A 58586-nucleotide genomic window follows, 5' to 3' on the forward strand; every position below is an offset into this window, starting at 1 on the left:
CCATACCACTTAGCATGTAAAAGAAATGCAATTATTATAAGAAAGTTAAAAAAAATGATTAAATTTTCGAAATGTTTTGATATGCTTAAGGGGACTAAAAAGCCATCTTCTGAGCCATAGGGCGTGTCGGTGCAAAACCAGGTTTAAAAGATATGAAATTTCTATCCATATTCAAATAAGGCAAAGGGAGCAAAGTGTTTTTTTGTGATTTTCAAAGCCCTTCCTATATCATCGTTGATCGGAAGGCACGGCGTCGGGTGGATTGTGTTAAAATTTTTCGAATAAGGTTTTATTTTTTGCGGTGAAAAAGCCATTTCTATATAATGATTGGAAGACGCACTGACAATTTGGATCGTTGAGTTAATAGTGGAGCAAAATAACTGTGTGTGAGTGATTTTGTGTGTTAACCAGAAAGACCTTCCCATAGCATCGTTTCTCGGAAGGCTCGCCGACGGGTCTGTAATGAAAGTCCTCCCCATAGCGTCGTAGCTCGGGAGGCATCGAAAAGCCAATTCCTTATCCTACTAACCAAAAAAAAATTAATCACGTGATGCTTGAAGGAGATGCTGTTGATTCAACGGTCTCAAGCGGTATCAACAAGTATATAGCGAAAAACTATGTGCTTGATGAGTCTGCAACTTCAACTATCGGACTAACATTCCTCCCTTTCGTTGAACTGCAGGCTTCTTGGGAGGGCGCCGGTATTGACTAATAAAGTCGGGGTCTTCAGGGGTTAAACAGTGGTTGGCTCCCACTGATCATTTTTGATTCATTGTTTAACTTCAGCTGATCTGTCAATAACGGAGTAGCAGCTCATTGGCAGTCAACCATGCTCATGCTCATGCTCATGAAATGTCTATCCATATTCAAATAATATTTTGTAAGTGCTCGAATCTTTAAACCTCGAATATCATCTACCAATACGCAACGAATCTATCGCTACCTATTTGTACTGAAATCTGAGTTAAATGTTCTACGCTACGCTGTTTCGATTACCAACCTGACGGTCGGTCCGTACATATATGAGTGAGTGTAGATATTTTTACAGTATGACAGCCACGAAATCTTCGACTCAGATTCCAGTGGACAATTTAGACGTTAAAATTTGTCTTAGACTATCAGTTTTGTGGTGTTCGGTTACAATAGCATCAACAGTGCGGGGTAGTGTTTCTAAAGTGCACAATTAAGCGTGACAAAGCTGCCAAATTTAAGTTCAAACCTGACCAAATCGTGAATCTAAACATCATTTTGTGCCAGAAAGGTCACACCAACACTACCACCAGAGCGAGCGAGGATTGTCTGGCCGTCTGTCTGGCTCCAATGTTTCGAGCAGCGGCAGGCAGCAGTTCGACGAACATTTCTTTCATGTCTGGCCGTAGCAGCACCAGTGCGTTCCAAGTATTGCTACAAAACAGGCCCTAAAACGGCGTTCGGAGTGGTGATTTACGGACCGGAAACGCGCCAACCCGGATGTTGAGGCGTATTGCGTACGCGGTTCAAGTCCAAGAAGTGGTGTCCAATTTCGATTGAAGAATCGTCAGTATGATGCGTTCATAAGGCTCGCCTGAAAAGGAATAGGAGTTGTGGCCGCAGCTGCGTTGAAAAGGGGCCTGGAAGCTACCACCGGAACCGGCTGGTATGACCTGCGGTGCAGAACGGGCCTCGGAGTGACGCGACAAACGGAAGTTTCGGGCCGATTTCCGAGTGGCGGAGCAAGTAATAGCAAGAATGCGTACCATTCTATTCATAGCAGCCAGTCTCGCGATATGTAAGTGTGTGGAGAGCAGTGCAGTATGTTGTATGTTTTATTTTGTTTCGATCTGCGGCGCCGTTTTGCTTTGGATGTGTTGTCGGAAGGAGGTCCATAGAGATACTCAAATTGTCAATTGTTTGTCCAGAGTTTTTTCTATTGATAATGCGAAAAAAGGTCCCAAATAGTCATATAATTGGTTCTTTTAATTTTCCAAATATTGCACACACAACCAGGACAGGCTCAAGTTCAAATCGATTTTTTGTATGGAAAGCTTATTACGAAAAGGAATATTATCCTTGAAAGATTTTACTTTAAAACCACAATATCTTTTTGCCAAAGCCACCAACACCCGTTCTCCTTTAGTTCAAAAGTTAGGGAATTTTGTCCATTACAAATTCGTGGAATCAGATGTTTGGATGTTTTTCTCATAATCAGGCTTTTTTCTGCAATACACTTTGCATGCTGTGCTCCCAAATAAAATAAGATTTCATCTAATTTTAAGAAAAATGTTGCAGATTTGAATGTGGTATTAGAATTTAAGAAAAACCGTAAACTGGGGTCAATCGGGACACTTGGGGCGAATTGGAACAGCAGTTTTAACCATGTTGGAGCACAACATTGATATTTTTCTGGTTGGTTTCGGTTAGAACATACTCAGACCAACAAAATGTGTTCATCCATTTCCAAATTTAAAAGCTTTAAGTGCTCTAAAAACTGCTGTCCCTATTCTGACTGTAGTCCCGATGCGCCCCAGATTACGGTAATTCAAATTTTTAAATTATCATGGACTAAAAAACTGGGGTGAGATGAGTCAGATGTTTAAAGTACACTGACCAACACAAATAGACAAAAAAGACTGCGCAGGTTCAACTCGAGGGGAAGCATGAAGTTTGGGATCCCCAGAAACATGTGAATTTTCCGAAAAAATATTTAGACAGCACCGAATGGGTTTTCTCCAAAGTTTGTATGGGGAATTAGTGCTGTTCGCTACTCCCACATATATGTGCAATTTTTGGATTGTTTGCAGCAATGACGAATCGCTCTATTTCTCCATACATAATTTGGAGAAAAACCCTTTGGCCCTGACTAAATATTTTTGAAAAATTCAAAGTGCACGTGTTTCTGGGGACCCCAAACTTCATGCTTTCTCTCGAGTTGAGCCTGCGCAGTCTTTTTTGTCTATTTTTGTTGGTCAGTGTAATTTAAACATCTGACTCATATTTTTTTTTTTGATTATTAGGCCAATGCAATAGACCCCGACTAGGTCTGCACAAAAAAATCTGACAAGCCACTTTTCTCAAAGTAATGAGCAAAATATTGTTTCAAAATTTCGTATTTTCTTCATTTATACATTATAGCTTTACAAAATAAACAATACAGTTTAATTTTACTTAGTCTGGAAGAAATGAAGATTTTTTTTCCAAATTGGCGCTCAAAAAATCTCGTATTGTCAGATGTAATTAACAACTTGGCAACCATGCCCGTGGCGCTGGGGTTAGCGGTTTCGGCTGCCAATCCCTCATGTGTGTTAAGGGCCTCGAGTTCGATTCCCGCCCATCTCCTCTGGGTGTTCTGTGTATATCCGGTTAATTTTATATTCAGTCTGAAAAGATGGTGAATATTTGAAGCTGCAGTCCAGACTCGATTATCCGAAGCCTCGATTATGCGAAGTTTCGATTATCCGAAGTTCGACTATTAGAAGGTTTGTAGGGAACTTCGGATAATCGAATCACGAATTTTTGTTATTTTTTTAGTTTAAACATTTTCAACATTTTTGCCAATTTGAAGGGTTGATTGCCTGTTAAATTAAAAAAAGCATTTTTTTTTTGAAAAATTCTTAATCACTTTAGAGTAGTTTAGGGGTCATACTTAGGCTCAACAATAAAGAAAAAGACAACGATTTTTTTTTCGTTTGGCCCTTTCAAATATTTTTAAAAGTTTATGTCGCCCCCCCCCCATCCCCCCTTCAAAATTGGTCCGAAAAATTAGGGGACAAAAATTTTTTTCAAAAATATAAAAATTTCAATGGAAATAGAAGTCCAATCAACTGAGAACAATCTTAAATGCCTTTTTCTGCATTGTTTATCATATTTGACATGTTTGGACTCGTTTAAAAATATTTTGAACTTTTATGAAATTACAATGTACAGCACTGCAAAAACTTTTTTTTCTCGCATAAATAAAATTTTTGTCAGCATTTAGAAATTTTGGAAATCAATGACTGGACATTTGATGATGCATTTTAAAACACTTTTTTCATTCAAATGTTGACACCGTGGCCTGTAATTTAAATTTTTAGCTTTTTTATGGTGAAAACTAAGGCTACCAACTCTTGCTGAGCAAAAATCCGTACACTTTGCCGATGGTGTAACAAAAACTGTCAATGAATTATTTAGATAAATTAAATTTAATAAATTTGAGAATTAAAAATATGAAACTGTGTCGTTTTTACAGCTAACAAATTTCACAAAATGCTATCAGAGTGCATATGACTTGCACGTTTAAAAGTATTCATAAAATAAACCGTGATTTGAATGAAATCATTGTGTTCTTCATTTTTTTTTGTTAAACGTTTAAATGTTTACGAAATGTCAAGTTGCTTTTACGAATAATATCGTTTTTTATTGAAAAGGTCCTATAACATGTCATGTTTGTTTTGAAAAGGTCCAATAAACCAAATGTCCAGTTTTTGCTTTTTGGGTGTTTTTGAAACCGCCTTGAGTCAGGGGTATTAAAAAACACCTAAAAAGCAAAAAAACTGAAAATTTGGTTGATTGGACCTTTAAAAAAAACTCCAGATGTGAAACACAACAGTTTATAGGACCTTTAAAAAACTCTATTCTATAATTCAAATGTTCAAATGTTTTCACAAGTTTTAGAATGCCTTTGGAAATGGATAAATATATTTAGTAAGGCGTCATCCTTAAAGTATGTCAAGCTAAAATCGACCAAAATTACCCCCCACCCCCCCCCTCCCCCCTATTTCACACTTTGTCACGCTGGCCCCAATCCCCTTCGAAAAGTACGTCACATTCTGTTGACTCCTCCCCCTCAATATTGGTTTTTGAATAATTATAACATGATTCATAAATAGGATTATTTATAAATTCGGGGTTCAATCGAGAAAGTTTTTAAATTTTTACAGGTACAGTCATCCCACATATTCGGAACACTTTTGTGATAATTTGTCAATAGCATGCCAAATGCATCTTTTCTGGTGACCCTTCTATTTTTAGGACCTTTATTTGGACATTCTCTTGCTATTTCACTAGTAAAAGTAGTTCTTTTTGAACAAAAAACTGCATTTCGAGACTATTTTATTCAGAGCAGCAAAACACTGCATCCAAATTGCCTGTTCCATGATTGTGGGATGTTATTATGCCTCCCACAATTGGGTACTAAAGCCCTATGCCAATTTTTATGTACAACGGTAAAAAACACGATTAAAAACAATTTCTGATCACTTTTTTTCATTTTAATGCAAAATTTATTTTGACAAGACAACATTTTTTCGATGGATCAACTATGGTCCCCTTGGAACGACCTGTCAAGTAGGAGCTTTTCTGTCAAGAAGGACCGCGAGGTTAATTTTTCAAAATTGATTTAAAAATCCATTTTAAGCTCTTTATGGTCGTACAAAGGGTCATTGTACTCAGAAAAATAAGCTTTATCGCTGTCAACAATAATATCAGCAATCTAAGCTTCATTTTAGGACCCAATTCTGGAACACCTGAATTTAACTGATATTTTCACAAAAAAAGTTTTCAAACTATGTATAAAACATCACTAAGCTTGAGTTTCATTGGTTTCAGTGTGCGAAGTCATTATTTTGTAGAAAAATGTTTACTCCTGGAGAAATCCAAAGTTTGTTTACACTCGTAAGAAAAAAGTGTTCCGAATTTGTGGATTTCAAGGGTCAAAGTAATTCTTCAAAAACTTCATATAAATGTTTAAATTTCCAGATGTTCGATACAGCATTCGAAAGATCGCAAGAAAAGCTTTCAAATGAAGGTAAAAGCAAATCATTAAGTTCAATTATCGGTTTGCTATGATTTTTTGAACATTGGCCGATCTGGAAACCGTTCCGAATATGTGGGATGACTGTAGTGTATACATATATATACATATATATATAGATTTTTATTTTTATTTTGTTGAATGTTGTAGTGATAGGAATCACCATCAACAGTTTTTTTGGAAATCTAATGATTTAAGCCTACTAAATCTATCATCGAAAACTCTGTTTCTTAAAGCCTTGTGTAGTGTTTGATTTATGAGTAAATTTCTGGAGTTTTTTTTTGAAAAGGTCCAATAAACCAAATTTCCAGTTTTTGCTTTTTGGGTGTTTTTGAAAACGCCTTGAGTCAGGGGTATTATAAAACACCCAAAAAGCAAACCCTGAAAATTTGGTTTATTGGACCTTTTCAAAAAAAAAAAAAAACTCCAGATATTATAAAAAAAACTTGTTTTAGATATATTCTTCGACTGAATTTTTAGTATTCAGGAAATAGTCTAGCGTGACGTCACGGTCTCACGGATCCCCCCTCTCCCCTTGTCACACTTTGTCACGCTTGCGAAAACCCCCCTCCCCCCCCTAGAGCGTGACTTACTTTATGGATGACGCCTAAGGAATTTCTAAAAGAACAATTCTAGAGTTTTTTTTAAAGGCCCTATTAACAAATGAAAGACAATAGTTCAAAAACTCTAGAATTATTGATAATCATGTTTGAATGAGGACCCCCGGAAAATTCTCTCTTTTTAAATCACACTCAAAGAAAATTAAAAATTTCTAGTTAACAAAAGCTTCGACCAAATCAAAAAGCAATTCAATGATTAAAAAGTTGTTAAAATTCCGTACAAATCCGTATTATGCGTAAAATTCCCTACAAAAATTCCGGCCTGTTAAAAATCCACGAAGAGGTTCGAACATCCGTATGGTAAGGAAAAAATCCGTACAGTTGGTAGAAAACAATATTTTTTAAAGGAAAAAACCTGTAAAATTTTTAAATATATTGAAAAATCACGAATTTTGCTTGTCTTATTTTTGACTTCCGAGATAAAGAACAAAAGGACAAAAAAATTTAATGAAATTTGTACAAGTCTTCTGTTTAGAAATATTTTTTTTACTCGAAGCTGAGTCTATTTGTGTAGATGATACATATTTTTCACAAGATATCTTTACCTTTTTAAAATTTTCTTTGTTTCTTGCTTATCAAAAATCTTTGATGTCTTTCTTCCTTATATTTTAATACTTTACATTTAGATTAAAAAATTAATAAGCTCCGACTTATGCTCAAACAACAACACCCCTAAAACGTCTACAACCACAAACCCGCTCCGTGTTGTACAACATAAAATCGAGCGCATAAATATGTTTTCTACCCACTCTTGTTGCCTCTCTTGGTTGTTTTCGACGATTCCGTCTGGCGACGGCCGTCGATCGAAGATTTTGCCCTCCTCCTTTCTTCTTTCCTGCACACTTCCTTCCTCACCTCACCAGAGTCGAGCGGTCTCTTGAATCGGGGTTTGGATGTGTGAAAAGAGAGTAGGGGAACAGCATCTAATTCCAGCGTGCCTCTAATGTTGGCAGGTCAGAACTTTGACATTCAATTAAAGCTAATTAAAAGCGTTTTCAACTGAAATGGAGTGATAAATAGCTCAATAAGAAGTGAGCAAGCCAGTTTCTATCAAAAGTTTTGCAAAATTAGTTGTTTAAATAGTGAAAATCAGCAAATTGGATGGAGTTAGGAGCGAGTGCTTAACCTGCCAAACATACGAGAATTTCCCCTAGGTATCGTTTCACTTTTCAACGCCTCTTCTTCTCCTCATGTATGCTTCTGCTGCTGGTTTCCCACATGTGCGTGTGCCCGTTTAAAAGTATGCATTCGAAGAAATGCATTCGTGCGAGGGCGTTTGCGATGCACGGCAGTGATTCACGTGCACGACATACTTTAGGAACGGTTAGTGGTGAGGGGCTTGTTTTGGATCTTATTTGGTTTTTAACCAAATTATGCAAATTTTTGAAAAAAAAAATGTGAAGTTTATAATAATTGTAAAAAGCAATCGAAAAAGTTAATTTTCCAGTAAAATAATTGTTATTAAATTTACTCAATACTTTTCAATACATTTTTGCAAATTTAAATTCGACTTTATTATGACACTTACTTTGTTTATTGCATTACAGTCCAGACTCGATTATCCGTAGTTTGTATGGGATTTCAGATAATCAAATCACAAACATTTTTTTAATTTTATTGTTTTTAAAATCAAATTCATTTTAGTCAAATTTAAATAGCTGATTGCCTATTAAATTTTAAACTGCTTTTTTTTTTTGATAATTCATCACCGCCATTTTGGCAGCCATCCTGGAATTAAAAATTCAAAACTTTTTTAGGATAGTTTAGAGGTTTGATTTGATTTTAGGATCTCCTCTAAGCTCGATATTCAAAAATAGTCAACGAAAAAAAAATTGTGTGGTTCGATTATTCGAGGTGATTTTTTTCCAAGGACTTCGTCTAATCTGAACTGTATTATTGTACACTCAACCCCCGCGTGGTTGGTCACTTTTTCGTTTGTCACTTTTTTAGTTTGTACCCCGTTGGTTGGTCAAAGTCAAACTGAATAGTGATGAACTGTCACTTTTTACAAGGCGCTCGCGCACACTATCTTAAGAAACGTTAGGTAGTGTGTGTGTGAACTCCGTTTAAAAGGGGTGTCAAGCTAAAAGGCGACCCCGTTCGTTTGACAACAGTTGGTGTCAAACCATCGGGGTGTCGGGGTAGTAATTTTTTGCAAGAAATATGAAATTCATAGAGATTCAGCCTTCTTTTCATAAAATTTTGAGATTTGATGATTTGCTAATATAAACAAAAATGTTTTGTTTTTAAAAGAATTTTGGAATTTTCAGAGATATGATGATATCAAAAGGGTTAATTTTTTACGAAGATGATGAAGTTCATCGAGATTCAACGTAAATTTTCATAAGATTTAATGATTTAAAGATTTAATGATTTATTGATTTGAAGATTGTTATGAGTAATACCAAAACACAGTCGACGTGATGTTAGTGCTTTTCTGTCCAATCTCGATTTTTTACGTTCCAAGAAAAAACGCGTTTTAATGTTTGATCTTGAATAAAACTAGTTTTGACTAGAGCACACTGCAATGTAAACAATGACAAACACGTTTTTTTTTAATTGAATATCTCAGGATTTTGGGGATCTTTGAAGGTTGAAAGGTGAGGCATAAATGGCGTCCTGAACATTATTTGGCATAAAATCGACGGTGGTCTAAGAGACTCATTAAAGAGGTCAATTTTTCAAGGCATTTTATAGCATGTTCTTAGTGAAGTGAGGGAGGCAAAAAGGCTAATGTTTATATCTAATGAATTCAACAAACTTACAAATATTATATGTCTTAGATTGAAAATAGGTACTTTTCCTCATGGATTTAAATTTTCAACCGTAACAAAACGCCGGAAATGATAATTTTCCTTTTTAGGTTAAAAATATCCTCAACGCGCTTTCGAAGAGACTTTTCATACGTGTTGCAATCATAATTGAGTTATTTTTAGAATTTCGCCTTTTTTCATCTTGCTTTCCCTCTATTTTCCCCAACGCAGTTACGGTCCAGCTGGATGCGGCGCTCAGCCGGAGCAGTAACCCTGAAGCGGTGCCCAACGGGGCCAGCGGGCTGGTTTGCGAGTCGTACGCGTGCAAGGATGGCGACTGCACGGTCGGCGTGGAGACCTGTGATTCGGACGGCGAGCCGGACAAACCGGTCGGCTGTTTCGTCGTGTGGAGCACCAACAATGTGACGAGTGCGTAATATTTGAATGTTTTTTGATGTTTACATTTAAGAATGAATTCCTTTCGACAGACGAGGTCAAAGTGACGATGAAGGGTTGCTTCACCAACCCGAGCGAGTGCAACAACACCGAGTGCATCGACACGACGCTCGGCACCAAGAACCTCAACTACTGCTGCTGTCGGGCCAACATGTGCAACCGGGAGCACAAGTGGATCCCGGAGGCGACCAAGCCGCCCGAGCAGATCACCAACAACGTGCCGCACGAGGCGACCTTTAACTTTGTGTGGCTCACGATGTCCGTTTCGTTGGCCATACTGGTCGTGTTCGGGGCGTACATGTTCTTCCGTCACCGGAAGCCGTCCATGTTTAATGAGATTCCTACGGTGGGTTTTGTGTGTTGAGGTTAGGTTACATTTGTTACATGTTTGAATTGCGCAGATTGAACCGGAGATAACGAGTTCCTCGCCGAATCTTGCCCAGCGACCGATTCAGCTGATCGACCTCAAGGCCCGCGGTCGGTTCGGAGTGGTATGGAAGGGCCAACTTCACGCCCAGGAGGTGGCCGTTAAGATCTTCCCCATGCAGGAGAAGCAGTCCTGGATTACGGAGCAGGAAATTTTCAAAGTAATTTGCTGAATTTACACAACTAAAAATTGAGCTAACCACAATCTTTTTCCTCAACCAGCTACCTCGTATGAACCACCCCAACATTCTGCAGTTCATCGACTGCGAGAAGCGCGTCGAGCTGAACAATACGGACTTTTGGCTGATCACGGCGTACTGTAACCATGGGTCGCTATGCGATTACCTCAAGTCGCACACCGTTACGTGGCAGGAGTTGTGCCGGATCGCGGAGAGCATGTCTCGCGGGTTGATGCACCTGCACGAGGAGATCCAGAGCAGCAAGACGGAAGGGCTGAAGCCGTCGATCGCCCACCGGGACTTTAAGAGCAAGAACGTGCTGCTGAAGGACGACTTGACGGCGTGCATCGCCGATTTCGGACTGGCGCTGATATTTACACCGGGTAAGAAGTTAGAATAAACTTTTGGAACCAGTCCCTACATTTGCATACTTCACCCCTCAGGAAAACCCTGCGGCGACACCCACGGCCAGGTTGGCACGCGCCGCTACATGGCGCCGGAAATCCTGGAGGGGGCGATCAACTTCACGCGCGACGCGTTCCTCCGCATCGACGTGTACGCGTGCGGACTCGTGCTCTGGGAGCTGGTGTCCCGCTGTACGGTGCACGGTGGGCCGGTCGAGGAGTACCGGTTGCCGTTTGAGGCCGAGCTGGGGTCGCACCCGACGCTGGAGGAAATGCAGGAGAACGTGGTCACGAAGAAGCTGCGACCGCGCATCTACGACCACTGGCGGAATCATAATGTGAGTTTGTCTTGAAACATGGATTTCTCTGCTCTTGCTCACACATATCCGAACAAATGAGCGCAATGCAAAGTCAATCAAACAGTCATTTGAATCTCTCCACCTCTTTTAATCACGCAGAGCTCGTTCGTTTGAATTTTACCGAGTTTTCAATCACTTGGCCCATGACTGCGTTCAAATGATCCCTTTTAAAGCAGTGATTTGTATCTAAGAGAACTTTCCCTCTCTCTCTTTCTCATTTGCACTCTTTTGATGAGATGGAACTGTCAAACTTTAGACAAAACAACCATCCAAAATATCTGTAGTAAATTTTCAATAGGGCGAGACCTTGGATGTAAACAAGCGCCTATCCCTCTTGCTTAACGGAAACTGTCACTAGAGCATGTGGGATAGACAGTTTGTTTGCATCCAAGGTTTCGCCCTTTTGAAAAGTTTCTACGAAAGTACTTCAAAATCCAATAATTGTTTTTGCCTTCCTCACGTTACTGAGGAAAGGCTATAAAATCACTCGAAAAATGAACTTCTCAATTAGACCTCCTAGACCCACCTTCATGTATACCTATCGACTCAGAATCAAATTCTGAGCTAATGTCTGTGTGTGTGGTGGGATGTTGATCAAAACATTGTCACTCGATTATCTCGACATTGGTTGAACCGATTTTGTCCGTTTTGGCGTCATTCGATCCGTCTTGGGGTCCCATAAGTTGCTGGCAGTTTAGTTAAGTACTTCAAAAGTTATGCTAAAAAAACGATTTTAACAAAAGTCCGGAAGATTGTAAAAAGGGTGGTTTTTGTAAGAAAACCCTTCATGCTATACATTTCCAGACCTTTCCAACGCGTCCAAGACATTGAAGATCTGACAAATCTATCAAAAGTTATAAGCACTTAGGTGTTATTTATACGCTTTTTGGAGGCCGGATCTCAGATATGTTGAAGAAAACGTTGTCCGGATCTCTCATGCGACCTATCGTTGGATAGGTATTCAAAAGAGCTTTCCAACGCGTCCACAACATTGAAGATCTGACAACCCTATTAAAAGTTATAAGCACTTAAGTGTTATTTACGCACTTTTTGCATTTTGGATAGCACCCTTTAAATGTGAGGAAGGCGGGGTGGATTAAGTAACGATTTTTGTTGAAATTTCACTAAATTCAAAAAGCCTGTTTTTTTTAATCGCAACAAGCGACAAAACCCGCAAAGTCCATGAATCTCTTGCAGAGATTAAAAACATCTTCTCATGTTTTTAAATGGCAAAATTGTGTATTTTTTTAAGTGTTGTTAAGAAACAATCGTTCTTTAATCTTTTCTAATGTTTTTTTTTTCAAATAACAAGAATAAACAATAAAATAAAATCGAATAAAATATGAAGACGTCATCTTCATTTTCAACTTGATAGAAAAAGGTACAAAAAGCAGGCCAGTTTTCTGGAATATCTCAAAAAAAAGTTTTTTGTTTTTTTTTATATGGATGAAACTTTGTCTAAATAGGCCATTATGCATAATTGTTTTCTCCATAAAAGTCTACATAAAAAATTGGGGACTGTCCATAGAATAGTGATTTCGAATATTCCAAAATCTGTTTCTTGAGACGGGAAAAATACAAGGGAATGGTGGAAAGAGAGGAATCACAAATCCGTATAAATAATTTCAAGATTTTTCAGGTGTAAACCGAAAACGCGATCAAAAAATAAAGTGGAAGAATAAGGCTTTTAACTGCTTATTTAAATGTCGGTGTACAGGACGCCGCACTGTTTAAGCATTTTCTGACGTCCATTCAATTTTGCAGTCCAAACCCAGTCATTGAATTGGAAAAATAATATATTTTTTAAATTTTCTTTTGTTGATTTGTGTGCACCTATGTCGAAGACCAAGATTGTTTACTTTTTGCTCTTTGGTCTGACAGTCTTGGTCTGACAGATTTGGCCTGTCAGCTTTATCATGGATTTTGGTCTGGTCTAGGCGAGGGATACGACACAGCACCTTCCTGGAAAAAATATGTATAAATATTTGATTGGTTTCGATTAGAGCAGACCTATTCAGATGGTAGTCTCGATCCACCCCCGATGACGGTACTATAAAAATTCAAAGTCGTTTAAATAATGTACACTCAACCCCCGGTGGTTGGTCACTTTTTCGTTTGACACTTTTTTAGTTTGTACCCCGTTGGTTGGTCAAAGTCAAACTAAAAAGTGACGAACTGTCACTTTTTACACGGCGCTCACGCACACTATCAAAACAAACGTTTGGTAGTATGTGTGAACTCCGTGTAAAAGGGGTGTCAAACTAAAAAGTGACCCCGTTCGTTTGACAACAGTTGGTGTCAAACCAACGGGGTTTGAGTGTAATACCTACTAAACTTCCAACCCACTTCCAATTCCAGGGCCTGAACGCGCTGTGCGACACGATGGAGGAGTGCTGGGACCACGACGCCGAGGCCCGGCTCTCGTCGTCCTGCGTGATGGAGCGGGTGTCCCAGCACGGCCGCTACCAGGCCCACACGCCGCTGCTCATCGAGACGAACACGACGAACGACCTGCCGCCCAAGGTGGCGGTGGAAAGCGTTTAGAGGATGGCGTCAAAGAAACAAAAGAAGTATAGTTTACGTGTCTGAGTCTGTTCTAATTATGAGAGAGAGATTTTAAATTGGTCCTCTTGGATAAGATTTTTTATAAGATTAAAAATAGTGCGGAAAAGTATATCAAAAAAGGAAGAACGATAGCTCGTAGTGGACAAATTTGACGATATTGAGTGACGAAAACGTGCAGTGGATAAACCTTTATTTCATGTTAAAGTATAAAACAATAAAAACAAAGCAAGAAAGCAATATCACAGGAAACTAATGAATGCATTTGAAAAGAGAACAAATCTCTAAGATTGTCGGCATGGAACGTTAAAAATTCCAATTTGATTGGGGAGGCCTTTCCGCAGAGTGCGAAATCAACAAAGAGAAAGAAGTTTAGTGAACTGCTACAAAGTGGAAACAAACAAAAACAAATCAATAAACATTGTTGTTGTATAACAAAAAACGGAAATCGTCTCAGTGATCTTTATTCTCGGGCCGGAAAACCGGGGAAGAGTTTTTAAATACTTTTACATTTACTGTGAACATTTAATCATCTATATCCAGAAGAGAAGATAAACAAAAAATATAAAGAAGTACATAACGCATACGGAAGTTATAATTAGGGTTGCGCATTTCGTATGACTAAGGCAGTTTCGAGGAATGCACTCTGTGGCGCACCGCAACAGAGCTTGTGGCAGCATATTAATTGCATAAATAAGATATATTTTTGTAAGAATTTTCCTCCAATATAGTACTTGTATGCCATGATTAGATCAATAAAGATTATTCTAATAGCGTTTAGTACACCTCACTTGACTGAGTTTCTGTTTTACTTCTACTTTGAATGACAGATAGGCCTAATGAGCGATCATTTTTGAATGATGCTGGATAATCTGGAGTGTTCCTTGAAATTTACTAAAAACAAGTACACCAACGAGTAGAGCAACTTTTTGTGATCATTTCTGTTTAGTTTCATTTTTACTTAAAGTTATTCTAAAAAAACCCAAATGTATTCTAATCAGTCGAGAATGCATTGGGTCACGGCCATTTTCCTATTTTCAGCTTAGCTCTTTTTTCGTCCAGCGCTCTTTTGGGTCTGCTTAGTGCTGCCAAAATTGATGACATTTTAAGCGAACACTCACGAAATATAGCATCTATAGAGAAAATTTCCTGCCATCGCTGGCTCACTCCAACAGGCGCTGCTGGTGGTGTTGGTGGCCACCCTTTGTTCTTTATTTGCCTTCGCTTCTCGCTCGATTTTCAACAGCCTTCGATTTGAATGGGTCGTCACAATTCAAACGTCAAAAGACTTGGTGGGTTTGTTTTTTATGGCGCTTGCTAATTATTTACATGTTTCGGGATTATTTTTCAAGTGAGTGATAAACTAATGTTCAAAAGAACATGTTGCCGGTAGTTGGAAGCAATTTCATATCTTAAGCGTTATGAAAACGTTAGCGCAAGTGAAAAGATATCGATGGCGACTTTCGTTAAGCAGTTAAGCTCTCATCTTGCGTTTCGATGTGTGCGCCACCAAAATGATGAGAAATGGTCTCGCAAAATAGAAATTATGATCAAAAGTGCATGAAATTTGATCTGTTTGGCCAGTAAATGGCATAAATTTGCGTGCTTACTTGAGACGGTGCAGTTGCTGCTAAGTTTATAGTCTAAATAGTATTTTTGGAACTTTAATCGAGCATCAAACTCTCCATATGACGAAGATTGGTGTTTGATTAGCAAGGGTTTATTTCCCCTATGATACAACCTAATAAAATCACGTCACTTTTCGAAGTCTTCAATATTGGCTCTATATTTTGATTTAAAAAAATATAAAAACTAACGATTTTAAATAGACGTCCTCCAACTTGAAAGTTGACAATTATTTTGATAATCGGTTTTAGCATAATTGAAACAGTTTAATAAGAATATGGAAGCAGAAAAAAGCAGAATTTTTCACTAAACCAGCAGTTTTTCTTAGGGACTATCCATAAACCACGTGGACACTTTTTTGAAATCTCAGACCCCCCCCCCCCCTTCATCCCCCCTCGTGGACAATTTCCTCACAAAACAAATCTTTTTTGTATGGAGCGTGGACAATCGCCTAACACCCGCGTCCCCGTGGTTTATGGATGGTTTCTTTTCCTTACTGGTTTGGTAAATTTAGACCAGCCTCCAAAAGAACGAAATAATTTGCGATAACAGGTACTGTAAACCGGGGCGAGCCAGAGTCGGTGGGGTCGGGTCTTTTTGAGGACCAGGTGTTGAGGTTGGAGTTCAAGTCGCCATTTTCTGAGAAGCTGAAGTCAGAGTCTGAGTCGTCGTAGTAACAGGTTTTTTTCCAAAAAATAAAAAAATAAAACGTTTTTTTAACTATACAGAAAAACTTGGTAGACAAAACCAAATATTATTTAAATGATTAAGAGGCAGTATTTGTAAATATTGCTCGGTTTGTTCTAGAGGTCGTATCGAGGTGTTCCGATTTGGATGAAACTTTCAGCGTTTGTTTGTCTATACATGAGATGAACTCATGCCAAATATGAGCCCTCTACGACAAAGGGAAGTGGGGTAAAACGGGCATTGAAGTTTGAGGTCCAAAAAAACATAAAAAATCTTAAAATTGCTCGCATTTCAGTAAAACTCCATCATTTCCAACTCTCTTAGATGCATTCGAAAGGTCTATTGAAGCACTTCAAAATGAACCATATACATCCAGGATTGGTTCAACTTTTTCTCATAGCTTTTGCCAATTACTGTTAAAAATGGATTTTTTAAAAACTTTAATATCTTTTTGCAACAGCCCCCAACACCCATACTCCCATAGGTCAAAAGTTAGGGAATTTCATGGACAATAAGCCTACTATAATAACTTTTTGGCCAATCGCAGTTTTTCTCATAGTTTTTCGATTTTTCTATAACAAACTTTTTACAACGTTAGTTTTTGCCCTGTAGGCTTCCATAGCGGCACTTTTTGGTCTCAATTTCATCATACTCGGAATCCTCGGAAAATTTCACGTTAGTTAGAAGTATTGGAGTTTAAATTTGATTGAAAAAAAAAATGCAATTTAGAATGAATTAAAATATTTTTTAACAATTTGTTGGATTAGGGGTTAAACAGCTTTTCGCCTACTTGATACAGCATTTGACGTATTGACCACAGAGTAAATAAGATCTTTTTCTTTTTTCAAAAATGTTTTATTTAATTATTTTTTAAATCAGTGCTAGCGACGACGATGACGATGATGAACTTGCGCGCAAGCAAGGAAAGCAGAAAAACGGTAACTTTCCGAAGGAACGACGTCCACCTCCAATTTTTGTTTTGGAAACGTTGGCAGACGATATTGACGAGTTGCTTGAGGGACTCCAATATTGTCTGAAAATTAGTAAAACTTTAGTGCAAGTTATTACGCACAATAAACAGAATTTCGACCTGGTGGTGAAGAAGTTGAAGTTGCGAAACTTCAAATTCTTCACATTTGATCCTGCAGAGAAGGTCCCAGTGAAGATAGGATATCCAGACCGTCCGATCTCCGAACTGGAAGAACACCTGTCGGGCATCAAGGTTAAGCCTCGAGAGGTTAAGGTGCTCTCGAAATCGACAACGGTGACAGGTACGTACACATTGTACCTCCTGTACTTCGATCATGGGTCCGTCAATATACAGGACCTACGGCGGATCAAAGCACTGGACGGCTTCTTCGTGACGTGGCGATTCTACACTAAGAATCCGACCGACGCAGCGCGGTGAGACCCACTTCACCGAAAGGTGCAATCTTCCGCGGAAAGACCAACTGGGGGAAAACGCCCAGCAGCACAAAGCGCGCGTCAAGTGCGCGAACTGTGGTGGAAACCACACGGCGAATTTCCGTGGCTGTGCCGCGCGGAAAAAGTACCTCGAGGAGCAGGACAAGAAGAAGAAAGCGCCAGCGTCCCGTCAACCTCCAAAGACTTCGAGCACGAACGCTGCAGCAGCTGGCGGCGGAGCGGTTCCATTGACCAACCCAGCGTTCCCTCCCGGTCGGGGAGGTTCGTACGCTAGAGTAGCCGCTTCTGGGAGCGGTTCTTCACCGGGACAAGCAGACGTTACCGGAGATGACCTCTTCACGCTTCCCGAGTTTTTCGCTCTTGCTGGAGAGATGCTCACGCGCTTTCGTGCCTGCCGGAACAAGGCAGAACAATTCCAAGCTCTTAGTGAGCTGATGATGAAGTATACCTACAACGGATAAGCTGCCTTGTGCAGCGAAGTTTTTCGACGTCAAAAGACAAAACAAACTGTGATCTAGTTTTAAGCGTTTCTATTTCTATCCTTTTCCTTAGCAAATTTCGAAGGTTTTTTTAAAATAATTTTTCCTTCTGTTGGCAAATCCATTGTTAGAATATCCAATTGCATCAAAATGAACTCAAGTACAAATCATAGTTGAAAGGCACTCCAAAACTCTATTAGGTTATAAGAATTACGAAACTGTGAATTGATTATTTACTAATAAAAACTAATTGAATTGAATTGAAAAGCTGTTGGCTTTCATATGTTTATATGATCTATTCAAAGCGAAACAAAAAACTTTAGATTTTCAATACGCATGATGCACATTTCTGAATATTCACATATTATTTTAGTAAGCACCATAGCATTTGTATGGATTTTTTTTGGAAACTTGTATGGAACACCAATGTTGCAAAATGGGTGTTTTGTTCATGGTGAAGACTCTAACAAAATTGTTTTTTTTCTAAGTAATATTTAAAAACATGTCAGGAAATCTGGAAATTACGGAGATATTCGCTTAAGAGCAATTTTTTTACCAGTGTGTAAAAGGGCGTATCGAGCGGCTCCGACTTGGATGAAACTTTCAGCAAATATGCGCCCTCTACGACAAAGGGAAGTGGGGTAAAACGGGCGCTGATGTTTGAGGTCCAAAAAACGTGAAAAATCACAAAAAAGTTTTACGCAAATCTTGATCAATTTTAATTTTATTAGTTGCATTCGAAAGGTCTTTTGAAGCACTTTAAAATGTGCTTTATACATCCAGGATTGGTTCGACTTTTTCTCATAGCTTTAGCAAATTACTGTTAAAAAATGTTTTTTTTAAACCTTGATATCTTTTTGCAACAGCCTCCAACACCCATGCTCGTATAGGTAAAAAGTAAGGTTATTTCATTGACTACGATTTAAACTTTTTGACTAATCGCAATTTTTCTCATAGATTTACGATTTTTCTATAACAAACTTTTTACAACGTTAACTTTTGCCTAGTAGCCTAAGAAGACGTTTTGGGCTAAATTTTTACTTATTTGGAATCCTTGGGAAATGCCACGTAAGTTTGAAATATTCGAGTCGAAAGCTTGATTTTTTAAAATAACTAAATAAAACATTTTTGAAAAAATGTTAGATTTGGTTTAGATTTAGTTTCACCCAAATCGGAGCACATCGATACAACCTCTAAAAAAACAAACCGAGCAAAATCTACAAATAATGCCTCTTATTTCGAAAATATTCTTGATTTAAAATAAAAACCTCTATCTAAAATGATTTAGTAAATTGAAAATGTATATCTAAAATTTCAACCTAAATACGATTTCTATAAGAAAACTTCTTAAACCTCGGCAAAAACAAACTATTTGTATGATGGAGACGCACCATACTCAGTAGCATCATTCTAGTACTTCCTTTCATCTCATGAAAAATTCACTCCATTCGCGCCGGTGCCAGGAGGAAAAACCAAAACAAACCCCCTGTGCACTGTGCGAATGTTCACGCGTCCTTCTCTGTGTTGGTGTTGGTGTGGATGTCCTTTTCTCGTGTCGGTGGAAAAGCTCTCGCGTAGTTGTTTTGCTTCGACTTTTCCACCATCAGAGCAGTCCCAACCAGTCAACCAGCAGAAACGTCCCGTCGTCGTCGTCGTTGTCATCGCCTACTTTTTGCACGCAGTTCTATCGCAATTTTTCAGTGCTCAATCATAGGTTTTCTAGTGTTTAAAAAAACGTACATTTGTAAGGCTTTTTTTTCAAAGGGAAAGACCTGAAAGTGTGCGCTTAGTTTGAGTGTCGCGAAAGCTCAACGTGAACAAAAGTGCAGCAAAAATTGGCCCCGAAAAGTGTAGGATTTTTCTTGGAAAAAGACAAATTACAACAAAAAATATTCTAAATTGGTTACCCACAATTTCGCCTGCACAGCCTCAGCCAGTTCGTAGCTTTTCTCTGTTTTTGCCCCTCGAAAACGCTTTTCCACGGCTTTTCATTTTGCACCTGCCGCAGCAGCAGCCTAAATATAGACAGCCTTGTATGGTTTTGAAAAAAAAAAACAGTAATACAAATAAAAAAAACCACACTGAAAAGTCTAGTGTAAGGCGCTCAATGTACAGAAGCAATCGCCCCTGCTGGTAGGCAAACAGTAATACACACAACTCACCTCGCCAGGCGTAAAAAAAAAGAGGGCCGTCAAACACCGCTCAATGTCGAGGCTCTTCATGACTTCTTCCACGGTAAATGTTTGTGTTTGCTAGACGACCGTCTGATTCCGATTCCGTGTGTGTGCATACATTTAGGGGTTTTGGCGTTGCATGGAAGCTCTGTTGTATACTTTTAGGGAGTTTTTTTCTTCAAATTTATTTACGAGCAAAAAACTGCATGATGAAACCTTGGAAACCGCCATTGTGAGATAGTGTGTTTTTATGAGTTATTTAGTGCCCCTGATGGGTTGCATTTTGCTTGGGTGACATTTTCACCCCGTAAATCAAACCCGGCTGACCGTTCGGAGAAGGTTTTCCGCATCATTAGAGACCTGCTGCTGAGATTTTGTGTTGGTCCTTCTGTAAAGAAACGCGCATATTATTATTGATTTTTTTTTCTGTTGTAGTTTCCGTAGAGCGACTGTAGCTATATGTAGTTTGTAGTTAGAGTTCAAATTTAGCCAATTTTATCCACCAATAACGTAGCAAAGTTTTTTAAACAGTATGGTAATTCTGCAATCATCCAAAGAGGTTTTTGGAATTTTCTTATTAAAAAGAAATAAAATAACAACCCAACCAACAGGTCAAACTTATCAACAGTTACACTGCCTCTCTTCATGTGAGTACATGAATGCTCGAGTGTTTTGTTTCGCTGGTGGTAAAGTCAAAGGCAATCCGGTATAGTGTACTCAGTGCATGTTGATGACTCTCTTGGGAATACAAGTTATGAAATTCATGCTAGATTGCGGTTTGTAGTTTCCGTGGTGTACTCTAGGTCACGTTTGAAATAGCGGTATTTTATGTCGTTTAAAGAAATTTGTAGAATTCGCTGAATTTCAGGATTTCAGAAGACTAAAAACTGATGAATCCTTTAAACTTGAGTAAAAAAAGTTAAGTAAATCTTTCCCTGTTCCTGAGTGGAACACCCGTGAAGAGTATCGGGGCCAGCAATTATAAAGCGGATTCAGTGACAGTTTATTAATCAACTTTATGTTAACATATTATGGTTAATGTTAACATTCCATAGGTCGTCTCCCTAAGGTGTCGTAATAAGGTCCAGTTTGTGACGATACACTACCTTCCCTTTTATAAGCAATCGAATCTAGAAGGGAAAAGATCACCAGAGCAGTTCTATCAGATTTCGTTCATTCGATTTTTTTTTTGTATTTTTTAATCCGACTGAAACATTTTTGGTGCCTTCGGTATGCCCAAAGAAGCCATTTTGCATCATTAGTTTGTTCATAACGTCATGATTCGAAATCCAGACACTTAGTACCACATTATTTTTGTTATAGCTGGCAAAAAATCATGTAATAAGTTGGAAATGTAGAAATATCACCAGGATTTAGTATAAACAGTCAGTTTCATAGAAAATGCATGCAAAATATGTCTTTTTTTTTAATAATTTTTCAGCAGAATTTGAAAATTAAAATAACTTGTTGTGCTTCGAATCCCGGAACTGTTAAAAGCTGATTTGAAATCTGATTTGAAATGATTCGAATTCCGGACACTCGATTTTGCTTATGATTCGCACAAATTTGGACTGAAATGTTAGTGAATGGCATTCTTTAGGTCTCAAATAAGCTGTTAACATCAAAACAATCGATAGTTTATATAAAAAGTGGCTAGTATTTAAGAAAATCAAAAACATAAATTTCTGCTTTGCCTTCCCGGTGCTTCGGACGCCTATGAAATATTTCCGTTGGAATGTTTCGCATTTTTGGTAAACTTATAATTTTATTTTATTTAATTGCATTGGCATTAACTACAGCGTTCAAACAAACTTTAAATGAAAGTTGATGTTAGAATCCATCAAATAACCCATGTTTGACATTTATAATGTGAACTTATATCCAAATAATTGATAAAACAAGATGCGGTGTCCGGGTTTCGAAGCGTCCGGGAATTCGAATCATGACGTTATAAATTTCCATACAAATTCGGCAGCTGTCCATATAAAAATGATGTATGAAAATTCAAAAATCTGTATCTTTTGAATGATTTTTTTATCAATTTAGTGTCTACGGCAAAGTTGTTGGTATGGATACGGACTACACTGGAGAAAATGTTACACGGTAAAAAATTTTTGGTGAGTTTTTGTCACTAAAACTTGAATTGAAAAAAAACACTATTCTATTTTTTTCATTTTTTGATATGTTTTAGAGCAGCGATTCTCAACGGGGGTACCGAGCCTACTTGATTTACATGGTAGGGGGTACCAGCCTAGAAGAAGGTTGAGAATCGCTGTTTTAGAGGACATCAAATGCCAACTTTTCAGAAATTTCTAGGTTGTGCAAAAAGGCATTGACCGAGTTATTAATTTTTTTAATCAATACTGATTTTTTCAAAAAATCGAAACATTGGTCGCAAAAATTTTTCAACTTCATTTTTCGATGCAAAATCAAATTTGCAATCAAAAAGTACTGCAGTGAAATTTTGATAAAGTGCACCGTTTTCAAATTAAATCCATTTTAGGTGACTTTTTTGAAAATAGTCACATTTTTTATTTTTTTTTAAATTACTGCACATGTTTGCCCACTTTTGAAAAAAATATTTTTGAAAAGCTGAGAAAACTCTCTATATTTTGCATTTTTGATCTTTGTTGATGACAAAGTGTCTTTAATAAAACTAATAATAATAATCTTTGTTGATACGACCCTAAGTTGCTGAGATATTGCCATGCAAAGGTTTAACAACAGGAAAAGAATATTGAATGTTGGTCAGTCCAATCAGTAGGCGCGGCCTAGCATGTTGGTAACCCTTTAAATCTGTTTCCCTCCCTACACGGGTGCGAGAACAACTTTAGAGTCCTATTAGCCAGTCTCGTCTACTCTAGAATCGATTTTAGGAAACACTCAAACTCCGATGGTTTGACCAGCCATGCCAGATATACAGATAAATCTGTATTTTACAGATTTTTCGATCTCAAAAATTACAAAAATCTGTATACACAGTTTTTTTTAAAAACATTATATTTAAAAATTTTAACAATTTATCGATTGAATTAAATTAAATCTGCTGTTAAAAAATTAAAAATGTCTTCTATTGCTTCGAATTCGACATGATACAGATAAAATACAGAATTAGTTTTAAGAAAATACAGATCTCCCATAAAATAATCTGACATCGTTGGGTTTGACACCAAATGTTGTCAAACGAACGGGGTCACTTTTAAGTTTGACACCCATTTTACACGGCGTTCACACACACACACACACACACACTACCAAACGTTTGTTTTGAAAGTGTGCGTGAGCGCCGTGTAAAAAGTGACAGTTCGTCACATTTTAGTTTGACTTTGACCAACCAACGGGGTACAAACTAAAAAAGTGTCAAACGAAAAAGTGACCAACTACCGGGGTTGAGTGTGACCGAAGAATGATCAATTTGACTACATGGATGCAACCCCATCATGTTGCATATCAAACTTTATTTTTCATGTTTCGTTGACGTTACAACAACATTGTTCGGCAATTTCCGAACACGTTGTTTCAAGCTTTTGACAGCTGTCAGCTGTTCCAATAAGCGAATTTGGATTCGCTCATTCGAATGCAGTTCCATTCGAATTGGCGAATCCGCTCTGTACCTTCTGGTTCTTAATTTTTAACATGAAATAATTCGTGAAATAACACTATGTCTGATGGAATTTTTTGAAAGGTCCTATGTGATGATTGTTTCCTTTCTGGATTGCTTAGTAAAGAGTGTGGTGTGTCGGGTTTATTAAAAAGGTGTGTATTTTCGAATACAAATTTGAGTTTGCATGTAGATGAAAATTTAGGATTACAGTATTTACTTAAGATTCTTCCATAAATCACATTGTTTTTCAAAAAATCATAGCTCCCGTTCCAGATCCTAAACTTTAGCGCAAAAGAGGCCTTTTACTGTAACATGTCAAAAATTTCGAAAATGAAAATACAGTATAAAATAAATACATGTTTTGAAAATTCAACTTTTACTAATATATTTGCCTTCCTCACTGAGGTAAGGCTATAATTCTGCTATAAAAATGAACTTTGTAAAAAAAAAGTCGTAGACCTGCCTTCATGTGTACATATCGACTCAGAATCGAAAACTGAACAAATGTCTGTGTGTATGTGTGTGTATGTATGTATGTGACCAACAAACTAGCGTTTCTCGGCACTGGCTGAACCGATTTGACCCGAACCTGTTGCATTCGACTTGGTTTAGGGTTCCATAGATCGAGTTTTATACAGATTGAGGTTTCGATACGTAGTTCAAAAGTTATGTATAAAAATGTGTTTTCACATATATCCGGATCTCACTTAAATGTATGTTAACTATGTCCGGATCCACCATCCAACCCATCGTTAGTTAGGTTATCAAAAGACCTTTCTAACGAGTCCAAAACATTGACGATCTGGCAACCCTGTCTAGAGATATGACCACTTAAGTGGTATTGATGTACTTTTTGAAGCCAGATCTCACTTAAATGTATGTAAAATATGTCTGGGTCCACCATCCGACCCATCGTTAGTTATAGAGTTAGTTATAGAAGATATTAATATTGTTGATGGACATTGGGTCAAATGAATCTAAAATGATGCGTAAATATACACATCAAACAAGTCAGCCAACTGTTCGAGGGAATCGTGTTGGATGTGGAGATTTTCTTTTTTTAGAGGTACTTTTTGAGCAATTCAAAAAAAAATTATAAGGTTAATTTTTCGAGAGATGATTTTTGGCCAAAACGTACCTAAAATTTAAACAGCTGCAAAAATGACAGGATTTGGTCTGGATGTCCCCCACACAACTTTTTAAACAGAATTAAGTATCACTAAGCAAAACCAGTAAAAAATCACATAGACTTAATGTGTATCACTTTTTGTAGTCTCTTCAACAGTTTTGAGTTTTTTTTTGTTATAGAATAAACAATCTGATTGTGTCCAACCTTATTAGGAAAAAAACATCTTAACTCAAATGTTTCTCTCTAAAGTAATTTTAGAAAACGTTGTCAGCCGTAGTGAGTTTATAGTTAAAAAATAATAAAACATTGCGTTACTTTTGACTATGAAAAAAATAACATGTGTCTTTGTCTGTATATCGATTTTATTAAATTGCCGGAATAAAAAAACATGATTAAAGTATCACTTTAGTCATGCAAAATTCTACCTTAGTGTAGTTCAGTGAACCTAGAACAACGCGTAGCGGATTTGTTGCGTGCTGTAGACCGTTTATGAAAAAGGGAAAGTTTGTGAAACACTGAATAATTAATGCTTAGTCCAGCGAGTCCCTTTGTTATGTTGCAACAATGTTGTTTGAAACGGTTTGTTTGTATGATTGGTGCAATCAATAATTTTAACTGGAAGCAATTTGTTGAGACATAATTGTGGAGCCAAATAAAACAAATGTCGATTTGTGTTTGACATGAACTCAAATCAAATAATGTTTTGAATTTAATTACAGTCACATTTTGAGTTTAATAGTGCTTTATGATTTGAATTCCATTTATTGTGTAGATTAAATAATCAGCACTGTGTGGTAATAATGTTTGCTGGGTAATTAATACGATAATCACCGTAAATAAACCAATAAAGTTTAATTGACCTCCCCCCCCCCCCCTCCCCTTTGACCCAAAACATAATTAAACCACCCACTTTCCCACCCACACACACACAGGCATACCTGGACGAGGCCAACGGCAATACGTTGCTGAGCAGTCCCGCTGGATCACCGGGGGCAGGACCAGCGGCCGGTGTGGGAGCAGGTGGTGGAACGGTGGATCCCGGGGCCAGCGAAACCCTCATCATTCAATCGCCCTCGAACGATGACCTCAGCCAGAGCCTTTCGGAGTACACCGACGCGGACGAGAGCATTTCCGCGCCCACGGAACTGCTGGCGGAGGTGGGTATTACGTCTTTGATGATGAAACTATTATTTATTTTAAATTTTAAAATTTATTCCGACTATTTTCCACAGTTCCTGTCGGCGGTGATGTTACGTGACTACGTGAGCGCTCTCAAGTACTGCAAATTAAGTAAGTCTGAAAGCCGAGCCATGTCCGGAGTCAATCAAACCAATTAATGCGTGCCCTTCCCCTCTTCCTAGTCCTCCAGTATGAGCCCAACAACAGTACGGCGCGCGATTTCTACCCCCACATCCTGTCGAAAATCGCGGCGGAATCCGCCTCCCAGGCCGAGCTCCAGGCCGTGGCCATGGCCGGCGACCAGCAGTCCGGCGAGAGTGACGAGAACTACAACTTCAACTACAGCACCTCGTCGTCCAACTCGGATGACATCTGCATCGACGAGGTCGTGATGGTGTGCAGCAGTGACAGCGAACAGTCCTCGAACTGCAGCTCGTTTCTGGACTATTCCAACAGCAGCAGTCTTGGCGGTGGACAGCAGCAGATGCATCAGGTGCGTGACATTCAGCCGACTCCCGTTGATTACGGCTATTGTTAAAAAACATTGCTAAAATCACTCCCCAATTCATCCCATGTGTCCCGATTTGCCCCGGATAATGGTACACATTTAATTTCAGGCGCTGAACCGGATCAACTGCAACAGCACGGAGTCGGACCAGCTGCCGCCGTCGCAATCGGCCACGGATAACAATACGTCGCACTCGTACTCGAGTTTGCTGCTCGAGGAGGAGGAGAAGGATCTCACGCTGTCGGACATTTCCAACCTAAACATTGAGGATGACGAGAACGGAGATGGTGAGTGTGGGGGTCTTTCGTAACTGCCTAGGTAGATAATTTCTATCGATACTAAACTAACACCCAGTTTTCGCCCACCCCCTGGTTCTAATCTGTAATTGATTATGCAGGTATACATTTTTTTCAACTCTAACACTAATTGAATCTTTACAAATGGTTTTCTGTTGTTTCAAATGTTTTTATTAACACATGAAAAATAAACTCTTTACAGCCGCTTTACTCAGATCTTCAATCTTTTGAACTCGTTGGAAAGGTCTTTTGATCACCTATCCATCGACAGGTCGCATGATAGATCCAGACAACGTTTTCATCGAAATATATGAGATCCGGCCTCTAAAAAGTGCATAAATAACACTTAGGTGCGCATAACTTTTGATAAGGTTGCCAGATCTTCAAACTTTTGAACTCGTTGGGAAGGTCTTTCGAATACCTTTCTAAACATGTATAACATGACGGGGTTTCTTACAAAAACCACCCTTTTTACAATCTTCCGAACTTTTGTTAGAATCGTTTTTTAGCATAACTTTTGAAGTACTTTACTAAACTTTATAATTTTCAATAGCGACTTATGGGACTCCAAGACGGATCTAATGAGACCAATACGGTCCAAATCGGTTCAGCCAGTGCTGAGATAATCCAGTGCATTTTTTTTGATCAACATTCCACCACACACACAGACATTTGCTCAGAATGTGATTCTGAGTCGATAAGTATACATGAAGGTGGGTCTAGGAGGTCAAATTAAGAATTTCGTTTTTCGAGTGATTTTATAGCCTTTCTTCAGTAAGGTGAGGAAAGCAAAAAAACTACATAAAGAGTGTTCTTTGTTTTAGAAAAAAATAGGCAAATTTTATGGAAACACTCAAAACACTCAAACCAAACGATTATCAACGCAGGAAAATGCGTTTCAATATTTTTGAATCAATACTAACAATTCAAAAGGACGTAATATTGAATGTTTGGACCTTTTGAAATGTTAGTCTTGCTTTAAAAAAAAATAAAAATGTTGTTTTCGAAAAGATCAGAAATTTCACGAATGTTTCATTTTTCAACATTGAAAATCGGACTGCTGTGACATTGGGTCTCTGAACTCGAATCTGGGAATGTGCAAACAAAGATGGCGGCCAATATGGCGTTGTACGGTGGGAAAATTGAGGCATAAAACGGACCTAACTGATGCCGGTCGATTAGAATTTTCAACCAAGAATTTTCTATTGTGAAAAAATCGAGAAATCGATTGGTGATGGTGCAAATCCGCGGAAATTTGCGCAAGGCCCGTTTATGGCCGATTTACCCTATTTTTTGTTGTTTTTTATTAGTTTAAAATATGTTGCTGAAATGTTCAATATTTTGACATAACTTTTACTAAAGTGGAAAATTCCGAGGAATCGATTAGTGATAGTGTGAACCCAGGGAATAGGCCAATTTACCCTTTATTTTTTAGTTTAAATTAGTTAAAAATATGTTGCTAAAATGTTCAATGCTTTGACATAACTCTTTCTTAATTCCGAGGAATCGATTGGTGAGAACCCGCAAAATGTACTTGAAACTCATTCCGATGGAGAAGAAAAGAATAAAAGGTTGTGTCAAAGCATTGAATATTTCAGCAACATATTTAAAACTAATAAAAACAGCAAAAAAAAAAAACAAAAGAGAAAATCGTCCTTAAAAGGGCCTTACGGTCTTAATTTCCGCGGATTCGCACCATCACCAGTCGACACCTAGGATTCTTTTATGCAAGAAAAGTCTTGGTTGAAAGTTCTAAGTGACGTTTTTGTCTCAATTTTTCCAACTGTGCGCTGTTAGGTATGCGTTTCAAACATAGAGAAAATCGTAATTTGTGATTTAGGTGAAACGGGACGCCAGGTCTTACACACCAAATTTTGTTCACAGAAATTCAGTACACCCTTACCAAAAATCATGATTTTTTTAGTTCCAAATCCCACTTTTCATACGATTTTTTGAGTTCAGGTACTACAACCATAAAAATGGTTATATGGGTTGAACTGAAAAAATCGTATGAAAAGTGGGATTTGGAACTCAAAAAATCATGATTTTTGGTAAGGGTGTAAAGTTTTACTGAATTTTCATTCAAGCTCATTGTAAAGAAAAACTGAAATTTCAGTAAAAGAAATGTCAAATTGTTTGGCTGAAAATTCAGTAATTTTCATGTGTCAGTTTGACAGATCAATTGCTGAAGATTCAGCAACCGTTGCTGGTATTTCAGTTATCAAAATTTGATTTTGCTTGCCATCAAAAATGTTTCCACTGTTACTGTTATTTATACATTTACACTCAAATCCCGATGGTTTGACAACAATTGTTTTCAAACGAACGGAGTCATTTTTTAGTTTGACACCCCTTTTACACGGAGTTCACACACACACTATCACATGGTTGTTTTGATAGTGTGTGTGAGCGCCGTGTAAAAAGGACAGTTAGTCACTTTTTAGTTTGACTTTGACCAACCAACGGGGTACAAACTAAAAAAAGTGTCAAACGAAAAAGTGATCAACCACCGGGGTGAGTGTATTTCATCAATCCTCCAATCCAATTAGCATCTAGGCATTTGTTGTTCACATTTTTCTTACCTTTGTTTCTAAAGATCACAATATTAAATTAAAAAAAAAAAAACACCACACTTGAAAGAGGATTTTCTCTCGGCAGCATCCAAACAGTAAGTCAAAACTGATATTTCAGTTTGACAGATACAGTCATCCCACATATTCGGAACACTTTTGTGATAATTTGTCAATAGCACACCAAATGCATCATATCTGTCGATCCTTCTTTTTTAGACGTTTATTTAGACATTCTCTTGCTATTTCACAACTAAGATTGAATTTCGTTGGTTTCAGTGCGTGAAGTCATTGTTTTGTAAATAAATATGTACTCGTGGAGAGAACTAAAGTTTGTTTTCATCCGTAAGAAAAACGTGTTCCGAATTTTTGGATTTGAGGGGCAAAGTTTTTCTTCAAAAAAATCATATACAAGTTAAAATTTGCAGTTGTTCGATACAGCTTTCGAAAGGTCGCAAGAAAAGTTTTCAAATGAAGGTTAAAGCGAATCATTAATTAACGATTTGCTATGATTTTTTGAACATTTGCCGATCTGTAAACTGTTCCGAATATGAGGGATGACTGTATGCAGTTACCGATTTTTCAGCATTGTTTTTGTTCATTGCCGAATTTCAGCAAAAGTGATGATTACTGAATTGCATTCAGTTATTTATTTTACTGAAATGGCAATCCAAAATTTGCTGTGTACTATATTTTCATTAAAATTATTTCAGAAGAATGTTCATCTGAAGTTCATTTGAAAAATATTTGTCTACTATACCTTGACCTATATTAAAAGACCCGCACTATTTTGTCCTGTAGAGTGATTCTAGCCATGCCAGGGTGGTCCCAATAATTGCCATTGGCATTAATCGCTAAATCTCGTTCCAGATTCCGACAACGGCCCGCAAACTGCTCCCAAAGCCACCACAGCTCAGCCGGTTCAACAGGTGGTGGCACAACAACCTTCGAAGGAGCAGTCGGTCCCGCCCAAGTCGTCTCAACCGAGTACGCCCCTGGCCTCGAAGCTGGTCGCGATGCTGCGCGCCAAAGTTATACCCTCCTCAAAGTCCTCGAACAACGACTAGAGAATGCACGTTTGGCTGATCCAACCGGAGGAAATTTTCGTACTCTATATCTTCTTAGTGGGTAGCTCTACAGGAATGGAAATCTAGGCCTTGCTCGTATTATCATCAGTCCAATGAAGAAAACCAAATGTTATTTATTGCAATCTTACTTCTACCTATATACTCTGATATTTATTACAGCCTATATATGAATTATTATGAAAGAATTTGTAGTAAAAACGCAATATAAGTTGCTCTCTCCCTGCGTGCTGAGAATGGATTAAGCTGTTTTAAGTGTAGTAGTCGTTTGGGATGGGACGCGAGCGACAGAGAGATAATCATCGAGAGACCAACTTCTAATGGAGCTAATACAAGAAAACACGAGACAAACCAAATAAACCAAAACAACCACATTTTTAGGTACATTTTACAGGAATTATTAGGAACGAGTGTGGCGGAGAAGCTGTAGACACTTTTCGCGAGTGTAACCAATACTGACTGAATTCTTTCCGTTTGAGATAAAAAAAAGAGTGGGTGACTTTCGTTTAGTAGTACATATTATAGATAGGGAGCTATTTAGACCGTGTAAGGATGGCTATGTTTTTGGGTTCTTTGGTCGCACATATCTAGAGAAACTGGTTCCTTGAGTATATCGAAGTGAATAAAACAAACAACAAAAAAACAGAGTACGTTTAGCAGATGCAGCCAACAATAATAAAACACATACAAACACAAAGACACGCATTGGATATGCACACAGACACAAACACAACCACACAACAATTGGCAGCAAACAAAGTTAGGCGGCAAAAATAAAGAAATAGGCAACTTTTAGAGAAAATTTGATTACAAAAAAAACGAAAGTGCAAACAAAATTATTTTGCGAAAGCATGCAACAAACATGAAAAACACAAAAATACACACAAATGAACACACAAACAAATAAAGAAAACAGTTAAGTGCGATTGTTTACCTGTATATCAGATCGACCCTAGTATTGATAAGTTCCATAAACAAAAGTGTAATCTCATGATGTGTATACAAAACAAGAAAAGAGTGTGTAATAAAGCATATAACAATAAACAAACGTGATTTTTGTTAATTTTGAGGATAATATCATCTGAGCAAATCTCCAATATTTTGGTTATGGATTATTTCACGATTGGACATTTTTGAAATTGATGTCAGTTTCGTCAAGGTATGATAGATTCGATCTTCTTGAACACGTCCAACCGACAGAAGAGCAATTCTTTGATATTTTGGTCATTCGATTTTTTGTACTTTTTAATCCGGCTGAAACCATTTTAGTGTCTTCGGTATGCCCAAAGAAGCCATTTTGTAACATTAGTTTGTCCATATAACTTTCCATACAAATTTGGCAGCTGTCCATATAAAAATGATGTGTAAAAATTCAAAAATCTCTACCTTTTGAAGAATTTTTGATCGATTTGGTGTCTTCGGCAAAGTTGTAGGTATGGTCAAGGAAAAATGTGATTTTTAATTTCACTTTTTGCCACTAAAACTTTATTTGCAAAAAACACTATTTTTTTCTGATATGTTTTAGGAGCCATAAAATACCAACTTTTCAGAAATTTCCAGAACGGGCAAAAAATCTTTGACCGATTCATGAACAACCTACCATTTTTTAATGTCCGATTTATAATGTCAAAATATGAAACATTCGTGAAATTTTCCGATCTTTTCGAAAACAATATTAATCAATACTAACATTTGAAAAAGGTGTAATATTGTATGTTTGGCCCATTTGATTTTTTTTGAAAATATTGTTTCCGAAAAGATTGGAAAATTTCACGAATGTTTCATATTTTAACATTGTAAATTGGAATTTTTTTTTAAAAAGTGTGCAAGCATGGGCACTTAAAAACTGCGACTATTTTCCGAAAATTTACCTAAAAATGGCTATAACTTGAAAACGGTGCATTTTATCACAATTTCACTTAAGTATTTTTTGATTGCAAGTTTGATTTTACATAGAAAAATTAAGTTGAACAATTTTTGCGACCAATATTTCGATTTTTGAAAAAAATCAGTATCATAACTCGGTTAAAGATTTTTTGCACAACCTGGAAATTTCTGAAAAGTTGGCATCCCCTAAAACATATCAGAAAATGAAAAAAAAATAAAAATAGCGTTTTTTTTTGCAAATCAAGTTTTAGTGACAAAAAGTTAAATATCATTTTTTTCAGTGTAGTTTTTATCCATACCAACTACTTTGCCGAAGATACCAAATCGATCAAAAAAATCCTTCAAAAGATGCAGATTTTTTAATTTTCATATATCATTTTTGTATGGACAGCTGTCAAATTTGTATGGAAAATTATATGGAAAACTTATGATGCAAAATATCTTCTTCGGGCATACTGAAAGCACCAACAAAGTTTCAGCCACATTAAAAAGTACAAAAAAAAAAAACATCGAATGACCATAATCTCAGAAAATTGTTCTATACAGGCCTTGGCAATATTTCACTTCGGATAATCGAAACTTCGGATAATCGAATCACATTTTTTTGTTTTCTTATTTTTGATTGTTGAGTTTAGGTATAACCCCCAAACTTCTCTTAAGTGATTCAAAATTTTTAATCCAAGATGCCGACCAAAATGGCGGTGATGAACTATTAAAAATATGCGTTTTTCAATTTAATAGGCAGTAATCTATTCAAATTTTACTGAAATGTTATCGAAGAATTTCATGTTAAAAGTAAGAAAATAAAAAAATAAGATCTTTTTGTTTATGATTCGATTATCCGAAGTCCCATACAAACCTTCGGATAATCGCACTTCGGATAATCGAAAATTCGGATAATCGAGGCTTCGGATAGTCGAGTCTGGACTGTACCTACAAGTTAGCCGAAAACAAAGTTTGTTCAGAAAATCAGTTATAACAATGAAATTAGAATATTTTAATGACCATGCTTCGCTGATCAACAGGTGACTAAAAAATCAAAAAATTTGTAGATCTATTCACCATATCTCAAGTTATGGCCCTTCAATATTTTAAAGAACAGAGGAAGGCATCATAAACCCTGCGCCTCCACTTTTCATTGTAACCGACTTCATAGCATGAGACATTCCTTGCATGCAATATTTCACGCAAAGCTTCTTGAACCAACCTCGAATGTTTCCACTGGACGATGTGTTCATGCCTCAACATGACTTTTGGCATTCAAAGTCACATTCCAACCCTCTCCCCCTTCATTTCTCTCTCGCTCTCCGTAAACGTACTGTTCATCCGTTTAACGACTTAAAAAACATGGCCACTCACACTCACACTGGCACCCCTCTCCCGTTTAAAGTCGCATGTTTTGATACGAACGCGTCGCGTGTGTTTGGTTTTGTGGTGCCCTCGAAATAGCTACACACTCAGAGCGCACTACCATGTGTATGTGTGTTTACCTTCAAATTCCCCACCCACCACCAGCTCGAAGCTTGAATGAAGTCCGAAAGCGCAGTTGTAAGACCCTTTCAACTCTGTGTGTGAGCGGACCTCACGACACCCCAACTCAATGTGTCCATTGCAAGTACCTACAAAGCCACTAGTCACTTGTACTAGCGTCTGCGTGTGATTGTGAGCGTGAAGATGAGGGGGGGGGGGGGGGGAACGGTGTGGCGACTGGTGCTGCCACGAGTGGGAAATATTTCAACTAAACGTTTGCTCTCTCGATGGAGTCTCGCTCGATTCGCGGTCTTTTTTTTCCTTTTTCAGCTGCTGCTGGCCGGACGAGCCGTCGTCGTCGTCGTTGCCCACATTCAACAAGTTCCACATTTTTCTCGTCGTCGATGGTTGCGCTATTTGCTTGCGAGTGTGTGCGAATGTTTTAAGTACATGTATAGTTTGGACGTGTTTGGAGTATGCGATTCAGCAATGCGATTTTTAAATGATTCTTGGAAGTTGACTCCGTATGAATCCAAGAATCATAAATTAAGCAAAGAAATAATTGAATATATTGTGGAAGTTAGACTTCCGTGGATGATAATCGCTTAAAATTTACACCCAAGGTTAAGTTAAATTTTTCAACATTTCCCTAGGTCATTCATGAGCATGTTTGTTTGCTGATTAATCTTCCTCGCTGGCTTATCACCTTGACACAATTTAGTAGAAAAACTAACTAAATCCACCTATGTGGTTGATGCCTTCCTCACTTTTTACCAACAATGGGTAATATGAGTGGTTTGGACACATATTTCAGCTCTTTTTTTTAGGTCCAGAAAAATAAGTACACAGATATAACTTAAGTTGTCATAACTCGAGACAGGGTTGCTAGATTTTCAATTATGTAGACTCATTGGAAAGGTCTCTTGATTACCTAACCAACGATGGGTTGGATGATGGTTCCGGACATCGTTTACATACATTTAAGTGAGATCCGGCTTCAAAAAAGTACATAAATATCACTTAAGCGGTCATAACTCGGGACAGGGTTGCCAGATCTTCAATTATGTGGACTCGTTGGAAAGGTCTCTCGATTATCTAACCAATGATGGGTCGGATGATGGATCCGGACATCGTTTACATACATTTAAGTAAGATCCGGCTTCAAAAAGTACATAAATATCACTTAAGTGGTCATAACTCGAGACAGGGTTGCCAGATCTTCGATGTTGTGGACTCGTTGGAAAGGTATTTTGTTGGTATTACCTAACCAACGATGGGTTGGATGATGGATCCGAACATCGTTTACATGCATATAATTGAGATCCGGATATATGTGAAAACACATTTTTATGCATAACTTTTGAACTACTTATCGCAACTTCAAACAATTCAATAGCGATGTATGGGACCCTAAACCAAGTCGAATGCAATTGGTTCGATCAAAATCGGTGCAGCCAGTGCTGAGAAAACTTGGCAAGATTTTTGAACACATACATACATACACACACACACATACACACACACACATACACACACACACTCACACACACACATACACACACACACACACATTTGTTCAGTTTTCGATTCTGAGTCGATATGTATATATGAAGGTGGGTCTTCGAGCTTTTAATAAAAAGTTCATTTTTAGAGCAGGATTATAGCCTTACCTCAGTGAGGAAGGCAAAACGTACGGCGTCAAAAAATAAACACATCAATTTTACATTATATCGGAAAAATGTACGTATGCTTGGCTGCACAAGAATTTTGTCCTATTAGGGCCATCCACAAACCACGGGAGCAATTCTCTCCCAAGTTGGCAGATATATGACATTTTAGTGATTTTATGTGGCTTGACCTATCCGGGTTGTTTCGTTATGACCAAATAAACAATTTTGCGTCATTAGTTTGTCATACAATTTTGACAGCTATCCAAACAAAAATTGTATTTATCTTGGGAAGAAATTTTCTGAACAATTGGTGTTTGCGGCAGAGTTGCTGATTTTTGTTAGAACTATTCCGCAGAAAATAAGTAGCCCCGACCTCGATTTCTGTGAAACTTTGCTTTAAGGAATAATTTTGGTCCATTTTTCGATATCTCGTGACGGAGGGACGGTGCGACTCATTTCATTTTCTGGATTTTTTCTTCAATGATTTCTAGCACGAAGCCGTGCAGCAATATAAACTATACTGCCCCTGATCGCATAAATGTCTCATATGCATTTTCATCGATTTCGAGTTATTGATGCAGTTTGATTCAAAATTGTGTGCTCTTTCAAAAGAGCCTATAACATCCAGCACTTTGTTCTAGAAATCAGGAGGAAATCCAGTTTTTTCGCGAAAACTTAACACGTAGCCTTATGTATGGGACAAACTCCAAATGCGTTTTTCTCAGCTTGCTGTTTTTGCATATGGGACATTTATGCGAACATGGGCAGTATAGCTATACCTGTCAAAGGGATTTTTTTGGGTAAAATTGGAAATTAGGTGGCGTACGGTCGGCGACCAAAATTGTGTGTGTGAAAAGAAAAGTTTTTTATTATTCAAATACAGTCCAGACTCGATTATCCGAAGCCTCGATTATCCGAAGTTTCGATTATCCGAAGGTTTGTATGGGACTTCGGATAATCAAATCACGAACAATTTGTTTTATTTTTTCTTAGGCCGCTGCAAATATTTTTCAAAGTTTATGTTGCCTGCACCTCCCTCCCCCCTCCCTTCAAAGTCGGCCTGAATAATAATAAAAAAAAAAACATTTTAAATTTTCATGAAATACCAGTGTACGGTCCCAGAAAAAGTTTTTTTTTCGCGAAAAAAAATTCCGTCAGTATCTCGATATTTTGAAAACTAATGATTGTAAAGCAACTAGACGCGTGTAAAATGCATTTTGTTACACTTTTTTCATCCAAATGTAGTCCATTCATGTTTAAAGAAATAAACAGTTCATTTCTTTTTCTACGTTTTGCTCCATTAATTTTTAGTATGTATTTCTATATGTGTTTTGCTGTTTAGTTTTTGTTTCACAACCTCCTTCTTTATCTTATACCTATCTGCTGTTTTCCAGTTACTTGTTAATTATTTTTGAGTGTATTTTTTAAGGCTGTTGCAAATACTTTTTAAAGTATGTGTTCCCCCTAAATTTAATATCTTTTTCAATTCGAAAATAATTTGATTTTTTTTGTGATTTTTTGTTGTACAGTGCCGCAAATGGTTTTTTCTATAAAAAAATTAAAACTTAGAATTTTTGAAAACTAATTATTGCAAACCTGCTGTATAATATATCAATATTTTTGTCAAGTAAAAGTGTACCTTGAAATTCCTGTTTTAAGCTTGTTTTTGTCCTGTTTTCAAAAGTTGAGAAAATTTCTTATAATCCTTATAATTTTGATGTGAAATTGATGATTGTTTTTCGTTATTACTCAAATAGTACTCTATTTTGAAATGGCGGACTTTCAATGTAAAAAAATTGATCATTCGTCAAATTTTAGGAAGCCCTGAAAAAAATAAAATAAACTTTTTTGTTACTCTTCTTCAATGGCTCAATACTGGGTGCTGAAAAGACAGAATGCGTGACGTGATTTCCGAATGATTCACACTACAACAGCTACACCACAGCTGTAAACATAAATAAAATATACAGCTATGTTCGAGCTCAAGCGTGACATATTTTTTGAATGCTGTAGTGATTTGTTTTAAAACATTTTGGGAATATTAAAATTATACATTTTGCTGTAAAATCAAGTGTTTCGCGATTTTTAAGCGTGCGCCAAAAGTTGGAAGGTCATAGAAAGGCTTCCACGTGACGGAAAAATGCATTGGAAGTGCTGAATTAAACTGAACAAGAATTTCAGGATATACTGTGCCTATCTTCAATACTAATACACTATCTGTAATTAGGTTTTACGCCGACTCAATTTTTAGGATAGAAATTTGACAGCTTGCACTGTTTACATTTTTTTCGCGTGTGTCTCATTGAAAATGTGTGTGCGTGTGCCGATTTCGTTTTCTACAGACTGGTGGCAAGCTTGTCAAAAAGTGAACCTCGCTTTTGACAGTCCATATAGGGTGAACGCTCCATAAACTGGCTGCACAAAATAGGGTATACAGGCCATTTATGAGTAAAATTGAAAATAAGTTTATTTAATATTTAGGTTTGTAATTTGAAATTGTTATTTATTGTCTACTTAATTTTTTTTGTTAAGACCGAGCCATGCGGTAGCGCTTCCGCCTCGTAAATGGGAGTTCAGAACCCGTTGCGGACCAACATAGCTGGTGATCGTTTTCCTTCTGGATTCGATTTCTAAGTGAAGGAAAAGTAGTTTATCGTCACAAGCTGGACATTATCTTCTTGGAATATTGACATTTAACACTAAAATATGTTAATAAGTTAACATTAAAAAAATGTGATCGATTGACTTCGTCCTCAAAAGGCTGGATAGTATTTTATTTTTTCTTGTTATTTATTTTTCGTCAAAACATATTCATAATTATTCATTATAAACAAAATTTAAAATAATTTATCACAAAATAAAAACTTTTTTTCAATTGCACATTTGCTGGCTCTTTTACCCTATATTTAGCGTCAGAGGGGTAAAGCGACCAAATAGCGGGGTCCACGGTCCAACCAATGTGAGTATCGCGGCCCATACATACAATTTGACAATCTTGCCATCAGGGGTTTTCTACCTTCCTAAGATTTGTCAACTTGAATTCTTCAGCTACGACTTCACCGATTTTTAATTCTTGCCAAAAAAATCGATGTATATGTAATGATCGATTACAATACTTGGCCCTTTTGGCGAACAGTAAATTGGTTTCACTTTGACAGTTCCGAACTGAAGGCGCTTTGCGAACCAAAACATTTTCATGGGGAAATTTCGAATAAAAATTGCAAATAGACGTTAATCAATGCCAATTTATGGGATTAGGATTCAGTTTTAAGGTGAAGCCGTTGATCATTTTCGGAGATAATTAGTCATCACTCTAAAATATTTTGTACAAAATTCAATTTAGCGAATTTCTGCACCAAAATGAATCAGCATGTGCCGGTTGTTGCCTTCTTGAAGCCACTGAAGGAATTTTTGATCTAAATCAAATGTGTCTCAAAATTTATATAATTTTGTGGAACAATCATTGACGTCCTAATTGGCAATCATTGATTAATGACGATATCCATAACTTCGCAAGGAATGGGATAATCGTTACTAAAACGAATCAGCATGTGTAGGGTACTATTCTAAACAACTTGTAGAAGGAATTTTGTCAAAATATTGAAAGCGACGCAAAATTTATATCATTGAACGAAAAATCATAGCAATGATGGAAGTCTTCACGTTTAAAACATTTAGATTTTTTTATTTTGATTTTGAGCATAGATTTGTACAAAATAAAAAGTTAAAAAAATTAATTTACAGGCCACGGTGTCAACATTTGAATGAATAAAATAAATAATTTAAAATGCATTATACACCTGTCGAGTTGTTTTGCAATAATTAATTTCCAAAATTTCTAAGTATTGACGAGAATATAATTTTGCGTGCAAAAAAAAGTTTTTGCGATGCTGTACATTGTAATTTTATAAACGAGCCCAAATATGCTAAATATGATTATCAATGCAAAAAAAGGCACTTAGGATTGTTCTCAGTGGATTAGACTTATATTTTTGTTGAAGTTTTGAAGTTTTTGAAAAAAAATTGTTTTGCCCCCAGATTTTTCGGACCAATTTAGAAGGGGGTGGGAGGGGGGGGTGGGGGTGCAATTCAACCAAAGTTAATTTAATAAATGGATATTTTTTTACAGCGTACCGTCATTTGGACCGAATCGGGAATACAGTCTGAATAGGGACAGAGCAGTGTTTAGAGCACTTGATGGTTTTCAATTTTAACCACAAGTTACACGAAGAGTGGAACTCCTTTAATCCTTTAATTTGGAAATTTATATTTTTATTTCGTATTTTCTTCCAATCTGAAACACATTGTATTATTTCGATTTTAAAAATATCTCTGAGCTAAGAACATCGTATGACACAAAAATAAAAACAACACCTCGAAATTAAATTATCATCCCGGATATGTCCAATATAATATCCGCAAAAGTCCGGCTCGGTCGATCGGCGTGGAATTTCACACGCAGTTCTGAAAAACGCGCGCGCGCACACGCTCCTCCCAACAACAATAAACGACGAAAACAGCCGAAATCTCGCACATTTGCGTAAACAAAACTGCGCGACGCCGCCACCGCGCCAATCGGCGTTTGTAAATTCCAAGCACGCGAGAATAATGGCCAAACGATCCTGGGGCTTGTGTGTTTGTGTTTGGCGTCGATTGCCGATCGTGTAAATACAATGAAATAAAACGCATTTTGCAGTAAGTTTGACCTAACTACAATGAGAATTTTATGTGGAAATAATTTTTTGATAAACAAGTAAAATAAAACAAAGCAATTCTGAGAATTGTTAAAAAGCAAAATTCAAGGAAATCTAGACAAATTAAAATGTTCAGAGCAAAATATTTAAAACCGTACCGTGACTGTTGTGGCGGCGCTAGAAGTAGCCTTCAAACAATCTCTTTTATTTTGCCAAACTGCTGACGTAGTCGTGTCGAGCTGCTCGGCGAGGTGGTGTGGCGTACATTTGCTCCTAAAAAGCACCTCTCAAAACGACGACGACGAGAGCCACATGTCGATCGGAATGGGACTGGAGTTTGTGTGTGTGTTTGTATGAAAATCAACCAGCATTTGCATAATTTAATTCCTTGGATCAGGTTCTTGCGTCGTTTGGATTGCCGCATGAAACGAGCAGTATTGAGGATTTGAGAAACTATTTCATTCAAAAATAATAAAACAACTCAATAATATAACAATAACATGACAAAAATGACAAAAATGACCAAAATGACAAAAATGACAAAAATGACAAAAATGACAAAAATGACAAAAATGACAAAAATGACAAAAATGACAAAAATGACAAAAATGACAAAAATGACAAAAATGACAAAAATGACAAAAATTACAAAAATGACAAAAATTACAAAAAAAATCGCAAATCGACACGTGATCGTCCCCGTCACTCGAATTCGTCATTTCGTCGAATAGCACTCTCGCAAGAGTACGTAAAACATCAGAACCTAAGTGCCCCCCTGCAATTTCAAATTCACGGTAAATCGTCTCTATGTATGTGTAACACACATATCAGGCAATACTTCTTATGGAAATTTGCAATTTTCCAGCAATTGACGACAATTATTGTACCGCAAACGGCCGGCGTGGACGACGACGACGACGACGATTCAATCGCTCAATTATAGCAGAGAGGGGCCCTTTGCCGTGAGTTGTTGCAGCAATTTAGTCCGTTCCTCGAATTCAAATGAAACGCTTGCAGTGAAAACTAAAAAGTTAAAGCCTCAAAAACATTTGACCTTAGACCGTTGCAAATATCTTTCAAAATTTAAGTTTTTTTGTTCAAAAAAACTTTGAGTTCATGGAAATAAAAGTCATAAAAAACCATCTTAAATGCATTTCTCGCGTTGATGATAAAATTTAAACGTTTTGAACTATTTTAAAAATCTATTGAATCTTCATTTAATTCCCATGTACACTCAACAAATGAAAAAGTTTGGTAAGAGCCGAGGGACATAAACTTGAAAAAAGCAGCATAATATTAATTGCTTATAAAACCTGAATTCTGTTATAAAAGAAACCTGAATTCTGGGACAGTGCTGATATATCGTCGCTTGTGTGCTATCTTGTGACACGTCTGCTGTAAAAATACAGGTCGTGTCACAAGATTGCGCACAAGCGACAATATTTCAATAAAATTGTTGCCTTCAACCTTTTTGTTTCGGGCAAACCGTCTCATTGTGTTTGTTTTAAGCTTCTTTATATAGGGCAGAATCGTCCCATAACCGTTAAAATATCCCACTCAAATTATTCTGCAAGTTCCGATGGGACAAAAAAAAAAATACTTGAAAAATTCTTAAAACTTACAAATGCATTTACCACTTTTGTGTTTAAATCAAATAAAACAATTCTTAATTTTCAAAAAATGGCCCGGTGAACAGAATTTTCACTTTTTGTTTTTGTTTTGGCGGTTTCAAATTTTGTTTACTGGACTTTTTGGAAAACTTCAGAAAATGATTTTTTGAATTTCAAGAAAAATTAACTTTACAAGGGAAATAGAAATTGAATGCTATTGAAAAATGTTTTTATTTTCATAATGACCAAGAAAAAAATGGGATTCGTGAAAAATGGTCGAAAGACATAAGGTCGAATTCATGTTTTAGAAATATTTGTGAAAATTTTTCATTCTATCAAATCAATAAGGCCGTTGCAAATATTTTCTAAAGTTTATGTCGCCCCCCCCCCCTTTCAAAGTTGGCCTGATTAATCAGGGGGCAAAAAAATATTTTTTCGAAAAACTTCAAAATTTTGATGAAAATTAAAGTTTAATAAACTGAAAACCAGTTAAAATTCATTTTCCCGCGTTTATAATCATCTGGGTGCAGAATAGTTGTCCGCAAAGCGGCCTCAATTTAGAACTGTCAAAGCGGAACCAATTTACTGTTTGGAAAATGATGCCATGAATTGACAAGTATTGTAATCGATCTATAATTTATTTTGTCAGGAATAAAAAAGTCGAGGGCGTCGAGCTTTTGAGTCAGTCTTAAGAAAAAGGATGAAATCGAGATTGTCTTAATTTGTTGCTGACATTTCCATAAGCGCTATGTCTCACTCAAAACCTATGTTTACGAATTGTTTACGATGAATTATCAGTAACTGTGAATGGAACCTGCCAAATAACTTTGAATAATCTTACTCCTGTATTATCACTGCGCTTTAAAGATACATAATCTCGTAACTTCCATCCGGTTGCTCTACTGATTCACGAAATTCCCCCACTTCTGACGCAATATTTCATCACGTTAAAAACAAAGAAGGACCCTTTTAACCGTCCATCGTTTAGTCTACAAAAAAGCACGAAGAACTTGATTTTCCAGCGAAACCTTTAATATTTATCATCAGATCCCAAATATTTCAAAACGAGTCACTACAACAGCAAAAAATATGTCACGCTTGAGCTTGAACAGCTTGTTTATGTTTACAGCTGTAGTTCAGTTGTATTAGTGAGGAGCAGTGGGGATCATTCGGAAATCACGTTACGCATTCTGTCTTTTCAGCACCCAGATAATCATATTCAGCATGTTTGAACTCCTTTGAAAACATTTTAAATTTTCATGAAATACCAATGTACAGTCCCTCGAAAAGTTTTTTTTTTTGCGAAAAAAAAATCCGTTAATATCTCGATATTTTCAAAACTAATGATTGGAAAGCAACTGTACGCCTGTAAAATGCATTTTAAAACACTTTTTTCATCCAAATGTTGTAACCTAAGCTTGTAATTTCAATTTTTATAGTTTTTTAATATTTTGATAGCATTTGTTAATGGACTGCTGCCAAAATTGTATAATGATTTATATGGACAAACTTATGATGCAAAATGGCATATTTAGTCTAAGGGAATATATAGATATTTAGCCAAGTTTTGCACATTATAATAAAATTTGGACAGTTCAGACTCGATTATACAAAGTCCTCAAAAAAATTGGAATCTTCGGATAATTGAAAAACATTTTTTTAACCCAGAATGACCCAGAATCCAGAATGGTTAAATATTGAGGAAATGGGTTTTTCAACATAACTTGCAACAAAACAGTTATTTATTTCTAAAATGGGATAGCAGAACTAAAATTTGAGATTAAATGTTAGAAATTAAAATTACGAAAAACATGTTTTGCCCTTGATTCGATTATTCGAAGTTTCCAAGAAACCTTTGGATATTCGAGACAGGACTGTACATCGGTTTCCAAATTTGAAGCTTTTATGTGCGCTAAAAACTGTTGTCCCTATTCAGACTGTAGTCCTGATTCGTCCCAGTTGAAAAAGTTATTAAAGTATAAAAAAGTTTGTATTTATCAAACAGATTGCTCAAACTTGGATGAATTGCTCAATACCATTGAAATTGAATTTGAAAAAGAAGAATCATATTAAACCATAAGAAGCTTGACTTAGTCCAAGTCATTGGTTGAATTTGAATGAAAATATCCGTAAAAAAAGATTGCACTTGTTGCCCTGGGCCCTCTAGAAAAGTGTGACGAATTTTTCACCAATTCGCTTCCAAATTGACAACTTTCAAAGCAGTATGCAGAGACAGCGTGCTCTAACCGGCAGCAAACCAGCAGCACAAGACCCTCGCTATGTAAATATAGTGGTTCTACTGGCTTTTATCACGCTTCCTTGATCTTCTCTCCCCGTCCCCCTTCGACTCAACTTGATTCTCCAGAAGAGGCCGCAAGCGGGCGCGAAAGCCTGTTATTTCTTGGCACCCACATGGCTCTCCTCTTGGATCTACTTCTCCTCCTTCGGAAGAAATCCACACGCCAATAGGAATTGGACCCCGCCACGATAGGGTCAGACCCTGGAACTTTCAACTTCAAGAATTTTAAATTGTTGGAATAACATGCTCTGTCCATATATTTCTCAAAACATTCGTAGCAATATCTTCCTCTTAGGACCAAAACAGGTCAATCTACCCCTAAAAGAAACGATCGCTTCTTGGTGACTTTGGTGACGGCGAAGAAAACGAGCGCTGAGCCAGCAACTTCAACCTGAACCTGCTGCGTCGACGACGACTGGCTTGACTAGCTCTAAGTCTTGGCAGAGAAGCCAAGTCGGCTGTTCCACTACCCCTCGTGGCGACACCCCCTGACCACGGTACGGTAGGCCGATGTTGGACCCACATAATGTATGTCACAAAGCCCACCAGAGGAAGAGAGAGAGAGACACACAACTCAACTCTCGAGTAAACCTGTCAGGCCCAAGATCTTCGCGAGCTGAGCATAACCCAAAAACGGTCAAACCGTCCGAGGCGAGTTTTCCTCCGTGGGTCTCTTTCTCTTTATTTCTAAAACATCCAGCAATCTTGTTTAGACGAGCACTGATAACCCGCGCGCTATTTTGGGTGGATAGAAAAATGCGTGAAAAGTACAAATATTAAAATTATCAAAACTAAGGCTAGTACAAAATTTATTTGAAGTTGTTGTCCCCCTGCTACGATTGAGGTCGCTTGTTTAAATTCCAAGCATATGATAAACAAATAAAAATAAAATTAAACGATTCAAATTTGTAGCATTAAGGGTGCACAGCAACCAAAGAAGTTGTTGCCTTCTTTTTCCAAAATTGTCAGTTTTACGGACTAAATCCTGCATCAATTTGATTGTGAAATTAGTCAAACTTTGTTGTTAATTGCGGGATGAATCAATTTATATTGATAGTCCCCGTTGAGTTGAAAATACTAAATTGTGTGTAACAAAAATCTTGGTGCAAAAACCGAATGAACCTCATAAAATCCAAAAGATTCATTTTCGATAAAAAATCGGCTTGAGCTTTTTTCTTTTGTGATCAGGATGATTACAAGCCATATTCTATTCGAATTTGTATATGTGTAAATCTGGAGATTTTTTTGAAAAGGTCCAATAAACCAAATTTTATTTTTTTGCTTTTTGGGTGTTTTTTAATACCCCTGACTCAAGGCGGTTTTAAAAACACCCAAAAAGCAAAAACTGGAAATTTGGTTTATTGGACCTTTTCAAAAAAAAACTCCAGAAATGTTCATTTGGCAATGATTTAGAAATAGAAATTTTTCATAGGTTTTAATATTAAAAAAAAAAACAACAAAATGGGAGATTTATGTCGTTTTTTTACAAAAAAAACATTTATAAAACCTTGCCTTACATTTGAAAATGTATTTTTTTAGTGTTTTAGCCCATTCAGAACATTTTTCTTGATTCTTAAAAACATTGAACATGTAATCAAAACATTTCGAGGTATCGCGAGATAGACAATTTATTTCTAACGTTTAGAGGCTGTATTTCAGCAATCAGCAGTTTGGTAAACAATGGCATAATTTTTTTGCACCGTTTTAAGTTTTTATTTGATAACATATTCGATTTTTTCCCAACATCATTTCTTCAAGATATCATATCCCCGGTACCAGATATCCTTAACTCCAACCAAAAGTTGCCTTTTTGAGTCTGATTAATTCATTACATAATCTACAACTTTGGTAAAGATATAAAATTAATTCTCTAGGTACAGGTTTCCGAATATTCACATGCTTATTTTGTATGAACAGTCCGCAAATTGTATGGAACCTTGTTAGTTAACATTGTTAACAAGTTAGGTTAACATTAGCAAGATAATAAACTGTCACTAAATTTGCTTTTCTAGACTAGAGCGTCCAACTTCCCGTCCCGGAAAAAAAATCTCCGGGATTTCCCGAAAAAAAATATTTCTCGTTTCTCACGAAATTTGTAAATTTTCCGGGAATTCCCGAAATTCAAGTGGAAATATACATTTTTGAAAGAACTCAACTTTATTTTATTCAACTCAATTTAGTTCTATAAGAACGAACTTATCAGTTCGTCTGAAAATTTCATGCCAACTTTATTTCATATGATATAAATTTCTGAATAGTGCGTCCATCCCGGGAATTCCCGGGACAAAAATCCCGGGATTTTTCCAAAACTGGGAATTCCCGAATCCCGGGAATTCCCGAAATTGAAAAAAAAATTAAATTTTGGGCTGGAAATTCAGATTTGGTTATAGAAATAGATGAACAGTTGAATACATAGTAATCAATCCGAATTTTAAGGCATTAAAATTTGGCTTCGGCATATATCAGCTTTAATTTGGCTTATTAGGGAAAATGGTTTAAATTTTAGTTCAAAGATACACAAAATGCCTGGCGCTTTGAATATTTTCTATTTAATTATATGTTTTTTAAAAGACTAGGTATTATATTTATATTTAGGATTTTAAATTTGAAAAAATATAATCTTAAATAATTTTTCATCAAACACCGGAATCAAGACAGTTAGTACACCGATTTCCATTTTTTTTGCTCTGAAATCCCCTGTACCTTTTCAGTATGTAGTCCTGAATTCCCTCAGTTGGCGCAAGTAAGTAGTAAAATATGTTTTATATAAAATAAGACATTCCAAATTTATCTGAAATTTTACATTGACTGGTATTATTTTATTTCCAGAGATTTTTTTTAAATCTCTGTAATTACTCTTAGCTTTAAGGGGTTACATACATGTAAATCGGCAAAAATGTCAGAGGTTGGTTTGGGAACAAACTTAAACTTTTTTAAATCTGTTTCCAGGACAGTACAATATACATTTTCAACTTTCATCAAAATAAATTTAAAGACATTTGGTTGTACCGTTCCCAAGATACAGCTATACTGCCGTTTTACGGCGATATGATGTATACGCCATTGAGGTGATTTTGCTGTAGACGCGATTTTCTGTTTTTATTCATTTTTTTCAATTTAAAATGACTAATTTTAGGTTTGCTCTGTAGAAACTGTTAAAAAGTACAATAAAAATGTGGCCCCTACAAAATTTCTTGTTTTTTTCTATTCTCTGCGATTTTAAACCACAAACATCATTTGGCCGAAAAAATAGCAATAAAAAATCACTACTTTTCCTGCCCAATGATGTATGTATACCTACATTGCTCGATCAAAGCGATCAAAGCTGGATTTATTTTTTGTGCCAGCTATTTTGATAGCTAAGTGGATCCCGTAATGCATTGTCCACGTAGATATTTTAAGGGGGTAAGGTATTAGGGAGCGTTCTTTTATTACGTAACGCAGTTGGGGGGAGGGGGGTCGGAGGCCGTGTTACGCTCCATACAAATTTTTTAAAATTTGTATGGAAATTTTGTTACGAGGGGGGTCTTAAAATCCGATTTTTTGCGTTACGTAATAAAAGAACGCTCCCTTAGCGATTGTCTATGCTCCATAAACACATTTTTTGCATGAAAAATTGTCAGCAAGGGAGGTGGGTGGGTCTAGAATTTTCAAAAAAGTGTCTACGTGGCACTATGGGGTTTCAGGCGGCCATAAATCGAAAAACCGACATACTCTAATTATTTTTTTGGTATTTTTTTTCGAAAATAAACATTCTAACTAAGAAAAATCCGGAGTTTGAAAGTAGTAGGTTCAAAATTCACTGAATTGTAGAACTTCAAAGGCGAAAATGGTAAGAAAAAACATGTTTTTTGACAAAAAAATGATTATTTTTCATAGTTGTACTGTGTAGCTGTTTATGTATTTTTTCCTGCATCATTATATATATTCAGAAAGGTAATTGATTCAACTTTTCAATAACATTTTTCAAACACACTTTTACAGGCTAAAAAAAATAATAAAAATAAAAAAAAGATGGATTTTTATTCAAAATTTAGTTTTTTTTTAACTTTGTTAATGGAGTACTTTTTTTGTGTGCATTTGTGCGATCTGAAAATTTTGCAGCTTAAAATTTAAACTATGTCCTAACTTGTCTCCAAATTTCAAAGTGCACTTTTGTGCACTTTTTGAGTTATGCCATTTTGAACATTTTGATGCAAGAAAATTAATGATTTCGCGTATACGCTTGGTTAAAATCACATTATTTACCTGCGGAGGCAGAAATGACGTACCTGCTATGTATGTTTTGAAATTAATTTGATATTCATGACTTTGTTGGTACTTAGGTACGTTTAATAAAATTAGAAATTCCCATTCTAAGTATTTTACAGAAACGATTCGTCGAATATTCATATCAGTTCGTTGTTGTGTTCTTTTGAAAGTATGGATAATAATACCGCAGTGTCCCTGTACGATATAACGAAGCACTATTCTGAAAACGTGAGAACTGCTTTCGAGTATATTTGTAAGAATTACAACATTGCAGAACCATCACATGATCATCTCAGGAAAAACCCACAGAGCAGGGATGCCAGATGATTTTTTAAAATGTCTGTGAAAAAGTCTGTGTATGTCTGTGTCTTTGTCTAAAATTCAAATAAATCAATTTACAGTCATAGAAATCTATCAAAAATTGTGTTTTTAAGCATTTGAAGACTAACGAAATAAGTTTCGATTGATATTTTAACAAAATAACAATTTAATGAAGTTTTTAAAAAGTCTTTGTACCTCAAAAAATGTCTGACACGAGCTCAAATGTCTGTGAAACACAGACAAATCTGTGTATCTGGCATCCCTGCCACAGAGGAAAAACTACGCATGCTGTTCTGTAGCTTCAAAACGAGGTATACAAAAGCCCATAGAAGAAGTTCATATTTTAAGTAATCTAACGACAATCGGTTACATAGTGATTTTGATTTAGAAGAATTTATCGTGGAAAACGTAAATTTTGCAAGTGGATCAACCAAAAACGTGGACGAGAATCCATACAATGTTCCATAAAATAAACCGTCTAAAATTCTAAAACACCGCAAAAATCAAATTTTCATTGGAGGGGATGGGGGTCTTCAAAGAGAGGTGGATTTAAACTCAAGAAAAAGAGGAGGGAGATTGAACGTAAATCAGAAACTTTAACATAGCATAAACCGCCATTCCGTGCATCAAATAGACAGAGCAAGAATATTAAAATTCACCACTTTAATGCATGTGGCCTCAAATATATGAAAAAAACGAAAATTAAACTTTTTTTTTTGGAAAAATATCAAAATTCATTTGTTTTCATTATACTAAGTACAAACAACACAAAAAAAGTCACAAAAAAGCAAAAAAATATTTTTGGCCGCTCGCTTATATGGAAATACCCCATAGTGCGTGGATGTGGATAAGGTGTCACCCATTAAGTACGTCACATTAAAATCAGCCAAAATTTACTCCACCCCCTTTTGTCACGATTTCCCTATGCTTTTAACACGCAACGTCACGCTTTCTCAAAACCCCCCTCTTCCCTCAGAACGTGACGTACTTTATGGATGATGCCTAATGGACGTCCCTTTAAGAATTAAATCGAAATAATGTAATAAAATATTGCCCAGTCTTGATTTGGTCCCAAAACCTCAAATCAACATTCAAACAGTATGGAATTTGACTTCTATCAATTCTCAATGTATACATACATCATGATGAGTAAAATTGGCGTATACATCATTATTTGTTTGCTTAATAAAATGGGCCCCAGAGCAGTTTTTTGAAAAAATCTTTCGTCAGGAGGTAGCTTTGAAGATTCTTTATCAGACTGTGCAATAAAATTGAAAATGTCCAAAATGGCGTATACATCATATCGCCGTAAAACGGCAGTATATGAAGTTAGCATATTCAAAAAACGGGTGCCACGATATCTCAACACTGCCTTGACCAAATCGGCTTAAAATTTTGGTGAAGACTCATTTAACCGGTCCCGTGTGCATAACGAAGGCCGATTTTCAAAAAGTTTTATTAAAAAAAATTAAAAACATTTTTATGTTTTTCATATTAAAAATCGTCAGTTTTTGATTTTTGTATTTTTTTAAATGCAAAATTTTAAAATCGGGCTTCGTCATGCACACGGAATATGTCTTGCGAGTCTTCATCCCAAATTTCAGCCGATTTGATCCATCCCATCTCGAGATATCGTGGCACCCGTAAATCAACTCGTTGTTCAGAGAAAAACGCTCGCAAAGTTTGACAGTTCGCTTTGCGCATGACAAAATTTTCAGCTTAAATCGTCTCTTACTCAGTTTAATCGTGAGATATCTTCATGAAATTTTCAGGAGTGATTGAAAATCATCTTTGAAGTTGATTTAATAAAATTTCCGTAATATGAAATGTTGTGTTTTTTTTACATGTATGTAACCCCTTAAGAAAAATGTAATTACAAAGGCTGACTCGGTCCTCACCAGGTCCCAGTACCGAGAAGGACCTAATAAAAATAATTTTATGAAAAAAGTTTTTTTTTTTAAACATGAAAGAAAATAGCTTATAGGACCTTTTTAAAAAAAAGTCTGGTTTTGTTGTCGCTTCTCGTTTTTGAAGACATTTTTGTAGAAATTTTCAAGCTTTTCTAGTTATGGCATATAAAAAATATATAAATGAAATATATTTATAAAATACTTAGGCCGCTGCAAATATTTTTCAAAGTTTATGTCGCCCCCTCCCCTTCAAAATTGGTCTGAAAATTGGGCAAAAAAAATATTTTTCCAAAAAACTTCAAAATTTCAATGAATTTTTCTGCATTGATAATCATATTTAGCATTTTTGGACTTGAGCATGAGCATGAGCATGGTTGACTGCCAATGAGCTGCTACTCCGTTATTGACAGATCAGCTGAAGTTAAACAATGAATCAAAAATGATCAGTGGGAGCCAACCATCCGTTCACTGTTTAACCTCTGAAGATCCCTTCTTTATTAGTCAATACCGGCGCCCTCCCAAGAAGCCTGCAGTTCAACGAAAGGGAGGAATGTTAGTCCGATAGTTGAAGTTGCAGACTCATCAAGCACACAGTTTTTCGCTATATACTTGTTGATACCGCTTGAGACCGTTGAATCCACAGCATCTCCTTCAAGCATCACGTGATTATTATTTTTTGGGTTAGTAGGATAAGGTATTGGCTTTTCGATGCCTCCCGAGCTACGATGCTATGGGGAGGACTTTCATAACAGACCCGTCGGCGAGCCTTCCGAGCAACGATGCTATGGGAAGGTCTTTTTGGTTAACACACAAAGTCACTCACACACAATTATTTCACTCCACTATTAATTAATCCAAAATGTCAGTGCGTCTTTCGATAATTATATAGAAATGGCTTTTTCACCATTAAAAATAAAACCTTATTCAAAACATTATACACAATCCACCCGACGCCGTGCCTTCCGATCAACGATGATATAGGAAGGGCTTTGAAAATCACAAAACAATTAATTAAGATCTCAAAAAAAGAATCACAAAAACACCAATTACTCAACAAAAATTACGCTCAAGACACAAATAATTCAGTAAGTCATGCTATTATTCGATCACCACAATCACTCACCCCTAACGAACAGCGAAACAAAAGCACAAAAAAATAACCTGCATAATCACAATTTCGCGTCCCCACTTCCAGCGCACCAATGATGCTATTATTCGATTACCACAATCACTCACCCCATACAGACAGCGACAAAAAAGCACACAAAAAAATTAACCTGTATAATCACGACTTCGCGTCCTCTCTTCCAGCGCACCCATCATATTTAGCATTTTTGGACTTGTTTAAAAATGTTTTGCATTTTTATGAAATTCCGATGTACAGTACCGCAAAAAAATATTTTTCGCAAAAAAAAAATTCGTCAATACTTAGATATTTTGGAAACTAATGATGGCAAAACAACTGGACAGGTGTATACTGCATTTTAAAACACTTTTTTCATTAAAATGGTGAAACTATGCCTCGTAATTTCAATTTTAACACTTTTGCCCCCCCCCTTGACTTTGGTCAGAGTCGAGGGACATAAACTTCAAAAAATATTTGCAACGGCCTTATTTAATTTGAATAAAATTGAAAATGAAATTTGTAGTTTTTTAAAATCCTGAAAAAAAAAACATTTTTTATTTCTTTTAAGTTATTTAAAAACTGTCGTCCATGTTTAGATTGAACTGTAGTTTTTCACCATTTATCATTGAGCTTAATTTATAATTTTAAGCTTGAAAAAATATAAAATATTATGAAAACATAGATTTTATTACTGCTTCAAAAATTTCACGGGATTCTAAAATTTTTTTGCCCGTTTCCCGGGAAATTCAATACCCGGGAAAATTGGACGCCCTATTTCTGAAGTATTCAAAACTAGGAATAGATCGAATTTATTTGTTGGGCGACAAAAATTACGACAATTATGGAATGGAAACTATTATAATTTTGGTATGTTCGTTATTATGCTGCTGTAAAAATTCTTCTAACCGAAGTCATTAACTAAGCGGTATAATTAAATAATCATTAAAAAAAACTTCTTCTTATTACATTAAAGGTGCCCAAAAGATGCAAACATATTTCAAAAACTTGCTCCAAATATTTGAAAACTTTGAGTTGTGATTGCATAAAAATAATATTTCTTTATTCATAATATTTTAAATTTGTTATATAAAAAGATTTGCCATGAAAATCATATTTTGTGCATTATTTTTTTCATTTCAACTTAATTATTTATATTATTCTTTATCATATTCTCTCAAACTGGTCACAGAAAAAAATAAAGCAATTTAATGGTTTTGGAGCATAGATTAGTTTTACTCACTTTCCAAACACTGTAATTAAACAAATAATACCTACAGCTAAACAACAAATACGAATCATATTTTTTTACTACTCTGTATTATTTCAAAGACACCTTTTAAATTAAGATTTTATTAAATTTTTTAATATTTTTATGAAGTTTCCTCACACTTATTTTGACCATTTATGTTGCTATTCTATACAATGCAAAATATTAATCAGGACCGGGATCAGAACAATTTTCGATAAATTTTTAATTTCCCGAAAATTCCCGGCAAATTTGTTGAAAATTTACCGTTTCCCGGGAATTTTGTAACCCCGGGAAATTAGACGCTCTAGCCCAGACCCGGTTATCTGAAGTTTCGATTAACCGATGGTTTGTATCGAATCACCAAAAAATCTTTTTTTCGTTTTTTTGTTTTTAACATCAAATTTGAGTTCTGCGACTCCATATTAGTTAAATAGATGTTTCCAATTAAATAATAAAAAGCATTTTTTTTCAATATTTTGTAATCGTTCTATTGGCCGCCATCTTAGATTTAGAAATTCTAAATCACTTTAGCGTAGTTTATGGGGTCATACGTTAGCTCGACAATCAAAATTATGACAACGAAAAAAAAAACTCGTGATTTGATTATCCGAAGTGAAATTTTTCCGAGGTTTTCGAATAGTCGAGTCTGGACTGTTCTCTTTGAACCCCTCAGAAACAGGGAAAAAATTACTTTTACTCTACCTATTTATGTAGTTTTTCCAGACAGAGTTTAAGAACCAAGCTGCATCATTTACTCAGATGTGATGAAAAAGCATACCGTAAACCAGGGTCAATCGGGACACATGGGGCGAACTGGGACAGCAGTTTTAACCATGTTGGAGCACAATATTTTGATTTTTCTGGTTGGTTTCGGCTAGAACAGACTCAGGCCAACAAAATGTGTACATCCATTTCCAAATTTAAAAGCTTTAAGTGCTCTAAAAACAGCTGTCCCTATTCAGACTGTAGTCCCGATTCACCCCAGATTACGGTACCTAAAGTTTTGTTTGAAAAGGTAAAAAAATACTTTTTTGAAGCCGCCTTCAGTAAGAGATACAGTAGTTGTTCGGTAACTGGGCTGAGAACGTAACCCAGTCACCGAATGCTGTTCGCTAACTGGGCTGAACGAAAAATAACGAGGGGACTACCGATGCATAATATTATTTTAATGAAATATAAAAATAAAAGTTACTCATAGTTAATTACAATGATTACTTTTCATATTTCTCTAATTGTGAGTTTAAATTACATAATGTTTGAAACAAGTTCTTATATTTGTTGAACATGATTTTTGCATCCATTAACCCTTCGGTAATTTCGGTTTGTATCCAGGTTTTAACAATATGGACGAATACCGAAGGTAACGCTTGTAACGGTACGGGGGTACTGTCAAACCAATTTTATAACGCACGCGCACGTCACGTCATTCCTGAATGAACTCCTGTCATAAATTTTCACCAAGATGGCGTCTCCCATTTTTGCTTTCGCTCCGCACCATCCGCACACAATTTTTTTCTGCTGCTGCCAGCCGGACCCTAAGATGACAGTTTTCGTGAGTTGCGCGTATTCACCGACAGATGGCCAGTGGGCCTCGTCGGATCCGCCCATTAATTACGCAACTCAATATTTGCATGGGAATCTTTTTTTTCGTGACGGCTTTCGTGGCACGCTCCTTTCAACTGTTCTAGACTAATATTTGGACGAGGCGTATCTCTAAACAAGTTTTTTACAAAAATGATTCCAAACTGCTTATTTTGTCGTTTTAAACCGAAACAAGGCAAAAACTATATTTATTTAAACTATTCGCCATTTTCAAAAATTTGGCTACATAATATCAAGGGCCGCCATCTTAGGCCCACTGGGCCCACAAAAAGAGGTACGCTCAGTTTGTATGGGAGCTGTCAACATGCTCCCGGGCTGGCTGCTGCCCGGAATATTGTCGAGAGAACCCGTTTCTTTACAAAAGCAGCTACCCAGGAGCAACCCGAGACAGATCCGTATTTACCCGATGGCCGGAACGTGAGACGATAGTGCCAGAAATAAACCGAAGACAGCAAGGCAGAAAGAAAGATCGTGAAACAACCCCATGGCGAATGGAATTTGCAACAAAGTGGGAAACATCACGAGGAAACACCCCAAACAAAACCTACTGGCCGGAAACCCGAAAACCACAAAAATACCAGTCAGGACGCCAGAAAGAAACTCGCGACAGAACTGTTAGCTGGAACCGTGTCCGTGGCTAAGAAAAACACTCGACCCCGAGACAACACCGTTTTTACCGGCAGCCGCTGCTCGAAAACAACAGTTTCTGTGTCGAGTATTCCCACGCACCTTTTCCAATGTTACGGGAAGTGGCCAGCGAATGTTGCCTCGGATGTTTTTCTTAGCCTCGGACACGGTTCCGGCTGGCGGTTAGCAGGAAGCTGGGATTCTTTCACGATCTTTCTTTCTGCCTTGCTGTCTCCGTTAATTTCTGGCACTATCGTCTCACGCTCCGGCCAGCGGGTAAAGACGGATCTGTCTCGGGTTGCTCCTGGGTAGCTGCTTTTGTAGAGAAACGGGTTCTCTCGACAATATTCCGGGCAGCAGCAAAAAAAATTGTTGTGTGCGGATGGTGCGGTGCGGAAGCAAAAATGTGAGACGCCATCTTGGTGAAAATTTATGACAGGAGTTCAGGAATGACGTGACGTGCGCGTGCGTTATTAAATTGGTTTGACAGTACCCCCGTACCGTTACAAGCGTTACCTTCGGTATTCGTCCATATTGTTAAAAACCTGGATTGGTTTTTTGACGTTTATCTGCAGCCCGGTTAAACAACGCCCAACGAACTACTGTATTCAAAAATACTCAAAAAGAAAAAAAAAACAAAAAAAAGAACTTTTTAGTTTGACACCCCTTTTACACGGAGTTCACACACACTACCAAACGTTTGTTTTGATAGTGTGCGTGAGCACCGTGTAAAAAGTGACAGTTCGTCACTTTTTTGTTTGACTTTGACTAACCAACGGGGTACAAACTAAAAAAGTTTCAAACGAAAAAGTGACTGTAGGGTCTGACCCTTTCCGAGTGTGCCGCCCGTTGGCACAAGTGTAGCGGTGTGAAAGGAACGACGGTAAGAGCAGGAAGATAGAACGGGAGAGGATCAGTCTGGTAGGGACAGTGAGCGAGGACACGTGAAGTGACGCGAGTGGTTCGAGAGGCGCTGGAGATATGGTCCGGAGCGACCGGCGGAGGCTCGGCAACGGACACCAGGTCAGAGGGCGGTCGGGAGGATGACCGGCAGCTACCGAGCTGCCTCCGTTGCGCCGAGACCCTACAAAATTGGCGACGAGGATAAAGCTCAGGTAATGAAGTGATTTTTTTTGCGATGGAATACAGTGCTAAGCAGGCCATTGTTTGAAGACGTTGTTTTTTTTTGTATTCAAATGTGTGTGAGTGTGAGTGCACTAAAAAAGGAGGGGGAGAGAGACGGTAAGGAGTTGTTTTGTCCTCTTCTTTCGGCCGTTTGATCGTCGGTTGAGAACAGCCCGGGAGCATGTTGACAGCTCCCATACAAACTGAGCGTACCTCTTTTTGTGGGCCCAGTGGGCCTAAGATGGCGGCCCTTGATATTATGTAGCCAAATTTTTGAAAATGGCGAATAGTTTAAATAAATATAGTTTTTGCCTTGTTTCGGTTTAAAACGACAAAATAAGCAGTTTGGAATCATTTTTGTAAAAAACTTGTTTAGAGATACGCCTCGTCCAAATATTAGTCTAGAACAGTTGAAAGGAGCGTGCCACGAAAGCCGTCACGAAAAAAAAGATTCCCATGCAAATATTGAGTTGCGTAATTAATGGGCGGATCCGACGAGGCCCACTGGCCATCTGTCGGTGAATACGCGCAACTCACGAAAACTGTCATCTTAGGGTCCGGCTGGTTGAGAAGGGAAATGTCAATAACATGGGTGCGTTTAGTGGTCCAAACTATACGATAAGTCAAATAATGTTGACGTAGGACTTCGGTCGTATGACGTAGGATAAATTTAAAATGTGGTAAATAAATTATTGAATGTTGAGTTTTCAACGATTTTGACGTATGATTCCAAAATATTAAGCACAAGGTTGAAAATTAGTAATATAAGTTAAAGGCTGATTTATGAACTGTAAAGTTATAGATATAATTATCTGACGAAGGAATAATGAGACATGGTGCGTCTCTACACCATTGGGTTGCATTTTTATAGAACAAATCTAATTTAAATTGTTAAAGTTGAGCTGAGTCGTGGTCCTTAAATAAATTTTATTTATTTTGTGTCTTTTAAAAACTTACTAATATTTGCTAACATATTTCAGATTCCAACAGATGTCAATGCAAGAAGTGAACGAGGGGTTGCCTTCGGGTGAAATGTCACTGTTTGTACAGGTGGTGAACAAGAAGTTGTTCACGGGTGAAATGTCCCTGTTTGTACAGGTGGTGAACAAAAGGTTGTTCACGGGTGATTGTCCCTGTTGTTACAGGTGGTGAACAAGAAGTTGTTCACGGGTTAATGTCCCTGTTGTTACAGGTGGTGAACAAAAGGTTGTTCACGGGTGATTGTCCCTGTTGTTACAGGTGGTGAACAAGAAGTTGTTCACGGGTGAAATGTCCCTGTTTGTACAGGTGGTGAACAAAAGGTTGTTCACGGGTGATTGTCCCTGTTGTTACAGGTGGTGAACAAGAAGTTGTTCACGGGTTAATGTCCCTGTTGTTACAGGTGGTGAACAAAAGGTTGTTCACGGGTGATTGTCCCTGTTGTTACAGGTGGTGAACAAGAAGTTGTTCACGGGTTAATGTCCCTGTTGTTACAGGTGGTGAACAAGAAGTTGTTCACGGGTAAAGTGTTTATTCTCTAGGTTTTAAACACAAGGTAAATGTACAGGTTACTATAGCGATTATTATAGGTGGTGAACATAAGGATTGTTCATGGGTTGAATGTTTATGTATCTAGCTATTCACTAAAAGAAATATATTGTTCTCGTAGATATTGTTGTAGATATTGATAAAACAAATGTTCATGGGTTATGATTGTCCCTGTAACAATTGTTATAGGTGGTGAACAAACATAAGAGATGTTCACGGGTTAAGTGTTCAATTAACTAGTTGTTCCCGTATTAAATTTGAATTGTCCCTGTAACTATTGTTACGGGTGGTGAACACAAGGAATGTTCACGGGTTGAGTGTTCAGTTGTCTAGCTGTTCACGAATGGGTGTTGAGTTGTCCCTGTAACTATTGTTATGGGTGGTGAACACAAGGAATGTTCACGGGTTGAGTGTTCAGTTGTCTAGCTGTTCACGAATGAGCGTTGAGTTGTCCCTGTAACTATTGTTATGGGTGGTGAACACAAGGAATGTTCACGGGTTGAGTGTTCAGTTGTCTAGCTGTTCATGAGCTGTTGAGTTGTCCCTGTAACTATTGTTATAGGTGGTGAACAAATATGAGATGTTCATTGGTTACGTTTTCAATTGTCTAGCTATTCCCGTATTAAATTTGAAATGTCCCTATAACTGTTGTTATGGGTGGTGAACACAAGAGTTGATCACGGGTTAAGTGTTCAGTTTTTAGCTGTTCACGAATGGAGATGTAATTGTTCCTGTTGTTATCGTTATAGATGGTAATCAGTAGAAGTTCGGGGTTTTAATGTTCAGTTTTTTAGCCGTGCACGAATGGAAATGGAACCGTCCCTGCAACTATTTTATGGGCGGTTGTTGACTGTTGATACGGAGGGTATTCAGTTATATGATGGTTTACAAATTCGATGGATGATGTTTCTGTAATTATTTTTAGAG

The 58586-nt window shown here is 37.0% G+C and overlaps 2 protein-coding genes across 2 annotated transcripts; both read left to right on the forward strand.

Annotated features, from left to right (window-relative positions):
- Positions 1-1008: 1008 nt before the first annotated feature.
- LOC6051621 (activin receptor type-2B) lies at positions 1009-14319 on the forward strand. The gene is made up of 7 exons (XM_038267098.1): positions 1009-1768; positions 9375-9572; positions 9632-9945; positions 10001-10186; positions 10248-10587; positions 10648-10946; positions 13326-14319. The coding sequence occupies exons 1-7, from the start codon at positions 1729-1731 to the stop codon at positions 13509-13511; spliced, it is 1563 nt and encodes a 520-aa protein (XP_038123026.1). The 5' UTR covers positions 1009-1728; the 3' UTR covers positions 13512-14319.
- A 5037-nt stretch (positions 14320-19356) lies between these two features.
- On the forward strand, positions 19357-31339 carry LOC6051622. The gene is made up of 6 exons (XM_038248762.1): positions 19357-19981; positions 25586-25810; positions 25886-25943; positions 26015-26325; positions 26450-26627; positions 30077-31339. Exons 1-6 carry the CDS (start codon positions 19952-19954, stop codon positions 30271-30273), a joined length of 999 nt encoding a protein of 332 aa, XP_038104690.1. The 5' UTR covers positions 19357-19951; the 3' UTR covers positions 30274-31339.
- Positions 31340-58586: the final 27247 nt, after the last annotated feature.

This window comes from Culex quinquefasciatus, chromosome 1 (genome assembly GCF_015732765.1).
Source record: "Culex quinquefasciatus strain JHB chromosome 1, VPISU_Cqui_1.0_pri_paternal, whole genome shotgun sequence".
Taxonomy (NCBI): Eukaryota; Metazoa; Arthropoda; class Insecta; order Diptera; family Culicidae; genus Culex; species Culex quinquefasciatus.

What these genes read in the sequence shown, in the direction of transcription:
- LOC6051621 (XM_038267098.1), top strand. Translation starts at nt 1,729, where the DNA reads ATGCGTACCATTCTATTCATAGCAGCCAGTCTCGCGATAT. An exon ending in AGCAGCCAGTCTCGCGATAT is followed by an intron (nt 1,769 to 9,374) that starts GTAAGTGTGTGG and finishes TCCCCAACGCAG; the next exon opens with TTACGGTCCAGCTGGATGCG. An exon ending in TGTTTAATGAGATTCCTACG is followed by an intron (nt 9,946 to 10,000) that starts GTGGGTTTTGTG and finishes TGAATTGCGCAG; the next exon opens with ATTGAACCGGAGATAACGAG.
- LOC6051622 (XM_038248762.1), top strand. Translation starts at nt 19,952, where the DNA reads ATGTCGAGGCTCTTCATGACTTCTTCCACG. An exon ending in TCTTCATGACTTCTTCCACG is followed by an intron (nt 19,982 to 25,585) that starts GTAAATGTTTGT and finishes ACACACACACAG; the next exon opens with GCATACCTGGACGAGGCCAA. An exon ending in TCTCAAGTACTGCAAATTAA is followed by an intron (nt 25,944 to 26,014) that starts GTAAGTCTGAAA and finishes CCCTCTTCCTAG; the next exon opens with TCCTCCAGTATGAGCCCAAC.